The following is a 72089-nucleotide window of genomic DNA, read 5'->3' as shown; positions in this document are numbered from 1 at the left end:
GTTTCCCAGGGCTAGCCTTGTTGTCACCTAAAAAGCCTGCCTGGAAAACACTAGATTACAGTTGTGGTTTTGATCCTGAATTCTGTGCCTGCTCTTAAATAAGACCTTTCCTCTCTTTGGGCTTCAGTTTCTTGGTCTATACAGTAAGAGGATTTGGTCTTTATTGTTCTGTCAGGCTGTGGTTATACCCTGCTTGGCTTTCAGAGGTTGGAAGCGTAAAAGTGACTTGGCAGCAAGGGCTGGTTTGTAGTCCCGCGGAGCCCACATCTAGGACAAAAGGAATGATATGGTTGGAAAGCACAGAGCCCTGTGCTTCTCTCCCTATTCAGTTCATGCCAAGTGAATCAAGGATATAATTGCCCTCAGCATACCAAACATTACTATACTTCAGTTCAGCTTCTCCTTTCATTCGTTAAGCCCTTGTGGAAGTTGCCATCGCTCCCACCTGTACATGAGTATGCAAGTTGCTACAGTAAAAACCCAGGAGCTTTGAAGTCCTGGTTTCACTCCTTAATAATTAGGTGACTGATTCCCAGTTTCCTAATCTGTAAAGTGGAGATAATAATGTTTATGTCATGGAGTTGCTGCGAGGATTAAATGAGATTCTGTCTAAAAAGCATATGGCACAGGGCCTGGCTGATACATGATAATTTCCTTTCCTCTCTCACCTATGCACTCCCCTCACCCTGCCCCACCGCCAGTGTGCACATGTCAGTAAAGACTTAAAATTTTGTACCCTGGAGCGGTGAATTGACTGTCTAATGACACAAGTTCAGGCGTGAAACAAGTATGCACTTGGCTATTTGCAGCTTGAAATCTCACTCCTGCCATTTTTTCACTACAGTTTCATCTGAAGAGACGTCTCATTAGAATGATTTTTTTTTTTAATGTATGTTTTTCCCTCTGAAGTGATAGTTTCCTCCAGTTGTGCTGGCCCTGATAATTTTGTGTATGTATGGAAGAGGTTAGCATCCAATAAATAGGTCCACTTAAATGGCATTGGGAAGTCCCCTTAAATTTCATCCTCAACGCTCCCTGGTAAGTTGACTGTCTCCCAACATCCATCTTTGATTTTAACCCCCATTGTGTTGTTACTGATACCCAGAATTGAAGAATTCTTCAGGAATTTCACTCCCTCCATTATTCAGCCCATTCCAATCTGTGAAGTACTATTTGCAGCAATCACACACTGTTCCTATCTGTGTAAAACAAGCAAGTTAGTATAATGTACTAGTGAAGAGCAAGGTCTCCATATACAGACTGTTTGATTTTTTTTTTAAGATTTTATTTATTTATTTGAGAGAGAGAGCACAAATCAGAGGGAGATGTAGAGGGACAAGCCAACTCTCCACCAAGCAGGGAGCCTGACATGGAGCTCAATCCCAGGACCCCGGGACCATGACCTGAGCCGCCGAAGGCAGATGCCCAAGCGACTGAGCCACCCAGGTGCCCCCCAGACTGTTTGATTTCGAAGACTAACTTTGCTACTTTCTAGCTTTGTGACTTCGGGTATAGTTAATTTTTTAATTTCCTTATCTAAAAAAAAAAAAAAGGAGCCAACCTGATAAGATTGTTGGGAAGATTAAAAGAAGGTACCTGGGTGGTCAGTCAGGTAAGTAGCTGCCTTTGAGGATGGAGCCCCAAGTCAGCCTCTTGCTCAGCAAGGAATTTGCTTCTCCCTCTCCCTCCGTGTTCTCTCTCTCACTCTCTCTCAAGTAAATAACATCTTTAAAAAAGAAGAAAATATGAAATGAGTCAATATATATAAAGTGTCTGATACATAAAATGTTTTCGTAAATGTCTATTGTTGATAATAATAGCAAAGATCTCTTCTCCACATCAAAAGTTGTCATATCCTAGAATGCAGCTGAGAATGGCCCAGTTAACTGCACTAGAACTGGGTGAGAGGAGCTGGTACCTAGAACCCGAACCATCTGTTTCAGAGATATGCCCAGCTGCAGGTCTTAGAAACCTTGAGACAGACCATTGTAACTGGAAGGAAAGACAATAGATAGCAGATGGTCGATTGCAATGTTTAGAGCAGTTTTCTGCTTGATCTCCTGCCTGATCATAAAAGAGAGCTCAAGTCCCTCTCTCTACCAGGTGGGACATCTGAGCACAGTAAAGTCAGAAAGGCTGTGAATTCCTGATCATCAGCCATCTTTGCATTGTTGGTTTGATGGCCATGAACTTCGAGGCCGTGTCCTTGACCTCAGTCTGCTCCTAGGAACAGTATATGCAATTTGTGTGAGTTACCAAATGGCTGCACCAGGACTTGGCGCATCTGATTAAGAGAATTTCTTGGGAGAAAAGGAAAAGGAGGTGCCCCTGGCTCTGACTTCATGCCTAAATCCTAAGCGTATGCTTGCTTTGGGTGCTGAAGGCCTGAGTTTTTAGAAAGAACACAAAGCATCTCTTGGTAAAGGTTTATATGCCTTTTGGTTTACCCTGCAATGTAAAAAAAGGGAGGCGGGCAGGAATCAGGATATGCTAGTATTACTAGGGCTTCTTGGTAGTCAGAGCATGCAATAACCACCCACACCTGATCATTCTCAACTTGCTGGACCAGTTGAGGAAAGCTGCAATAGTCATAAAGTCTTAACTCAGATTTGTAACATCAGAATCTAGTAAGATGCCTGGAAGGCAACATTCTACAATGACTCAGGCAGTCTGAATACTGAGGGATGCCCTTCAGTTTCTGCACTTGAAGACATTAATTTTTAGAAGTGCAGAGAATAAAGGATAAATAACTGGATTGGTGGGGGAAAGCTCCCTATGGGAAGTGAACCACCTTCTCCAATTCACTTCCAAGACCAGCTGCCCCACTTACCCCTCACTTCCACCCCAGATCATGGTCCTCTACTCTTCCTCTTGACCTAACAGACACAGGTTCTCCCCACAGGAGACCACTTCCCCTACTGCCCTTTCCATATTGTGTCTACCAGAAGGACCAAAAGAAGGAGCATCATTCTTACATCCCAGTGTCACTTGTAGGCTATTACTCCTGTACCCTCAAGTAGAACATTTTACTCTGTTGAATTTCAGGTCACTAGGTTATTCCACAGTTCCCTTCCTTGACTCAAACTACCATCTTTCTAGTCCTTCCCCCACTTTTACTTCTGGCCCCTGATCCATGTCCAGTACCTTAATAACCATGGGTGACCACAATGTCTGTGGGGATGATCTATGCAATAACTTTTTGACCTTCTCAATGTCATGATCTCCATGTAATTTTAGTCACACACACACCCCCCTCCCCCCCCTAGTCACAGACAAATCTTGGATCTTATCAGTTGCCCCAAACTACACCTAACTCTAGTACCCTCTGGCTTCGGTATTCCACTTCTCTTACTCCTTGCTCTTTCTAAACCTGCTCTTTGATCTTAACAAGACCTCCAGTATTTGATTCTTCTATTTTCTTCCAGTCTATTTGTCTTCCCCTATCTAACCTAAATTCTTAACTCCTCAGATCATTACTGATTAGCAAAAACTTTCTGTTCTTTTGTCTCCTTAAAATTTTATCTAACCCACCTGGAAGAACAACTGGACCTTCCATGCTGCATCGCTGATAAACTGTTCTATTCCTCATCAAAGTGTGAATTATTTTTAATTATTCTCTGCGAACTCTCTGCCCCTTCCGTGTCCCACCCTACCTCATCACTCTTACAAGATGTCCACAGAAAATAAAAAGTGTTAAAAAGCAATTACCTTAAGTCTCTGTCCCTCATCTCCAGTATGCTGAATTACCTTCATCTCCCTCCTCTGGTCTAAAGCTAATCCTCTAACATAAAGCTAATTTAAAGACAAAGCTACCTGTGGTCTGAATTTTATCCCTCTCTACTTCATGGACCTTACTGCATCAGTTAACTCTCTGGTATCATTAGTGTCTCCCTTTTGTCTTGCTCTCAGAAGCTTCTATAACAGGTAGGTCTCTATTCCCTAGGCTTTTGACTCATCTGGGAAATATCCACTCTGAGCCTCACTTAAGGGCTGCCATTAACAGAAATAAGAAAGTCAGAAAGGGGGAAATATTTTTAGGAGCAGGAATTAGGAATTGGGACTTTAGGGTTTTTTGTTTTGTTTTGTTTTGTTTTGTTTTGTTTAAGACTTTATGTGAGAGAAAGACAGAGAGCAGGAGCCAGGGGGAGGAGCAGAGGAGGAGGGAGAAGGACAAGCAGACTCCCTGTTGAACATGGAGCCCAATATAGAGCTCGATCCCAGGACCCCGAGATCATGACCTGAGCTGAAGTCAGATGCTTAACAGACTGAGCGACCCAGGTGCCCCTGGGACTTTAGTTTTTTAAATACAGAGTTTGATGGGCTATTCCAGTAGAAATGCAAAGTAGGAGGTTTGCAGGTGCACACAGGTATCTTTAGGAGACAGAGCAATCCTAGATGTTCAACTTTCTTCCTTGCTCTGACACATCAAGGGCATATATAACACTATCCATTAACTTGGATAGGACAGGGTTGGAGTTTATCCCTAAGTATTTTTTTCCCTAGATAGGTCCTTGGTGTTGAAAACCCAGATATTACAGCTTTGAATTTCATCTCAGTCTCTAGATGTGGAATCCAGAAAAATTTCTCTAGTCTTAAAGCAGAAAGTGACAGTATAATTCTGGATCCTTATTAGGAATTCTTTTATTTTTTTATAATTGAGGAAACAGTCAATGTGTAGCCATATTTATTAAAAGAAGGGCTCCTCAAACTCTTGTTAGAGAATGACTTTACTAGGGCACCTAGCTAGCTCAGTCTATAGAACATGCAACTCTTGATCTCAGGGTTGTGAATTTAAGCCGCACATTGAGTGTGGAGTATACTTAAAGAATAATAATAAAGCAGGGTTTCTTTTATTTATTTAGAGCTTGCTTTATTTTTTTTTTAAGATTTAAGCATTTTTTATAGTTTTTTAAAATTAAATTCAGTCAATTAACATGTAATGTATTATTGGTTTCAGAGGTAGAGAAGAGTGACTCATCTGTCTTATATAATACCCAGTGCTCATTACATCACGTGTAGTAGGGCTTGCTTTAACAAAAAGAAAGAAAAAGAAAATGACTTTACTGTTTCTCTGGGAGTCAAGGTGCATTATTCTCCAGGTGCTTCAGCTCCCTACCCCTGCAGGGTACCACCTCCTAGCAGAATTTCTACTACATTTAGATTAGAAACAGACGGAAGCTGAGAAATGCTGATGAACTTTTGGGTAGCGTGCCTTTAGCCTTTGGTAGAACTACTCCTCAGAAGTTTACCATAGTCCAAATTCCCTTTGATAAAGTTGAGCTTTATTTCTCTGATGGATAATTAATTGCTGGTTGTCTTAATTACCTCATTACATATTTAAAAATTATCCTATGTTGCTTTGAACTGCTGTAATCAACAGACTTTTTTGATAATAACTAGTTATAAATATCATCACAAAGTGTACTTGAACATTCATCAGAAACAAGGATTTCTGTGCACTAACAGGATGACATTTATCAGTGTGCTTGAATATCTGCAGTGCAGCTCTGCTAAATGGTCATTTGTCTTCTTTTTGAATCATAGGTCATTATACAGGATTTGGATAGATGAAAACTTAGAAACAAAAAAGATTGGAATTATAAGACTAGAATTATAAGACTATAAGAGTCTTTTAAAGGTCACCTACTGTTTGCAGCTACTGGACCGGACCGTAAGATTTTATATATATTCTTTTTTAAATTAAAAATAAATAAATAAAATTCTTAAATCCCAGTATAATTAACATACAGTGTTATCTTAGTCTCAGGTATACAATATAGGTGATTCAACAATTCTCTACATTACTCAGTGCTCATCGCGATAAGTGTACTCTATAATCGCCATCACTTATTTCACCCATTCTCCCCACCCACCTCGCCTAAGAGTATGTTTCTTGGTTTGTCTCTCCTTATTTTTCCCCTTTGTTCATATGTTTTGTTTCTTAAATTCCACATATGAGTGAAATCATATGGAATTTGTCTTTCTCTGACTTATTTCACTTAGCATACTCTCAGGTTCCATCCATGTTATTACAAATGGCAAGATTTCATTTTTCATGGCCAAAAAATGTTTGGCCAAATTTTTATGGCCTCCTTTATTCCTTATACATTTCAGGGGAATATTGCACACACACACATACACACACACACGCCACATCTTTATCTTTCATCAGTCGATGAACACTTGGGCTCCTTCCATAACTTAGCTATTGTAAAAATGCTGCTATAAACATAGAGATACATATATCCCGTTGAATTACTATTCTTGTATTCTTTGGGTAAATACCCTGGGACCCGATTGCTGGATCTGAGGGTAGTTCTATTTTTAACTTTTTGAAGAACCTCCATACTGTTTTGCCAGTTTGCACTTCTACCAACGGTGCACAAGTGTTTTTCTCCATATCCTCTCCAACACTTGTTGTCCCTTGTGTTTTGGTCTTAACCATTCTAACACGTATATGGTGATATCTCATTGTAGTTTTGATTTGTATTTCCCTGATGTTGAGTGATACTGAGTATCTTTTCATAGGTCTGTTGGCCGTCTGTAAATATTCTTACCTCCTTCCCTTTCTTCCTTTCTTTCCTGTCTTCTTCCTTATCCTCCTCTTTACACAAACATTTACTGAGCACTTACAACGTGCCAGGTCCTATGTTAAGTATGATTAGTATTTAATATTGATTTAGTGATGAACAATAATCAGTTCCTATCTTTAATACTATCTAGTAGGAAAAAGAGAGAACATGTTACTACATCCAGGAGACTAGGCAGGACTTCTATAATTCCGTAACTCAAATAAGTAAAGGAAATATTTCTAGGGAGGTTATACTTGATACTCACCCTTTAAAGGGTGAGTATCAAGTAGCCAAACAGGCAAAGGGGAACAGGGATTCCCAACAGAAAAGAGATGATGAGCAACATCATGGAAGAGTGAGAGCACATGGTGAAATGTAAATGAGCATATTGTACAAATGTGGATAAAGGAGAATCTGGTCACCTATTCTGATGATACTTCATTAAAAATAAAAATTAGGCCTTAATTTTAACTCTTTTCTTTAGCAGAATTCTTTAAAAATTGACAAGAATAAAGTCTGATTCTATATTATTTAATTAGAAGTCCCTTAGTATCAAATATAGGAGGAAGAAACTCAAAGGAAATTTTTCATCTCTTTAACTCTTTTAAGAGTTACTATTTGCTAAGGGCATGATTATTAATAGTAATAGTTAAGGGAATAATTTCTCAGTTATTCTCAGCCAGTCTTCCTGGCAGTATTTTATTCAAATCAGAAGGATGTTAATTCTAGTTTTCATTAGATAGAGGAGTACATCCAGTTGTAGCAAATAGACTCCCAACCTCAAAGAGTCAGTTGGATTAGCCTCAGGAAATCCTGGTTTTTATTCCATTGTGGCCCATATACTCAATTATTATATTCATGAGAGAAGTTCTTTAAGGACTGGCTATTAGCTTCGTTTTGCATTCAAAAGCAGGAAGTGATAAACCCTAAAACAGGGTCACATGGCTTTTAGAGTTGATGTCACTGAGGTCTCTCTCTTCTTTCTCTCTTGAGCTCTGTCCTTTTATCCTCATCCTTCCTCTTCGCCTATTCTCTTTTTCTTTTGTCTAATTTTTTTTTAAAGATTTTATTTATTTATTCATGAGAGACACAGAGAGAGAGAGGCAGAGACACAGGCAGAGGGAGAAGCAGGCTCCATTCAGGGAACCCAACGTGGGACTCAATCCCGGGTCTCCAGGATCACGACCTAGGCCAAACGCGGTGCTAAACCGTTGAGCCACCCGGGCTGCCCTCTTTTGTCTAAATTCCTTATTAATTTATGTCTAATACCTGCCAGTATCTCTTTGGGCATTTACATTTTTCTGCTAGTGATTTGGGCTTCTAACACTGTACCTGAAAAAAGATTTCAAGCTACTCTTCAGACTGCTCACTTCTCAAGGAATGTCCAAGTTCCTCTTACGATCCCTCACATATTCCCACACTTGACAACCACCCTAGAAGAGTGGGATCATTATTGTCTCTGTGTCACTCAGGAGCAAGTCTCTTTTGGAGGATCCTATCTGTCCTTGGCCCTGCCCTGTTAGGCACTTTTAACAGGGATGTGTACAAAGGCATAGATGACAGATTCAGTTTCCAAAATGATCTCAATTGGCTGGAATGCTGGCATGAAATCAGCAAGCTGAAATTTAAATCAGACAGATGTAAAGTCCAACGTGTTAAATGTAAAGAGAACCGGCAAAAACTCAAGTTCTGACTAGGATTAGTTAATGTGGACTAGATTGAAGGTTTTAATTGAAAATTAGCTTAATATAAGCCCAAAGCATGAAGCAGCTGTTGAAAAGGCTAACATATTATTAGACTGTGAATTAAAAGTAGGGTCCAGATCAAAGGAATGAATTATCATACCATACTGTGTGTTATCATATCTGAAACATGATTTTCTATGGGGAGGCAAACAGGTAAGGTGGATGGAGGGAGAAGGACATTGAGAGGTCAGCAAACTAGAAGAGGGTCTAGACACCATGTCAGATGAAAGTGGTGAAAAAAACTTGGAAAATAACAACTAGGAAGAGTCTTGCTATCCCAAGGTCAGTATGAGCCAGACAAGAACTCAAGAGGAATGTAGCAATAGCTAGTCAATCCCCATGTCTGTCCTCCCTGTGCTCCCTATCTCTGCACAGTTTATTTTTATCCCTGTGAGTTCTTTTTTTTTTAAGCTTTCTTTCTTTTTTTTAAGATTTTATTTCTTTATTCATGAGAGACACAAAGAGGCAGAGACACAGGCAGAGGGAGAAGCAGGCTCCATGCAGGAAGCCCAACATGGGACTTGATCCCAGGTCTCCAGGATCACACCCCGGGCCAAAGGTGGTGCTAAACCGCTGGGCCACTGGGGCTGCCCTATCCCTGTGAATTAAAATGAGTTCAGATTTCTTACATCCCAGACCTTTGCTCCACTACACAGATTTTATCTTTCTATTGTAACTAAGGTATGGAAGGGGTTGACTTCATGGGTATATACAGGGCCCTGCCCTTAGGTGGACCTGTACTTGGTTTAATGTTTCCTTGAAATTCGTAAGTTTTCTTTTTTTTTTTCCTTTTTTTTTCATAAGTTTTAAATAAGGGGCCTGGCATTTCCATTTTCTACTGAGACCCACAAATTATGTAGCTCATCCTGGGTATAGAAAACATCCTTTTCTTCTTAGACCAGTTGGAGTTTTCTAAAAGGAAGATTTGCTGTGAAAATGAGCTAGCAAACAATGTCACTATATTGATAGCTAGAAAAAAAGAATAAAATTTCAGATTACAGGTTAATCCCAAAGTGAACTAGAACTCAGCCCAAAAATGTGATAGGACAGTTAAGGGGGTCTATAGCTTCTGGTTCCCTTCCACCTCATTTTTAGCTGCCCCAAATGTTAAGATATGTACATGATCTGAAATGGATTTTGGTTTGACAATAAAACAAGTTGTGTGATCTATAATATGGGCTCCATGCCAGGAATGGGCCTTAGGGTCACTGGCTTTAGCTTCATTGCCACTTGTCACTCCCCTGTGTCTTACCTCCTCCTGTTTCTTTCTATTCAGTGGTTATTGAGGCTCTGGGTTCTTCAGTTTGACTCCATTTACTTCCTGTTTACTAGTGAATCGAAAAGGCAAGTTACACAAATTGGAGAATCTTGTCTTCCTCACCTCTTATTGGCATCATGTAAAGTTGCCAGATTTAGAAATAAAAGTACAGGATGCCCAGTTAAATTAGAATTTTATTTTATTTTTAAATATTTATTTATTTATGATAGACATAGAGAGAGAGAGGGGCAGAGACACAAGAGGAGGGAGAAGCAGGCTCCATGCCGGGAGCCTAACGTGGGACTCCATCCCGGGACTCCAGGATCGTGCCCTGAGCCAAAGGCAGGCGCTAAACCGCTGAGCCACCCAGGGATCCCCTAAATTAGAATTTTAGATAAACAATGGGTAGTATTTTTATTTTATTTTATTTTATTTATTTATGATAGGCACACAGTGAGAGAGAGAGAGAGGCAGAGACACAGCCAGAGGGAGAAGCAGCCTCCATGCACCGGGAGCCCGACGCGGGACTCGATCCCGAGTCTCCAGGATCGTGCCCTGGGCCAAAGGCAGGCGCCAAACCGCTGCGCCACCCAGGGATCCCAACAATGGGTAGTATTTTAGTGTGTGTTCCAATATTGCATGACATATACTAAAAAATTATTTGTTGTCTAGCTGAAATTAAAATTTATTTGAATATCCTGGTTTTTTTTTAATATCCTGTATTTTATCTTGCAACCCCACCATCATTGACACCTGTGGACCTTGGGCTGCCCCAGACATTTATGATATGCCTACCATCAATTTCCTTGGAATCCACTGGCATGTCTTCAGGGTTTTTTTGTCTTCTGGTCTTGCCTAATTTCAAATCCTGGCTCCTGCAGTTTCTGTCTCTGCTCTAATTCCCATGTCAACAAGAGAGCAGAAATGACTAACAGATGTATCCTGAGTTTATTAAGCAATCACTTATCTTTCCCAATTCATGTTAGCAATTCTTCCCATTTATTCAAGTTCTCCTTCATTTCCATCTCCAAGTACCCTAGAGAAGTCACAGTTACTAAATTTTGCAATAGAGATTGTGATTGGTTTTCTCACCATTATTTCCCCAGTAGCTACTGGATTGTATGACACCCAGTGGAGTTTACTAGGTATTTGTTGAATCAGTTAAATAAAGAATAAATTTCCTATAGACTGTTAGAATAAAGTGTCCTATTTTATTCTGGGAGGAGTAGGACCAATAGTATTAATGCTTAGGAAAATAATTTTAGCTTCAACAACTCGTCAAATTTTCTACCATCAGAATTGGAGTGGTAGTATGAGAAGTCAAGAGCTGCCCAACCCTGGCAGTGTTCAGGAGGAGGCTGATTCCCACTTAGTAAGAAGCTGTTGCCACAGACAAAATTCCTGGACTGCAGTGAGAATTGTTAGATTGCTTCTAGCCCTAAGATTTAAGGATGCTAATGACTCTCTCCACACACCTTTTTTTTTTTCTTTTGCAGCTTGAAATTTGCCTATGGTATTGAATGCTGCCCTGCTGAGACCTAGGATGTGTAATGGTTGCATGCACATATTAATGATGTGACAACTACTTTTGATTTCAGATCTTGTAGGATATAAAGACAAAGTGATTCCTGTTCATAGAACTTAAAAAGGTCTTAAGTTTTCAGTTTATCTTTGACTTATATGTTTCTGTTTCTGTATGGGTAGACTCTCCTTGGCTTTTTGAAAAAGGAACACGGTATAACAGTTGAAAATAAGTGACTACATGTCCATGGGGGAAATGTTCTGAGTGTCACCCAAAAGTACAGTTACTCATGGAAACCCAAACTAGTCCTTCAACATGAAAGAGAATGTTTGTGGGTGTGGTAAACATAACCGTTCCCCGCCAACAACCCTGGAATCCTTATATGTCCCTCCACTCTTTTATGTTGTAGCGTGAGGGAAAGAATGAGATAGGCGGTGGGGAGTAGCAGAGAGATAAAGAGGTATAGGAGAGTGGAGGCAAGATGAGTGATGGGGCATCTGGGTAGGGCAGTCAGTTGAACATCAGACTCTTGGTTTTGGCTCAGGTCATGATCTCAGGGTTGTGAGATCAAGGCCCCTACCTCCCCTACAAAGACCTGCATCAGGCTCCACACTGAGCATGAAGTCTGCTTGAGATTCTCTCTCCCTCTCCCTCTGCCCCTGCTCAACACATGGGCCTGTCTCTCTCTCACTCTCTCTCTTTCTCGCAAATAAATAAATAAGTAAATTCTTAAAAAAAAAAAAAAATAAAGATGAGTGATATCCCTGGGGCCAGGATGGGGAGTATGTGATAGCTCCAGATATGTGTGTCAGATATGAAAGCTGAGTAGAGGCAGTGGGTATATATTATACACTCAGTAATATTTAATATAATTTATTTCTTTAAATAAAAATTAATGTTTTGGGTGATGGATATGTTTTAAAGTCAGATAATGATGGGGCACCTGGATGGCTCAGTAGGTTGAGCGACTGCCTCTTGGTTTTCACTTGGGTCATGATCTTAGCCTCTTGGGATCATCCCAAGTTGGGCTCTGTGCTTAGCACAGAGTCGGCTGGAGATTATCTCCCTCTCCCTCTGGTCCTCCGCTGCTCATGCTCTCTTACTCTCTCTAAAATAGAAGTAAATAAAATCTTTAAGAAAATAAAATAAAATTAGATAATGATGGTAGCACAGCTCTATGAATATAATGAAAACCACTGGATTGTACATTTTAAAAGGATGAATGTTATGCTATGTGAATTATATCTCAATAAAGCTGTTATAAAAATTAATACAAAAAAACCCCACCCAACTTCATGCTGAACAAAATACCAAAATATTAATGAAAGTCAGGATCAGGCTGGAACACCCAAACCTAAGGACTACCAGTACTGCCTGAGAGAGATGGGAGAAGGAAAGAAAGGGGCCCACATACAGCAAAGAGGAACAAATACTTTCGGTCTCCCTTTTGTGTTCCAATTTTTCTTTCCTAAGCTACAGACACTAACTTCCCCCCAAATTCCTCTTTGAAAAGTCCTGTCTCCACTTGTTCCTTCCCTTTCCTCTCTGCTCCACAGTTCATAGTAGAGTGCAGGGGAGGTAGAGAGAGAAGCAAGCCAGGAGCTAAGTTTCTTTTATTTTTTTTTTAAGATTTTATTGATTTATTCACCAGAGACAGATAGAGGCAGAGGGAGAAGCAGGCTCCCTGCAAGGAGCCTGATGTGGGACTCGATCCCAGGACCCTGGGATCACAACCTGAGCCAAAGGCAGATGCTCAACTGAGCCATCTAGGTGCTCCAGGAGCTAAGTTTAGAAGTAGTAAGGAAAGTAGGTCAGGGCCAATTCTGGCAAATGTTTGTAATAAAGTGAGGAAAATACTAATTTAACAACTGGCACACAAATTTCTAAAGGAGGAAGTTTAAGGAGGGAAAAATGCCTTGAAATTTTTGGGGGTAGAAGATGGGAAAATTAACAAGGCAGGAAACAACAAATGTTGGAGAGGATGCAGAGAAAAGGGAACCCTCTTACACTGTTGGTGGGAATGTGAACTGGTCCAGCCACTCTGGAAAACTGTGTGGAGGTTCCTCAAAGAGTTAAAAATAGACCTGCCCTACAACCCAGCAATTGCACTGTTGGGGATTTACCCCAAAGATTCAGATGCAATAAAACGTCGGGACACCTGCACCCCGATGTTTCTATCAGCAATGGCCACAATAGCCAAACCGTGGAAGGAGCCTCGGTGTCCATCGAAAGATGAATGGATAAAGAAGATGTGGTTTATGTATACAATGGAATATTACTCAGCCATTAGAAACGACAAATACCCACCATTTGCTTCAACGTGGATGGAACTGGAGGGTATTATGCTGAGTGAAATAAGTCAATCGGAGAAGGACAAACAGTGTATGTTCTCATTCATTTGGGGAATATAAATAATAGTGAAAGGGAATATAAAGGAAGGGAAAAGAAATGTTGGGAAATATCAGGAAGGGAGACAGAACATAAAGACTCCTAACTCGGGGAAACGAACTAGGGGTGGTGGAAGGGGAGAAGGGCGGGTGTTGGAGGGGAATGGGTGACAGGCACTGAGGTGGACACTTGATGGGATGAGCACTGGGTGTTTTTCTGTATGTTGGTAAATTGAACACCAATAAAAATTAATTAAAAAAAAAAAAAAGAACATGTGTGTCAGCCTGATGACCAAGCTAATGAGGCCAGCCTTGCTACCTAAGTCAAAAAGAGGAATTTGTTTATCAGGAGTTGTGGGCTCAATGGAGGAGTGGGGAGACTCTTGCCAGTACATTCTACTTATATCTAAAAGGGCCTTTAGAAGAAAGAAGAATTGACACCAATATTTCCTCAATAGACTCAGTTTAAATATTTGGGGTCCAATTCTCTACGGCTCATACTTTATTACTTGACACATTTCACAGGGTTATTCACACTCAAAATATTAGAATCTATATTAACATTATATATACCAGCCAGATAGCCACATTTCTTATTTTCTTAACAGATGTTCCAATTTAAGAGCAGTTGTTTACAATATCACCTTATCATATATATATACATATATGTATATATGTACATATATATATATATATATATAAAATTCTCTTCTTTCCACATTACAGGAGGTTTCCCATTGAAAATGATAGTTTAATGTGAAACATGACAAACCCTATAGTTTCACAGCTCAAGAAGCATAAAGATAACTGTCTACTGGCTTTTCTATACTCATTTCTTGTCAATTATCACTTTTCCCAGAACTTTCTGACTGTAGCCCTATTTTGTTTTACCTTGAGCAAGCCTCAAAAAGACTTACTTTGGCCCAAATCAGAAACTCCAGAGTTGGGTCTCCAGGTATCAGTATTTTTTGAAAGCTTTCCAGATTTTTTCCAATATTTTGCCTTGGTTGAGAATTGCAAGAACTGAATCTTTGGAGGCATGTGTATTTTGAAAAATTTTCATCCCCTCCTGTCAGTTGAGATTGATTTAATTTGATGGATTAAATAATGAATTAAGACTTACTATGTTTTTTCCCTCACTATCACTTGTCAAAAGTGCAACCTAAGGAATTAGAATTTAGAAACCTATATATATAGATTTTTAAATTTATTTAGAACTTATTAGTGATTTTTTTAAAAGATTTTATTTATTTATTCATAAGAGATGCAGAGAGAGAGAGAGAGAGAGGCAGAAATACAGGCAGAGGAGAAGCATACTCCATGCAGGGCGCCCGATGTGGGACTCGATCCCAGGACTCTGGGGCCACACCCTAAGCCAAAGGCAGACGCTCAACCACTGAGCCACCTAGGTGTCCCAGAAACCAATATATTAATCCCAAAGTAGCCTCATAATTTAGTTCCTAATAATAATATTTTGAATTACTCCATTGATACTCAGTTGATTAATTCACTAATTTGTTCATTAACTCACATATTGTTGAGTACCTATTGTGTGCCCATATTCTTCTAAGCACTGTGATATAAAAGTAAACAAGATACAGTCCTTCTCCTTAGGAAAAATTGACAAGTTGACAGGCAGTTACAATGTAGTGTGATGCATATTAATAAAAGAGTAAATACGTGGAACCCTGGGCATGCTTTAAAGGGCATTTTAGTGAATCTTGAAGGTTGTAAAGTTTAGAACATAGTGACTAAGCTGAGACTCAGTGGATGACAAGGACTCAATCTGAATGTAAAGTCACAAGAGATGAATAGTGTGGAGGCCAGGAGAAAAATAGAATGAACTCAACCAAAGAACTCTCAAAGATCCACAAGTAGTTGAACTTAAAATTCAGGGAGGATAGTGATTAGACATAAGGCTGGACAGGTAAGCAAAAGTTAGATTATGAAGACTCCATCTATCACATTATGGAGTTTAGATTTTATCTAGGTGGGGTGTCATAGAAAAAAATTTTGGAAAGTCAGAATGAGTAAAATTGAAAAATTGACAATACCAAGAGTTGATAAGGATATGGAGTGACTACAATTCTCATATACAATACCTACTAATGTTTTATGACCCAGCAGTTCCACCCTAGGTTATGTAACAACAGAAGTGAGGCATGCGTCAAACAACTTATATACACAAAAATGTTGAAACGTTGTATTCATAATATCTAAAACCTAGAGATGATCCAGGGCAGTTGGTTGGCCCAGTGGTTGAGCATCTGCCTTTGGTTAAGGTCATGATCCTGGGGTCCTGGGATCGAGTCCCACTTCGGGCTCCCGGCATGGAGCCTGCTTCTCCCTCTGCTGGTGTCTCTGCCTCTCTCTCTCTCTCTCTCTCTCTCTGTGTCTCTCATGAATAAATAAATAAAATCTTAAAAAAAAAACAAAACCAAAAACCTACAGATGATCAAAATACCTATCAACAGTAAAAAGAAGTAAACAAATTGAGGTGTATTCATAGGGTGAAATACTACATAGCAATAAAGAAGAATGAATTACTTATATATGCTACATACTGGGTGAATATCACAGACATTGAGTAAAAGGGTCATTCATACACAATAAAGAACCTCTATTGTATGATTCCATTTATATGAATTTTTAAAGTGGGCAAAACTAATCTGTGGTGACAGCAGTCAGAATAGTAGTTACCTTGGAGGTGGAGTATGACCCAGGTGGGGACATGAGTGAGCCTTCTAGCATGCCAGAGTGTTTTACATCTTGATCTGGTATACATAATTGAAAATATATTAAGTCATATATTTAAGATTTGGGCACTTTACTAAGTTACACCTCCATTTGGGTACTTTAGTAACATCTTTTTAAGTTATATCTCAATAAAAATTAAAAAGGGGAGTGATATAACATGATTTGCATTTTGGAGTGACCACTCTAAGTCATGGAATGGACTGGAAGCAAGAAGAAAAATTAGCAATAATATAATTGAGAGACTGGTGGCCTGAAATAGGAGATGGATTAATTTTACACCTAAAAGGTAAGGAAGGAGGAGTTTTGTATTTCTTGTATGTGGTGGATGAGAGACAAAGAAGTGTTAAGAATGGTTCAGAAGATTCTGGCTTAGGCAACAGGATGGATGGTGATGACATTCACTGAGTGAGAGCAGAGAGGTGGAGCAAACTTGAGGTCATATTTAGTAAATGAGAAAAGGTCTGGGAAGGAAAACTGGGTGTGGCTAAGGCAGGCCATCCACTCTCTTGGGCTGGTTTGATGAGAGGGTCATAATCTCAGTTTGAGTCACCTGCATTTGGTTAGCACTGGAAGGACAGGCTCCAGCCAGTCAGAGTGGTTGGGGGAGATAGTAGGAACCTCTGTCACCTTGTGAATAGGAAACTGTGGTTTGAAAACAAGACCTGTAAAAAATAAAGATGGATTTAGAGCAATGGGCCTCAAGTTTCCAAAATATCAGAAAATTTAAAAAGTAAAGGCAGTATGCCAAAGGAAATAAATATGTAGACCATCTTCAGACATGTGATGAGGAACACAGATCTTGGGCCTTTGAGAATGCGTTTCTGTAGTTGGTTGTGTGGAATGAGGAGTCGGGAGGCATGAGGGCTCTGGGGCCCAAAAGACAGAGGTTCAAACCCCAACTCCATTATTTATACACACTATGACTGAGGGCAAGCCAAGTAAACATCTATAAGCCTCGATTTCTTTATTTGAAAATGTAGCAAATAATACCCACTATCCCAGGTGTGAGGTTTAATTAAATTCATGTATGTGGAAGAAGTTAACTCATTATAGGTATTAAATATATATAGATTTCCCTTTCTTCTTACTATGGACAAAGTGTCTCCTGTTAAATTCATATAAAAAAGTCCAAAGGGTAAAATGGTCCACTCAGACCACTTTATCAGATATTACTGTGCCTTTTGTTAATTGGTTTTCAAAATCTTATTCTGCAACCATTTCTAACTCTGTGAGGCAATCATCTTCTCCCTGTAATGCATGGTATAAAAAAGTAACCCTTAAGCACTACAAGAGGTGTCTTTATTCTTGTCCATTCCTTCTCTGATCTCCCATCTTTCTCCTACTATAATGCTGTTGAAGATTCTTGTACATGACTCAGAGATTGAATAATTGGCCTTATTACTATAGTTTAAAATATAAATTTGACAAGTGTCTTTAATTAGGATTAGTTGGGCAGCATGTAACTAAATGCCCTAAAACAATGATGACTCAAAAACACACAAATGTATTTCTCCTGCAGAAGAGATCTGGAGGTAAACGTTCGTGGGGTTGGCGCAGCGGCAATCTGATAACATATGGGCTTCAAGCTACTGTATTTCTTCTGTCTGCCATATTAGCACATGTTTGCCATCCTTAAGGTATCTCATGATTCAAGATGGCAACTGTAGGCATCTTGTCTTAGCTGCTGGCCTAAGAGGGAGGAGAAAAGGCATAAGGACAATAAAGAGCCACTTGCAGATGGGGCAGTTTTCTTATGTGGGCTTCTCTTTTTAAAGAAAGCTGTGACTAGTTGGCATTGAACACTAGTTGTTCAATCCAGAAACCTGGACATCATTTCTGACTCTTTCCACTATTTCATGTCATCATATATAATAAATTAGTCCTTTTCTTTGAGCCTTCTAAATATTCCTAGAATTTGTCAGCTTATTTCCATCTCCATCGTCACATTTCCAAATTCATGGCATTATCATGTTTCTGTGTAATTCAGTGTCTGTATATATGGTGTCCCTATCTCCAATCAAGCCCTTTTGAGTCCATTCTCCACACTGTAGCCTGGGGATTTAATAACCACAGCTGATCACATTACCCCTTGTTAAAATCCTTCAATGATTCCACTTTATCCTCAGAATAATGTCCAGACTCCTAACCTGACTTATACAGTCTTTAAATTTCAAAGCAGGCTGAAAGACTGTTGTGGGTTGGGTCCCCCCAGGAAGCTGACTCAGAGATTAGCATGCAGGAGTTTTATTAGGGAGTCCTCTTGCATGTCGTGCCACATCTATGAAGGAGAAGGAGAGAATTAAGATTGGATAGAGGAGGAAGTTAGCCTGTGATGTGGTCACATTAGAGACCTCAGTTACCAGTATGTCTCCATCTAAAGCTGGGATGACCCATCAGAATTGTCCCAAGTTGAAATGAGAGGGGTAGGTCTTTATATCCACATATTGATCATCCATTTGGCTATGGGTTGCCCTGGGAAAGGGACATGACCTTAGATGAGGCCATCCACACATTCTACATCCTCTTATGCTAACACCAAGCCCTTTTTAGAACGTGGACTCAAACTCAGGACTTCCATGTGCCACACCCTGAAGTATTCAGGACCTCTCACCTAATTTCCTCAGCTTACTAATTAATCATGTTCTCCCTTTCATCCCTTTTACATTTGGCTCCTATGACACTGAAATCTTCTAATTTTCCTCCCACTTCATGGTTATTCTGTCTCACCTTTCTGTGTTGGATAAATTCAGTTTGCAAACTTCTAAACATCTGAGCCTGAGTGTCTTGGAGTTCAGTTCTTAGACCTCTTCTTTATCAGTGCTGATGACTTTGTCAATCTATTTCAGGATAATTGGCTTCTTTGTAATACTATAGATTTTATATTTTACATCTTAAAAAATTATTTTTGTGGAAGGATCCATAGAAATCTCTAGATTACCAAAGTGTTCTATGGCATACAAAAGGCTAAGAATACCTACATAATAATTGCACTCATGCCCTTAAAGTTTATTTGCATGTAGATAACCCTCATATTTATATTTTTAATCCTTTATCCCAGTTATTTACTGTTGTGTAACAAATTGCCAAAAATCGTCGTGGCATAAAACAACAACTGCTCTATTATATTTCAGTATTTTATAGATGAGGAATTTGGCATTGACTGGGATCACTCATTAGCATTCAACTGGCAGATGGCCAGGTCTGGAGAGTCAAAACTGCTTCACTTTGATAGTGAGGGCTAGAAAGCTGAGCCTATGTGGGATCATTGACTGAAATACTACTGTGTCTTCTCTAGCATGGTGGTCTAAGTGGTAAGATTTTTTTTACGTGGAGGATCAGGCCTGGCACCCTAGAGTACATTCCAACAGTCCTCACTAGAAATTGCAAGACTTCTCATGGCCTAACCCTGGGTGTTCCAAAATGTCACTTTCACCACTGTTTGTGGGTCAAGCAAGTCTCTATTGCAGCCTGGATTCAATAGGAGGGGAATTAGACTGCACTCAAAGGGAAGGGAAGCAGAGAATCCATGGCCATCTTTAATCTACCACAGATGCCTAATAGGTATCTCACTTGTAATACATTCAAACAAGACTCTTAATTTCCTCTTCAAATCTATTCCTTTAGGTGATCACCGTCCCAGTAAATTGGACCAGTGTTCACCCACTCAGGCTCCATCTCTTAGAGCTATCTATGACTGCCCTCTTTCTTTCATATTCTGTATTCTATTTATTAGCAAATCCTGCTGATACTACCTTCAAAGTTTATTACTCTCTTCACTTCCATTGTTTCTGTTCTCATGGAATCTATATTTTAATGGAGCAGACAATAAAATATATACATATTTATATGTACAATCCACATCATCCTTTTCCTACTTTAATAGTCTCCTAACTGGATTATTAGCTTCCACTCTTGTTCTCATGGACTCTTCACTATGCAACAGTCAGAGAGATCCTATTAAAGTCCTATCAAAATCATGCCACAAAAAAAAAAACAAAAAACAAAATCATGCCACCCATGTGCTTGCTCATAATGTTCCAGTGGCTTTAAATCTCAAAGTAAAATCCAAAATCTTTACTATGACCATCAGAGCTTTATATTTTCTAGACCCTGGCCCTTACTCTGACCAATTTCCTACTTTTCTTCCTTTTCCTCACTATACTCCACCCCCTGGCTTATGTGCTCTCCCTCCAAGAAGCCAAATGTGCTCCTCTGGGGACCTTTGCACTTAAACTTTGCACTAAATGGAACTCTCCCTCCCTACATATTTACATGGCTTACTCCCCCTCTTTGTTCAACTCTTTACTCAAATGTCATCAGAGAAGACTTTCTATTACTGCAGAGATATTTACTCTGTTCCCTCTATGACATTATACTATGCATATATTTGTATTGCCTGCATGCTCTATTAGGATTCAGACTCCATGAGAACAGGAACTTAGTTTTGTTCATTGCTATTTCCTCATCACTCAGGACAGTGTCTATTATATAATAGGTGCTCAATAAATATTTGTTAAATGAGTAAATAGATAGATTTGCATAGTCTGCTTGTTGAGTGATCCAACACTTGGAGGCAGAAAAGGATGTTCAGTAAAATCTTGGGAGTAATTTGGCTCAGTGTGGAGCAACACTTCTCCTAAAATTAATAATGAGGAGATTTCATTTCAAATCTAAGAAAGGTATAAAATTTGTGAATCTGCTTCTCTTCATTCTCTTTAGAGATCTAACAATAGTCCCCATTAGAAGAATTATGAATTGCCAACATTGACACAGTACTTTCCTTTTATTCTTTCTTTAGAATATTAGATTATATCCTGTCTCTTTCCAGCCTATACATTTTATAGTCCTCTGACAAGATTCCACTTCTACTGATAAATCTATGTACCCTAGCTGAGGTTAGTTGCTAATATACACCATGGAACAAATCATCAAGGTCCTGTACAAGATGAGCTGGTCAAGGTGATAGGAAGACATAAACATAAGAAGAGATTGGGAGAGTTATTATAATATAGGAGATTATAAATGCTAGTAAAAATTTCCCTTTCCTAACCTTCTTAAAAGATAATCTAACTTCCATTTTACCCTATATGCTAAGTGGTGAAATATCCCAATTAACATAAAAATATTAAATTCTATCTTTTTGAAACACTAAAAGCAATGTAAATACTAGCAGAAAGTGTCAAAATTTTTTCAGAACTCCCTAAATTAACCCTAGCTACAATCATCTGAGGAGACTTTATTTAAGAAAAATGGCTGAATCTGAGTAAGAACAGTTGGTTTTTTGACATTTTCATGTGCCCTATTTGCATACTTTGAAGTGAATGGAAACAAAACTACAGTATCCCAAAACTTATGGGATACAGCTAAGCCACTGCAGAGAGAAATTTATAGCAATAAACACTTATATTAAAAAAGAAAGATCTCAAATCAAAAATCTAAACTTCCACCTTAAGAAACTGGAAAAAAAAACTAAACTCAATGTAAACAGAAGTAGGAAAATAATAAACATCAAAGTGGAAATAAATGAAATAGAGAAAAAGAAAACAATAGAGAAAACCCATGGAATGAGAAGTTAGTACTTGGAAAAGATGAATAAAATAGACAACATTTAGCTAGACTGGCCGAGAGAAAAGGAAGAGGAGTCAATTACTAAAGGCAGCTGTGAAAGAGGGGATTTTACTACCGAGTTTACAGAATAAAATAAGGATTACAGGGGAATAACATGAACAACTGTTTGTCAACAAAGCAGATAACCTAGATAAAATAGAAAAATTCCTAGAAAGACACAAACTATTGAAACTGATTCAAGAAGAAATAGAATATCTGAATAGACCTACAACAAATAAAGACGTCAAAATTATAATAATTAAAAAACAAGAACAAAAGAAAAACCCAAGCCCAGATGACTTCACTAGTGATTCTACCAAACATTTAAGGAAGAATTAACACAAATCCCTCAAAAACTTTCCAAAACTTAGAGAGAAGGGAATACTTCGCAGCTATTCCATGAGGGCAGTATTATCAACCAAAGACATTGTAAGAAAATACAGACCAATATCCCCTATGAATATAGGCATAAAAATCTTCAACAAAATACTAACAAACTGAATCCAGCAATATACAGAAAGGATTATACAACGTGACCAAGTGGGATTTGTTCCACGAATACAAGGTTGGTTTAACATCTGAAAATCAGGGAGTGGCTCAGTGGTTGAATGTTCGGTTCAGCCCCTTATCCCGAGCTCCCTATGGGGAGCCTACTTCTCCCTCTGCCTATGTCTCTGCCTCTCTCTGTGTGTCTCTCATGAATAAATAAAACAAAATCTTAAACAAACAAAAATATCAGAAAATCAGTGTAGATGCAAACAATATATGTTACAAAATTCAGCACCCTTTTACAATAAAATTATTTAACAATCTGGGAATATAAAGGAGCTTCCTCATTATGATAAAACCCACAGCCAACATCATAATTAGTGGTGAAGTACTGAAAGCTCCCTCCCCCCCATAATCGGGAACAAATAAAGATTTCTGATTTTGCTGTTTCTATTCATATTATACTAGAGGTTCTAACCGGCACTTAGGCAAGGAGAAGAAATAAAAGGCACTCAGACTGAAAAGAATTAAGTAAAAATATTTTTCTTTTGAAGTAAAGGTATTTCTATTAGAAGAACATGATCTATCATAAGATAGAAAATCTTATGAACCCATAAAAAAGCCATTAAAACTAATAAGTTCAGTAAGGCTTCAAGATATAAGATCAATATATAAAAATCAACTCTATTTCTGTACACTGGCAATGAGCAATTCGCAAATGAAAACAATTCCATTTACAATAGCATCAAAGAGAATAAAATACTTGGGAAATAAATTTCAGAAAGAATATGTAAGATCTGTGCACTAAAAAGTAGAAAACTAAAACTAAAAAATATTAAAAAAATAAAATTAAAAGTAGAAAACACTGTTGAATGAAATTAAAGAAGACCTAAGTAAATAGAAAGTCATCCCATATTCATGGATCAGAAGACTTACTATTATCAAGATGGCAATACTACCCAAATTGCTCTATAGAGCAGTGCAACCCCTATCAATATCTCAGCTGTCTTCTTTGCAGAAATTGACAGGCTGATCCTAAAATTCATATTGAAACTCATGAGCCAAAGCAATCTTCAAAAGGAACAAATTTGGAGAACTCACACATCCCAAATTTAAACTTCCTGCAAATCTACAGTGATGAAGACCATATGGTATTAGCAATAGAATTGAGAGTCTAAAAATAAATCCACACACTGATGGTCAACTGATTTTCAATATGCATGCCAAGACCATTCAAGGGGGGAAATCATCTTTTAAATAATTGGTGCCAGGACAACTAGATGTCCATGTACAAAAGAATGAAGTTAGACTTCTATGTCACAACATATAAAAATTAACTTTAAAAAACTAAATAAAATTAGATCAAAGGCCTAAAAATAAGAGCTGAGGCTATAAAACTCTTAAAAGAAAATAGGAGTATAAATTTTGTGACCTTGAATTAGGAAATGTTATCTTTGATATGATACTAAAGCACAAGTGACAAAAGAAAAAACAGATGAATTGGACCATTAAAATGAAAAACTTTGTGTTTCAAAGGATGTCATCAAGAAAGGAAAGAGACACCTGGGTGGCGCAGTGATTGAGTGTCTGCCTTTGGCTCAGGGTGTGATCCTGGGATCTGGGATTGAGTCCCACATCAGCTCCTTGCCTGGAGCCTGCTTCTCCCTCTGCCTATGTCTCTGCCTTCTCTCTCTGTGTCTCTTATGAATAAATAAATAAAATCTTAAAAAAAAAAAAAGAAAAAAGACAACCCACAAAATGCCATAAATGTTTACAAATCATGTATCTGATAAGGGATTTGTATCCAGAATATATAAAGGATTCTTTTTATATATATATATATATAAAGGATTCTTACAACTCAATAATAAAACGAAACAGACCCAATTAAGAATCACCAAGGGATTTTAATAGATATTCTTCCAAGAAAATATATAAATAGCCAATAAACACATGAAAACATTTTCACCATCTTAGTCCATTCAGGCCGCCAAAACAAAATACACAGACTGGGTGACTTATACACAACAGAAAATTATTCCTCATCGTTCTGGAGGCTAGGAAGTCCAAGTTCACAATGCCAGCATGGTCTTGTTCTTTTGAGAACCCTCTTTATGGTTCATAGCCAACATCTTTGGAGTGTGCCCTCACATGGTGGAAGAGGTTGGGGACCATTGTAGGATCTCTTTAATAAGAGCAGTAATCCTATTCATGAAGGCTTCATCTTCATGCCCTATTCACCTCCCAAAGGCTCCACTTCTTAGTTACGTCATCTTTGGGGACTAGGATTTCAACATATGAATTTTAGGGGGTCACATTCAGGTTAAAAGATTTTTCGTGTAGACATTTTTATTTCTCTTGGATACAAACTTAGGAGTACTGAGTTGTGTGGTAACTAACTTTTTAAGGAACTGATACTTGTTTCTAAAGTGGCTCTACCATTTTACAATCTCACCAGCAATATATGTGGGTTTCCATTTTCCCAAACCTTCACCAAAACTTGTTATAGCCAGCCATATTAGTAAGTGTGAAATGGTGTTTCATTATAGTTCTGATTTGCATCTCCTTAATGGCTAATTGTTTCTGTGGTCTGAATGTGTTTTCAATTCAGTGATTTTTAGTGTATTCACAGAGCCATCATTATGGAATCATAATGATTCACAGCCATCATTACCTAACTTCAGGACATTTTCATCACTGCAAAAAGAAACCCCAAGCCCGTTAGAAGTCGCTCCTCCTTTCCCCTCCCTCTAGCCCATGGTAACCACTAATTTAATTTCCATCTCCATAGATTTTCCTATTCTGGCTATTTCATTAAAATAAAAGTATGCAGTTTGTGACTACCTTCTTTAACAGCATATTTTCAAGGTTTATCCACGTTGTAGTATTTAAAAGTAATTTGTTCCTTTTTATAGCTTACATAATATTCCATTGTGTGGATATACTACATTTTATTTATCCTTTTATCAGTTGAGTTGGATTTGGTTTTGAATAATGCTTTTCTTTTTTCTTTTTGGCTTATGAATAATGTTATAATCTTTGAAAGTGAATTTTATGGTATGTGACTATATCTCAAAAAGGTATAACAAATAACAAAAGCTGAAAGAGGTTAAATGGAATCTTTCATATTTAGAACTTTCTAGAAATTTTCCATTGTTTTACAAAAACTCAGTATAGTGGGTATGGTGGTTATCTGTCCAATTATATTTTCCCCCATTCATTACATAGCTGCTATGTAGTTTGGGTGTGATTATCCCTACTACCAGCTTCAGTGGGTCCTGATTTGACCGTTCTAGGCTTCCTGCCATAGCCTAAGTCAGTTAACAAGTGGCATCAAGGGGTTTTGTTAGGTGGATAGGAATAACTCACACATTTTCTTTCTTCTTTCATATGAAGGGAAAACTATGAGGTACAGGTATCCGTTAGCAGCCATCTTAACCATGAGAGAAGTCAGCTGGCAGATAAAACTGAGACAATAAGGAGAAAGCCAAGACTATCACAGAAGAATGGAACAAGAGCCCTAATGGAGCCTTGGCTGACTTCTGTGTCTTTTAAATTGTGTGTGGCCACATGACTAATTTGCCTAAAACAGTCTCAGTTTACACCAGTTCTCCTAGCCTGATTGATAATAGTGCCCCCTTGCTTTCTCAAAAGGGTCCTGATTTAGACAATCATTTATATGGTCACATTCCCTATAACTAGATTTTCAATTGCATATCAATTATTAGTTAACCAAGGTCAGCTGTTTCTCAGATTGTGTCCATTCAGACTGTTTTCTGGCTCTCAGCATGCTCCCTTCGATTATTCAGTTGTTTTAGAAGACTTGGAGTCCCAAAGGAAACACAAGCAAGACATCTTGCTTTCCTCTCACTTACCTGGTACTCCCTTACTCTTTCATTAGGACCCAGGACTTCTCCAGGAAGTCTTTCTACACTTTACTGAATAAAAGAAATCATTCCCAATCCCATACAATTTTCCTCATACCTCTTTTTTTTTTTTTTTTTTTAATTTTTTTTTTTTAATTTTTTATTTATTTATGATAGTCACAGAGAGAGAGAGAGAGGCAGAAACACAGGCGGAGGGAGAAGCAGGCTCCATGCACCGGGAGCCTGATATGGGATTCGATCCCGGGTCTCCAGGATCGCGCCCTGGGCCAAAGGCAGGCGCCAAACCGCTGCGCCACCCAGGGATCCCTCCTCATACCTCTTTATCAACACTTCAAACATTGCATTACAATGATCTGTTTTCATGTTTATCTTCCATAGTCAACTGGGAACTTATGAAAAAAACTGTTACATCAATTTTAACTTTGTATCTAAAGCATGAGAACAATGTACTCCTGGAACATAGTTTCTTTTGAAATTTGTTGAGGAATAAAGGAAAAGATATAACTGAATAGGAAAGCCATTTGTTTACCTTGTTATCCTAACAGTCTTGTTCATATAATTTTGCTCAATATTTTCCACTGTACAGCGACAGCCCTTAATGATGTCCCCCAAACCCAAATGATTACAAAATACAATTAATTACAATGGGCAGTTGAATTCTAGGGAGGAGCTTAGTACAGAAAAGGCCCCAAAGGGCTGTTTCATGCTTCTTCACACTTGAGATAACACTTCAAATTTATGCCCGCAATAAAAATAAAGCTCTAGGGGCACCTGGGTGGCTCAATTGGTTGGGTGTCTGCCTTTGGCTCAGGTCATGATCCTGGGTCCTGGGATGGAGTCCCGCAGCAGGCTCCCTGCTCAACGGGGAGCCCACTTCCTCCCTCTTCCTCTTCTCCCCACCCACCCTGCTTGTGCTCTCTCACTATCTCTCTCTCTCAAATACATAAAATCTTTTAAAAATAAAATAAAGGTTTAAAAATAATCTGATAGGGTTTTTGAATCATAAGATTGCTAGACTAGGTGGAGGGCTCATCTTCTTCACAAATTCATTCTTAGTTTGGTGCTATGCAAATGTAATCCTTTTTTAAAAATCTCAAATCTGAGCTAAGAAACCCCCCCAAGTGTATATATTGTCATGCAAAGTAGACTCTGAAGTCTTTGCCTTCTGTTAAACCTGATCGCCTTATGCATTTTATTTTGAGTATTTTTAAGGTACTTATTACCCCAAATAACATTTTTAAAGATTATTTTATTTACTTAAGACAGAGCGAGAATATGAGGTGGGTGGGGCAAAAGGAGTGGGGAAGGGAGAAGCAGACTCCCCACTCATCAGGGAGCCTGATGCGGGGCTGGATGCCAGGACCCTGGGATCATGACCTGAGCTGAAACCAGATGCTTAACCAAGGAAGCCACCCAGGTACCCCAGCCCCAAAGAATATTAACACTTATTCAATATCACTGTTTCTTACATGTTAGAAGGCCCCATATGTATCTAAATACTTTTTAAATCTTATTCTTTGTTTGGCATAATATTATATTTCAAGGCCTGAAATGAATTTATTCATCAAATAAAAATATCTTTGTTTGCTCTTAACTATTTAATTATATTTTTTCCTATTCCATACAATTGTCATCTAATTGCCCTTGTTTCTGATTGACTAAAACAGTTATGTTGGCAAGAAAATGAGATTTATAAGATATCCTTATTTGTGTAAAAAGCAAGAATTGTGGAATGTTACATGCTTTTATTATAGATAGACTGATTTGCTAAAAAAAAATCCTTATAAGTATAGTTAATTTTATTTTTTTATAGGTAAAAACAGTAGAGGGAGAAATGGAGAAAGTGATCTAGATGAAATTAGAATGAATGAACTCATTAAGGAATAATACTAAAACTTTCATAGAATTTACATGTGCTTGGAACTGTTCTAAATATTTAAAATGTTAACTTTTTTTTTTTAAGATTTTATTTATTTATTCATGAGAGAGGCAGAGACATAAGCAGAGGAAGAAGCAGGCTCCACATGGGGGGCCCAATGTGGGACTCAATCCCGGAACCCCAGGATCATGCCCTGAGCCAAAGACAGACGCTCAACTGCTGAGCCACCCAGGCATCCTTAAAATATGTTAACTTTAATCCCCACAACACAGGTCCATATAGCTAGTAAATGGTAGAACTGGGATTCAAACCCAGTCATTTTGACATTCACAGTGGACGTGCTTAACTGATAGTCTACCCTGAATCCTAAAACAAAGCATTCTTAAGATAAAAGGTATTTTATAGAGATCCTAAACTCAGGTGGTACAGCTTCTCTCAACAGCCTTTGCTCCTTAGTCAAAAAATTCACACTTGAATTAAATTTTTAATACTATGAAATAATACCAGAATAAGCAGATTTTATTGGCATTTCCTTGAATTATTTTACAGGAAGAAAGCACTTATGAAAAAGACAGTTCTTTTTAATTCTTCTACTTGTTGTTTACTCTTAGATGAATTGTTCTGAAATGACAGCTTTATGAAATTCCTCTTAACTGAAGCAAAAGATGTGTTAAAATAGCAAGATTTTTAAATTGCCAGTATATCAGCATAAAATATATGATTTATTCTTAATATATTTTCCTAACATCTCTGATGGTGAAATTGACTTATATAGAACATTTGTTTCCAAACTAAATAATACTAAACAAAAATCTGCTTTGCAATCTCAACTGTGAGGATTGATCATCTACCATATATTGTTTAAAAAACTTAATATTTTACTTATATGAAGAGTATTGGCTTTGACAATCAGTCTGACAGACTGAGGTCCAAACTCCAGCTCTCTCACTTATCAGGTGTGTCACCTGGATAGCTAACTTAATCTTTTGACTTCTAGTTATACATTTCATGACTTTTGTGAAAATCAAGTTAGTATTTCAAAAACTTGCTGGTATATAACTTATGTTCTTATGTTCAGTAAATATTAAAGTCTCAGCCTCTCTCTGTCTTTGTCTCTTTCTTTCAATATACTACCAAGTTTGTTTATACACATACACAACTTAGGTGAAGTTTTTAATATTGTAAGCTTTAATAAATAAATAGAGTTGAGTCTATCTAAAAAGAAAGCCATTTTCAGGGCACCTGGCTGGCTTAGCCAGTAGAGCATCCAATTCTTGATCTCAGTGTTGTGAGTTCAAGTCTCACATTGGGGGTAGAGATCACTTTAAAAAAAAAAAGTCTAAGGAAAATAAATAATTTTATAAGATTTTTAAAATTTTTAAAGCAATTTAAAAAATATTTGAAAAAGAAAATAGTTGACATTTACATGAGACATATTTGGAAATAGTTTAAATTTAGCTTCCTTTAAGAATAAACATTAGTACTTCCCACTAGCACACTGTGGATTAAAGTAAAACCAAATATGAAATTTGAAAAGAAAAATGAGTATGAAGTAAATCTTTTTAATTAGTTGTTTGGATATGAGCACAACAGCTGTGAATGAAATGAACTCTAGTGAACTCCAGGCACTTCACTGGACCACACCCACACGTACAAACATACTACCTGTGGATTGTCAGGATCAGGCCCTGAACTGACAATTTGCCCAGAACCTTTGTGCATTTGAAGGCTATTCACTGTAATATATAGTATCTTAGGATTTATTCCTATCCATTTTATGGGTAACAAAACCAGCGAAAGTTAAGCACCTGAGCTAATAAGTAGATAAGGCATTTTTCTAACTAATTGCAAACATGCTTAGGGGGGAAAAAAAGAGAAGAATTGAATTGTTTCTTTTGGCATTAGCACCACAAATTTCAGATCAATTGATTCTTTGTTTTTAAAATTTCAGATTTACCCAGTTTCTGGAGGATCACCTTTAAAAAAAAAAATCTTTCAAGAGGGCTGAAAATTTACAGTAAACCTATCTTAAAAATAACACATTAACCATAGGGAACTGAATTGTGATTTTTAAAATGTTTATATGAAAGACTTTTTATAATAATGACAAAGATGGAAAATATATCCAATGCGGACATAAAAATCATGCTGTTGACGGTCAAGTATGGGCGTTGGAGCAGGTCTTCAGGTTGTGATTAGGCAAACTAATATGTAGTTACTCTCAGTCTGTGATCTAATTGTATAATATGAAGGAGGGGTTATGATAGTTAATGTGTATCTTTTTCCACAAAGAAAAAATACATTTTTTAAAGATTTTATTTATTTATTCATGAGAGACAGAGAGAGGCAGAGGCATAGGCAGAGGGAGAAGCAGGCTCCCCACAGAAAGCCCGATGCTGGGCTCAATCCCAGGACCCCAGGATCACGCCCTGAGCCAAAGGCAGATGCTCAACCACTGAGCCACCCAGATGCCCCAAGAAAAAGTATTTTTAAAGTATTTGCCAACAAAGGAGAAGGGTGAGCAATTTTTCCAGTGACTTCTCTCAATGTAGATTATTCATTCATTCAACAAATAATTGAGTGCCTAGAAGGTGCAAAGCCCTAGTATCTGATGACAAACTAGTTTATCTCACTTATTCAGACACATTTTCAACGTATATATTTTTTTGAGTGGAGTATTATTAATTTTTAAAAAATAGACTTTATTTTCTGGAGCAGTTTTAGGCTTGAAGCAAAATTGAGCAGAAATTACTCACAGTTCTCATATACTCCCTGCCCTAATACATGCACAGTCTCCCCTACTATCAATATCACCAGAATGGTGCATTTGTTACAGCTGATGAACCTCCACTGACACATCATTATCACCCAAAGTCCACAGTTTATATTAGAATTGACTCTTGGTGTTGTAGATTCTATGGGTTTTGACAAATGTAGAATACATGTATCTACCATTATTGTATTGTACAGAATAGTTTCACTGCTCTAAAAATCCTCTGTGATTTGCCTATTCATCCCTCACTTCTCCCTCTGACAACCACTGATCTTTTTACCATCTCCATAGTTTTGCCTTTCCCAGAAGGTCATATAGTTGGAAAGATTTTTTTCACTTAATCCTACACATTTAAGCTTCCTCCATGTCTTCCATGGCTTGATAAGCTCATTTCTTCTTGGTGCTAAATAATATTCCATTGTTCAGATGTACCACAGTTCATTTATCCATTCATCTGCTGAAGGACCTGGTTGCTTCCAAGTTTTGTCAATTATGATTAAAGTTGTTATAAACATCTGTGTGCAGGTTTTTGTGTGGACATGTTTTTAACTCTTTGGGTAAATAACAAGGATGCAATTGCTGGATCATATGGTAAGAGTATGTTTAGTTTTGTAAGTAACTGCCAAACTATCTTCCAAAGTGACTATACCACTCATAATTTGAAAAAATAAATTATGAAAAATTTCTCTTTGGTTTTTATCAACTTCTTTGTAAAATAGAAAAATGACCATTTTCCACCATAAAAACTGTAATGCTCATTACAGTAAATCAACAACATAAAAAGGCAGGTAAATAATATCAGCACATTTCATTCTTCAAAGACAAATACTTAAAAAGAAAGACAAGTACTTACAATTGTCTGGTGTAATTTCTTTGTCTTTTTTTCTGTGCATAGCCTTTCAGTGCCACATTTTAAGCTTGATTTATCTAGAATCTCACCAAAGATAATGTTTTTCATAGATACAACCCAAATCAGGAATTCTGATTGTTGAAAATGTAACTTTAAAAAATGTAACACCAACTTTTTAAATATAGGCAGTTGGGGGCATAATGTAACCAAGAGTTATCAACTTTCCAAAGATAAATTATTTTGTTTCTCTTTAGTAACTTATGTACCTGTGTTTTCCCAGCCTTCTGACCTGTCTTTTCTGGGACATGCGGCTAGAACCAATATAATTTCATTTCAGTTTCAGTTTCAAGTCAGCTAAATATTTTGGTTTGGGTTTGGTTTAAGGCAAAAATGTGTTCTAACTACTTGGTTTGAACCAGCTATTTTTTAATTCTTTTCTTGCTAAAGTTTTATAATCTAAAATATCTAGGACCATTAAGTGACAGTCATATTTGGATTTTGTTTGTCTCTGAAAATATTACTCCTTAAACTGTATGAATTCTAATATATACTAATACTACTGGATTGTCCCTGGAAAGATTCAGAAGCCCTGACCTCGGTGAAATTGGTTTTCTAAAAGAGAAGGCCTTTTAGACAACCAAAAAAATGTTAACTGTCAAAAAGTAAGATCAGTGGGCAGGGTCTTTGCTAGACTCCTATGCTGCTTGCTACATGGAAGAAATGGACACTTTTACAGTATCTATAGAATGTTAGGATTATGTATTCTAGTGTTAGGATTGCATATTCACCCGTATTCATTTTAGAATATGTAATCCTAATATTTTATAGTTACTACAGAATGGTTTGGACAAAACCAAGTTTAACTAGGCCTAAGTACAACATAGCTGATCTTTAATCTACTGATTATATTCAATTATACCAATTCTGTTAATTTTTAATATGTGCTTCTTTCATCTTTCTTGGCCTTATTTCCATGTTATTGATCGTACTATATAAAAGCTTTCATGGTAAGTTCCACCCCCCCCCAAAAAAAACACATTTTAGAGAAAAGCAGAATATAACACAATGCTTTAACTGACCAATTGATATAGTTTACTAAATCTAAGAGGACATGAATTGTAAGATGCACTTCTATTTACATATGATTAACAAAAAATCTACCAGGTAGTGTTAAGGTGGTACTAACTGGGGCAGCCCCAGTGGCTTCACTGTTTAGCGCTGCCTTCGACCCAGGGCATGATCCTGGAGACTGGGGATTGAGTCCCATGTCAGGCTCCCTGTATGGAACCTGCTTCTCCCTCTGCCTGTGTCTCTGCCTCTCTCTCTCGTGAATAAATAAATAAAAATCTTAAAAAAAAAATGATGGTACTGACTGTGAGATGCGTTTCCATCTCAGAAAGGTTAAAACGTGTGTAAGTTTTTTTTTTTGTTTTTTTTTAAGAGGGGTGAGAGGCAGAGGAAGTGAGAGAATCTTAAGGAGGTGGAGCTCAGTCCCCACAACCCTAAGATCAGGAGCTGAGCTAAAACCAAGAGTGGGACTCAACCCAATGAACCACGCAGGTGCCCCATGTTAAAGTATTTTTAAAAGTGAGTCCTAGGGGTCCTGGGTGGCTCAGTGGGTTAAGCACAGGATTCTTGGTTCTGGCTCAGGTCATGATCTTAGTGAGATCAAGGCCCCAGGTGGGACTCTTAGGTCAGCATGGCATCTGCTGGAGATTCTCTCTCCCCCCCTCAGTCCCTGCCCCACTGCCTGGGCACACTCTACTTCAAATAAATAATAAAGTATCTTTTTTTAAAAAAGGTGAATCCTGGAATTAACTACAACAGTGATATTCTAAAATTCCCATTTATATTTTGCTGGTAGTACACTATCCCGCTATAACTTTAATTCATTAACCAGCGACTGAACAAGGGAAGTTTCATTTGTAAACATGGTTCTTACTCACTTTATCCCATTTCCCATAGTGAATGCAGAATTGGTTGTCAGACATTAAACTCTTTGATTGTAGTTTACCATTTAATTGTAGACTAAGGTAGTTCATTTAATCAATATCAAACATAATAAATCGCCAACGACAAAATAACCAGCTTCTTTCCAAAACTGAATTCAATTCTGAAATCTCTCAAGGGAGGTCGCGGATTATTTAAAAGGAAATCACTTGAAATAATAAACATTGTCTAAAGATGAAACAATCGAGAAACAATATAAACTCATCTAGGCTAAAGAAACAAACATTTAGTATTGGCTTAAAACATCTCCCTGAACTGATTTAAAGTTAAGATAAAGGCTAAATTACCTGACTCCCCAAGGTGCGCCACCCCCTTACATCTGAGACCATTGCTATCCACATGTGTGATGTCACACTTTCTGGTATAGCTGGCCACATTTGAGAAGTAAAACAGCCAAAAAACAGTGGCATTAAATAATTTTCCATGTAACCCAACGTATCACAAACATTGTCTTGACACGTAATCAGAATAAAGTTCATCAAGGAGCTGGTCTTCCACGGTGCCTGTGGGCCACATCGGAGTAGCTCCATCGCCGCAGACAAGGAGTCTCAGGGTCTTCAGACTCATTGACCTCTTAGGTCCCGAGGTTGAGTTTCTTGCCTATTGCAGGCTGCCTCGGCGCCCACGGATCCGGGGAGGATCGGGCGGGGAGCGACCCAGGACCGTACGGCGGTGAAGGCGGGGGGGGGGGGCGGGGGCGGGGGGGGGGGGGCGGGGGCGGGGGGGGGGGGCGGGGGCGGGGGCCGGGCCTCTCGGGGCCGCCTGGACCTGCGCGTCTCGCTGCGAGGGTCCGGCGCGGCCCGGCCGAGCCTCCGGGGGGCGCGCTCCCGCCCGCCAGGGTGACGCAGCGGGCGCCAGGCCGGCGGGGGGGTCGGGGGACGGGGACGGGGACGGGGACGGGGACGGGGACGGGGACGGGGACGGGGACGGGGACGGGGGGCGGGCGGCAGCGGCGCGCCCCGCCCCTCGCAGGGCGGGCGCCGCGGTTCCGGAGGGCGGGGCGGGGCGCGCCGGGGACTCGCAGCGCGGCCGCCGGTTTCGATTAGTGCGCGGAGCCGCGGCGGCGGAGCAGGCTGCGGAGTGGAGCGGCCGGGCCGGGCCGGACGGCGGCGGCGGCGGCGGCGGCGGCGGCGGCGGCGGCGGGGCGGGGGCGGCGCGGGGAGCCCGAGCGCGGGGCCCGCACCCCGCAGCGCCCGCACCGCGAGCGCGCCCGGGCCGGAGCGCGGACGAGGACGAGCGCGCGGGCGGGGCGCGCAGGCCCTGCCCGCCCCTTCCGTCCCCACCCCCCCGCCCCTTCCTCTCCCCACCTTCCTCCGGCTCCCGCGCCCCCGCGCCGGGCGCCCACCCTGTGCTGCTGCGGGAGCGCGGTCCGCGGCGGCGGCCGGAGCGGGCCGGGCCGGGCCGGGCCGGGGGATGGCGCTGCTGGACCTGGCCCTGGAGGGAATGGCCGTCTTCGGGTTCGTGCTCTTCGTGGTGCTGTGGCTGATGCACTTCATGGCCATCATCTACACGTGAGTGAGGGGCTGCGGGCGCGGGGTCGGGCCTCGGGGCCTCGGGGCCTCGGCCGGGAGGGCGGGAGGGCGCGAGGCCGTGCGCTTTGGAGACGAGCGGGCTCGGGTGGGGGTGGAGGAGGCGCTGCCCGTCCGGCTCGCGCCGTCCCCGCTCCCCCCGGGCCGGCTGGGGCGGGGGTCCTTGGGCGGGGGAAGGGGCGAGTGGGGGCGGTGGGGGCGCGGGCGGCCGCTCGGCCCGGGGAGGCGGCGGTGCTCTCCCTGCTGTCGGGCGGAAGGCGCTTGCTTGCTTTCATTGTGTCGGGCATTCCTCTGGCTTTTCGTCTGGGCCAAGATGCATGTAGTGTGTTGCTGCTGCTGCTGCTGCTCTCTCGACCTGGACGACATTTCTGTGATGATGATGATGGTTTGCACCCTCCCGGGAGCTGCACACAGCCACCCGGAGACCTCCCTGTGGATTTGCTCCTTCCTGGAACAAGCTCTATGCTTTTACCTAGGTGTGGAGCACCTGTCCACCAACCCTCCGGGCTGACGTTAGAGCCTTGAGTCATGTCAGCTACCACATTTCATTGTGGTTTGCTTTCCTTCCTCCCCCCCCCCCCCCCCCCCCAGTTCCTGATGTATATAGTCTCATTTTGATTTGTCCCCTCCACACACCTCTTTTTTTTTTTTTTTTTTCATTATGAATTCAACAAATACTTCTTGAGGCCTGCTGGATGCCATTCAGGGGGGACACAGTGCCGAGGAGGGTGGGATTCCTGTCCTCAGAGAGCTTACATTCTGGAAGGGAGAGACATAATAAAAATTCGAATAGGGCTGTCTCAGATAGTGATAAAACCTATGGATGACATAAAACAGGGTGGTGGGATGAATCATGACAGAAGGTATGTGGCTGGTTCTGAGATTGCAATTTTTTAAAATATCTTTAAAATAGGATCTACCTTTTTAAAGAAATGAAAGAATTGCAATAGAGCACATTTCTCATACGGACTCACTGGCATTTTAGCCTGAAAGAAAAATGACTATACATACTAATCTTTATCACCAACTAGAAGAGGACATGTCTTAATGGAAGAGATGGGAGGACTTTTAAGAAATTCGTTGCTGCTCTCCCCCCCCCCCCCCTTTTACTACGGAAAAACTGTTTTCCCTCTTGGAAATTCTGCATTTTATTAGTATAGGGTGGCAGTTTCCTGGCACTGGAGAATGATGCTACATTGTAGAAGACATACTGATATTTCTTTGCAGATGAAAGAAAACATGCCACTTGGGGATTGCTGATCTTAGTTTTTGTAGTTTGTGAGCTGTCATCGCCGAACACTTTCTGAAGTTCATTTTAAATATATGAGTTCTTAAAAATCAATTTTGTTACTTTCTTTTCCAATCATAAAATTTTTTAGAAAATGCTTCCTATATAAGGAATTTAGCACAGAAGAGAACTAAAGAAAGTTAAATACACATTAAAACTCCTTTACCTTGTTAACCTTTTGTGACTGTCTTTGCAGTTGTGTGTGTGTGTGTGTATGTGGGTGTGTAGAGAGAGATAGAAGAGAGAAGGGAGAGAGAGACGGAAGGGGGTTGGACATTATGGTTATTCTGTAGCCTGCTTTTAAAATTAATCTATTTAGTAAGTGCTTTCTGGGAAGCTCTTTTGTACAAGGCACTATTCTAAGTGCTGGAAATAAGGTTGGAGAACAAGATGTCCAGGGTTTGCCCAATCCACTCACACGGAGTTTCCATGTAAAGTGTCATGACCGTTTTTCCCCATGTCAATAAATATATGATCTCTGCATCATTTAAAATAGATGCATGGCATTTTCATTTATGAGGTACTAATATGTATTGTTATTAATTGGCATTTAGGTGTTCACTTCATCAAGATTACAAACAATACTGTGGTGAATTCATCCGGGTACATCTTTGAGAGAGGATTTCCTTAGTTTACATTCCTGAAAGAAGAATTATTGGGCCAGAAGCCTGCACATTTTAAACTTTGATACAGGGGCGCCTGGGTGGCTCAGTTAAGGTTGAGTGTCTGCCTTCAGCTCGGGTCATGATCTAGGGGTCATGGGATGGAGCTCAGCGTCCCTGCTGAACAGGGAGTCCTCTTCTCTGCCCCTGCCCCTCCCATCCCTGCTTTTGTGATCGTGCTCTCTCAAATAAAAAAATAAAAACCATAAAAAAAAAAACAACCCACCAACTTTGATACATATTGCCCTATAAAAAGTTGTATCTATTTATAGTCCTGGTAACACTGTTTGATGGTGCCCACTTCCCCTTACTAAGTATTGGGCTCTTCGCTGTTCTGTTTTTTATTTTCATTCCTTTAATTACTGGTTCCATTGAACATTTTTTTGTATATGGGTATGCTAGTTTTATCTAGTTGTAAATTACATACTCATAATCTTTTGTGCTGCAGTTTATTCCTCTGTTAATCATCTTTGATATGAAATTGTTTTTCTGTGATAGGTTGCAGTTTTTTTCCCCACAGTGTGTTTTCTTGTTTTGTTTTGTTTTTCAACTATGTTCATATATTTAACTTGGAGAAAAGTATATGTGCCTGTGTTTTGGGTTGTCAGGACTTTTTTTTTTTTAATGTTTCTAACTTGTATACACATATAGTTAATGTCTGTTTTCCTTTAGTAATTTGAATTTTCTTTTTTTTTTTTTTACCTTTTATCCTTTAATGTACTCATTATCTTACCTTGTTATGAGAGCTAGGTAGAGCCTTAATTTTAGATTCACCTAAATATTTAGCCCCTTGTCCCTGAATCACTTTGTAAATTATTATTTGATTATTCCACATTTCTGAAATACTGTCTTTATAATGGACTACATTCTTCTGTATACTTGTATATGTTTAAAGATTCCCAGTGCTGTTTCATTGATCTATTCTTGTACTAGTATTCACTGTTTTAATTAATGAAGTTTTATGACCTTATTATTGGTAAGGAAAGCCCCTCATTCTTTTGCAAACTTTATTGCCTTTACACATTTTCTTTTAAAGATTTAATTTATTAATTAGAGAGGCAGAGACTCAGGCAGAGGAAGAAGCAGGGTCCGTGCAGGGAGCCCGATGTGGGACTTGATCTTGGGAACCAGGGACTTGGTCCCAGGACCCTAGAATCACGCCCTGAGCCAAAGGCAGACGCTCAACCGCTGAGCCACCCGGATGTCTCTTTAATTGCAATTTTTAAATCTTGTTTTTAAATTGGATTTATTAAATTTACAGGAGAAATTTGACTTCTTTCAACATAGGACTATGATATATCCCCTCAATTATATAAAGTCACACTTGTGACTTTATCATTATATATATATTATATTAATATATATTAGGCTGCATTGCTACAATTATATATAAATATATGTAATTGTGTATATATTATATGTTATATAGTATAATATAATATATAATTATAGCGATGTGGCCTAATATTCCAAGTAACCTGTGCTGTTAGACTTGAGACAACTCCACAGTTGTTTTAGGTTATTTATTTTGTGTTTAATGATGAACAGCAAAATTTTCTCTAAATACTTTTTAGTGTTTGAGAATAGTGCAAACATTTAGCTTAGTTGAAGTACAATGGAGAGGCTTTGTATTTTTTTTTTTAAGATTTTATTTATTTATTTATGAGAGACAGAGAGAGGCAGAGACATAGGCAGACAGAGAAGCAGGCTCCATGCAAGGAGCCTGATGTGGCACTTAAGGATCCATCGGGACCCTCCTGTGGGACCCCAGGATCATGCCCTGGGCCAAAGGCAGATTCTCAACCACTGAGCCACCTAAGCATCCCAAAATAAAGATATTTCTCAGTTTAATGAGTTATTTTCAGCAGAGAACTGGGGTTTGTGCCTCTCCCCCTCACTGTATAAATGAAATTGCAAACTTGATATCTCAGCATTTTGACGAGGAAAGCTAAAGGACACTGGCAACAATATTTTAGTTAAAATAGTGTGCTAACATTCTGTATTTTATTGAAGAATGTTTTTTTTTTTCTAAACACATGTTCTGTGTCCTCGAATCTTTTTTTGAAATAAGGTAAAGTATACGTAAAATAAGCAGATATTGAAACTCTCCTTCTAAAACTTTGTGCTTGCAACTGGAAGAAATGGAGCCTATTTCTAAAACTCATATGGCTCCATTATCTGGTTGTCACATTAAAGAGATGAATCTTAGACATCTAATTGTTAAAAACAGGTTAGTCATGCAAATATTATAGTAAATGGTTAAGAAAAGCTATAAAACTTTTAAAAACCAATTGGTTATTGTTTAAAATTAAATAGAGTGTGTAATGACATCCAGTTAGATTCAATGTTCTACTGAATTGTGTCCCCTTAGAAAGAGACAGAGCTAAGTATTGGCCTGTATTAAAAAAGGGAGCTCAGGGACGCCTGGCTGGCTCAGTTGGCTGAGCATGCAGCTCTTGATGTCAGGGTTGTGAAGTTGAGCCTCACGTAGGATGTAAAGATTACTAAAAAAAAAAATAAATAAACTTAAAAAAAAGGTAGCTCAGTGTGATTAATACAATGAACAGTTCTTTCTCAAATTATTCAGATTTCACAAGTGTCTCACAATTCCTATAAGTCTACAATTTAAAAAAAAATTGAGATAATTTATAAACTAGAAAGCCATTTCTTTTTTTAAAAAATATTTTATTTTTCTGAGAGACAGAGCAAGCATGAGGGGAGAGGGGCAGAGAGAGAGAGAAGCAGAGTCCCTGCTGAGCAGAGAGCCTGATGTGGGGCTTGACCCCACTACCCTGAGATCATGACCTGAGCCAAAATCAAGACTGGGACACCCAATCGACTTAGCCACCGAAGCACCCCAGTTTCCAATTTTAATATTGAAGTGATGTTTAGTCATTTTGTAATATATTCTAGATGGCGGACGTTTGTGCCTATAACGTTCTCAAGATCATATTCAGATTAGAGTATTGAAATTCAGAGCTCTTAATTCTCAAGTTTTTTGTTTTTTTTTTTTGTAATCTCCTAAAAATAACTACTGGTTCTAACCTCAGTGGGCAGAATTGGTTAAGTGATCTTCATGAGTTTTTCCTTTTTGAGAGCTAGTGTAGTTTGGTAGCTTGGGAGCTGTGGTGAAATCCTGCAGAAGTCTAGAACCAGTCATTTTCTTCTCTTTTTAGGTCTTGGCAGCCATATTACTGGATGATAAGGGTATCTGAGCCACGCACCTTGCCTTCTTTCCCTCCATCTCCCTTCTTTTTCTTCGCTTTCCTCTCATTTCTCCCTCTCCTTGGATTATTGTTTTTTGCCCTCTGTTTGTAGTGTTCAGTGCTAGGCTTTTATCTTTTAATTGACTGGAGGTGCCAGGCTAGTGTGGAAATACTTCTTGTATCTGTAAATATTAACTGCCCTCTAGTAAAGCAGAGGTCTTTCCCTGGAATTTTAAGTTCATTCTACTTTTTCTAACCTTTTTGGCACAGCCACATGTATACGTGCTGCATGGCTTTTGAGTGAAAAGTAACACCGTATCTGGAGGTCTGTGAACATCCTGTCAGAAACAAATTGTTTTTAATGTAAATTTTAGTATTTCGTATGTTATTTTTAGCAAATATGATCTTTGCCTTAAATTCATTAATACTTTGGTGTTCTGAGCCATAGCAGAATGTAAATTGAGAGCTGCTTTTCTGGGTTCAGTTCTGAGGATCTTCTGGACTGTGGTCACCTGTTGATCAGTCAGGGTTATTGCTGCCTGGACCACTTTTTGGGTGAATGAATGAGGCAGTTGAGCCCCTTTAACCTGAACCTGGAAGATACCAAATTAATTGGATGTTAGTGTGATAGCTTTAAAAAGCGAACTGACCATTGTAATCTAGTGTTAACATTCGGTGATGCCTGTGAACTCCTCATCCCACCCTTTTCCTACATCATGATCTTCTCTGTACTCTAGATTATCGAAACTATCTCCACTCACTGGTATCTCTACCAACAGCCTTGCTCCCTTTCTTCTTTATTTTTCTAACTGTAGCCTTACCCTCCTGGAGCACTAATCTTAGATCATGTGCTTATAATTTTACCATGGTTCCCCCAGTGCCTTCAGGTTAACATGCAAGCTCCTCAACAAGACATGCACAGTTCTTCAGGAGCTGAGCCGTTGTACCTAATTCTTCAGCAGCATTGAATTACTGACATTCCTCTGAATATGCTGTGTATTTTCTTTAGAATTATCTTTCCTTCCTTTTTTCCCCCTCCTCCCTCTCTTCATTTTTCTTTAACTTCTACTCACCCAGGTCTATTTAGACTTTAGCTTTTTCCTATATAAAGCCCTTCTTATAATTTAGTGCCTTGAATTTACCCTTCTGAATTATAAATGTGTGCTCAGCTGTCTCTTTTCCCAATTAGACTGTAAGCTCTTGAGGGTTGGATAGTGTCTTATTTACTGTTCTATCTCCAGTGTGTACTAGGCACTCAGTTGTTGCTGGCTGAATGAATGAATTTTGAGTTTTTTCCAGTAGTAATGGTGGATTTTTTTCAGTGTCATTAGTTCAGCGTCATTTGGCCATTGTGATCTGAGGTAGATGATCCGATTTGGGGATGCTTTCAGTGGTGATGGACTTTAATGAAATTTATTGGACCAAATGGAATCTTTATTTCACTATTTCTAATTCATTGCAGACTAAAATAGAAACAGAGTTCTATTAATAACATGCTTACCTACAAGTCTGAATCCCCTCCCCAAGGTTTCCCTATGGGAATGCCTGTCATGTCATAAATAATTTTTACACTAAGATCTGACTTGGCAGGGGATGCAAAGCCCAGTGTTCTCCTGAGTTGGTTGAGATGCAAATCCACAGAATTTTATTTTATACACAGAATAGTTGAAATGTCACATTCTGCTGTAGGGAATTTTATAGCAGAACATTAGGATAGTCCCATTAGTTCCTTTTGATTTGAAAAGAGTTTGAGCGTGTGGTTATGTTTGAGGGTCTCCTGTGTTTTTGAGCACTATGTGCTCAGTCCATGTCTTCTGCTGAGTGCCTGTTGCTGTTAGCCAAACACCATGCTCTATCCATATCCCATACACTAGGTCCAGCTGTGTTGTCATCAAAGGGTCAGTGAATTGGGATGGGGGGGGTAAAATTAATAAAGATCTCCAACTTGTTTTCAGTGGCAGTGGAATCTTTTGTACTCTGTAGTGTGTAAGTCCACTGCCCAGTGGAAATAGTTGTTGTTTTCCCATAAGGCTAAGTCACTATTGGCTATTATGTGTTCTGTGGGGAATCTTGTGTCTGCAGAATTCAGGTTGTACCAGAAGGTGTTCCTTTCTGTTGCTGAAGGAGCCCTACTGTTTTTGAAAAGATAAGTGCAACATGGAAGTGGCATTAATCATGACATACTCCGATCATAAACACACAGCAACAGCCTTCCAGGGCAGAGTCACAAGTAATAACAACAGAAGCCTTTTATCATGGGAAATGGCAGGCATGGACTCTGTGAAGCAGGGGCCTGCTGATATAACACTCAGCCTAATTTTACACGATGTATTAACAAGCTTGGTGGCATAGAGCAGAGGAGATAAATTCCAAGAGTCAGATAAATTGGTTCAACTGAGCCCCGTAGCAGAACTGTAAAAAAGCGCACTATCTGGGGCTTAACGTTAAGCAAGGTGACCTTTGCCGGCCTGGAATCTTTATTCTCCCTTCGGGGCTTTGTGTGAGGTTCTTGTGCTGCACTTCTGGGAGGTATGGCTTTGCATTAAGATTGCTGCAGAGCTGCTGCCAGCCCCCCTTCAGTCGAGGTCTCCCTTCATACCAGCTTCCCTCCTGCTCAGAATGAAATTAGAATGTGAACCGGTAGCCACACCTGGGTGGCTCAGTGATTGAGCGTTTGCCTTTGGCTCAGGTAAAGATCCCAGGGTTCTGAGATTGAGTCCCACGTCGGGGGGATTGCTTCTTTCTCTGCCTGTGTCTCTGCCTGTGTGTGTGTGTGTGTGTGTGTGTGTGTGTGTGTGTGTGTGTGTGTCTTGTGAATAAATAAATCTAAAAAAATGAATGTATGAACCAGTAAAATAAGTCATTTAAAGTGGCACACACCATCAAATCAACAACTTGTGAGAAAGGCAGAGAGAAAGCAGGGAGAGGAACTACAAGATTAGAAGAAAACCCTAAGCCAAAACGATGAAGAAGAGTCAACAATTCTAGAGACTGAGCTATCAGGAAATAAAAATCACCCATGATGAAACCGTTCCATCAGCTCAGAAGTTGAAAACCCTTGTGCCAAGAGCCGATTAGGACCCGTCAAGCTAAAGCTGCTATAAAGTCCAGCAGGGCCCCTGAATAGTTCTTACCAGACGCTTGGGGCTCTTTGAAATGTTCCCTGAATAGATGTCCTTCTAGGCCCCAGTGGAAAGCAGGACCCTGAAGGCCTGTCTCTCCCCTGCTCCCCATCCCGCAGCTGGCAGGTCCAGCCCCGCAGGTGCGCCAGCGCCTCCTCCCCGCTGCCCCGCGGGCACTGGGCTCCATTCTGTGATTTCGAGCTTTGCAACAGAGAGTGACTAGCTTCTGATTGAGAATTTAACTTTTCTAAGTTAAATCATTCCTCGGGAATAACACATGGAAGTTGTCCTGTGCTTTCTGTCTCTCCAACATTGGTTACTCACGTTCCAGGATCATTTTATTCTTTAAAAATGAAACTAATCAAAACCATCGACCGGACATAGCGAAGGTACATTCCTTTTGTATCCAGTGTGTTCCTGAAAGTGTCATAAAATCAAATTCTGAAAATCAAATGGATGTAGGTGATAGAAGGGGGAGATTCTTTCTTTCTTTCTTTCTTTCTTTCTTTCTTTCTTTCTTTCTTTCTTTTCTTTCTTTCTTTTTTTTTAAGATTTTATTTATTTATTCATGAGAGAGAGAGAGAGAGAGAGAAAGGCAGACATGGGCAGAGGGAGAAGCAGGCTCCATGCAGGGAGCCCGTTCATAGAGAACTAAGGTGATTATTAAAATCCCAAATGATGGTTCTGCTGGGCTCAAGGCCTGAGGCGTGCTGCCACTGGATTGGGGCTTTCCAGGTGGTAGGGGTTGTTCAGAGAGTCCCCCTTCCCGGCCTCCTCCTGGCCTGGACTGGGGTGAGAAGGCTGCTTTGTAGCATTTACTCTGGGGACTGCACTGGGAATGGTGATTTAATGGTCAACAAAACAGTCTCTTCTGGAATCCCTCAACACATCTCCATCCTAGAAGGCAGTGTGCTTGGATTACATAGTAACTGGGAGTTACTTTGCTCATTGTGTCTGCCCTCGGCTCTCAGCTCTGAGTGTGGGAGCTCTCCCGGTAGCGGAGCCAAAGGAAGGAAGGGTTTTTGTGGCAGTAGAATCCCACATTTTGAGTGAGGCTGAGGGTAGAGGAATTCAGAGAAGCCAGGAGTATGCAGCACCTCTGCCCAACTGAGAACCTCTCCAGTGATTTAAAAGGAGAGCTCAAGCCACTTTCAGTGGATCACTGGTGATATTTAATGTTCCTCACTGTCATGCTTCTGTTGCCTCTATGTTTTTAGATGAGCTCTTACAACTATAAAATAGTTCCTAAATATTGGGTGTAGTTTTAACTTTGCATATAATTTAAGTTTTGCACTAAATATGTTTTATGCTGTGTTTTGACTTCCTGTTTTGATCATGATTTGGGACTTTTGATGATTCCTCTTTCCCCTTTTAATCTTTCTTAATACACCAGGGTGGTTTTATATTTAAAAAAAAACCCCGAGTGCTTGGGTGGCTCAGTTGGTTAAGCATCTAACTCTTGATTTCAGCTCAGGTCATGATCTCAGGGCTGCAAGATTGAGCCCCATGTCGGGCTCTGTGCTGAGCGTGGAGCCTGCTTAAGACTGTCTCTCCCTCTCTCCATCTGCCCCCTCACCCGCACCCCAAGTGCTCATACTCTTGCGCTCTCCAAAAAAAACCACCCCAAAACAACAACATGGGCGCCTGGCTGACTCAGTCAGTGGAGCATGTGACTCTTGATCTTGGGTTTGTGAATTTGAGCCCCACATTGGGTAAAGAGATTAATCAAAAACAAAATCTTAAAAAAAACCTTAAAAAAATAAAAAGACCCATCATAATGGTTTAATATTTAAATATTTATGAAAGAATCTTTAAGCATATGAATTTCTAGTTCTTCCATTCTGGTGTATAAGGCTTATCAACATTTGCCATTTCTAAATCTCTTACTAGAACTATAGTAATTTGGAGAAGTGGAAAATGTCCTTAAAATTAGTTTTTAAAAAATTATCAATAACAGCTGTCATTGAATGTTAACTTTGTGGCTCAATCTCATCTGTTTCTCACTGCTTTATGAGGTAGGTACTAATCATCCCCCCTTTTAAAAAAAGAGTTAAAGAAGTAATTTACCCAAGGATACTCAGTTCACTGTGAAGCTGGTATAAAAATCCAGGTGATCTGCTCCAGCCCAAGCTCTTAAACCAGCATGTGGCTCTATACAGCCAGTGATAACCTAAAAATAACCCCGGAAGTAGTCCACAGGGATAGAGTATCTGTATGGGACTTTCTCCAGTTGCTGTGACTCTTTCATTTCTGATAACTGGCAACACTGAGAATACTGTGGAGGGAGCCCCTACTTCTTGTCTGCACCTCTCCCCCATTCTCATACCACTTGACCTGCCCCTTCTCGGCCTTCTTGTTTTTAGCCATCCAAGAACTGCGATCCTCCTGAGCTTCCACCTCTTCTCACATTCTTCTCTTCTTACAGTGATCTAGTCTTCCTTAGGTCCATGGTTCTCAGCTTTGACTGCACTTCGGAGTCACCATGGGAGTCCTTAAAAAAACAAAAAACAAAAAACTCCTTGCCTGTGTCTCAGCCCTAGACATTCTGGTTTAATTGGTCTGAGCGTCAGGATTTTTTAAACTCCCCAGGTGATTTTCTTGTGCAGTCAAGGTTGAGAATAACTGCCCTAGGCTGTGTATCCACAGTTGTGGCATCCATCCACCTGTTATCTCTTGGTTTCTTGGAACCGGCCATCTAGCCAGAACTCAGAGTTCATCGCTGCCTCATCTTGTCCCTCGCCTTCCCTCCTATCAGTCTGCCTTGTTATCCGGAACCCATCTCATAATTTATAGCGTCTCAGCTTTCCACGTCGCGCAGAGGGTGACCGCTCAGCCATGTGGGTTAGTACTACTACACATTCATGGTCTCAGGTCTCCGCCGAGCCTCGGTGCTGCCTGGCAGTGCTTTTGTTTCTTTATTTAGCCTCCGTCACCCATTATTGGCAGAACCTCTTTCCAACCCTTCACCCTTCTTACCTTTGGTCTTGTCAGATTTTCCTAATTCCTGCTTCACACTGGGCCCTATCATGCCATTAATTATTTTAACTTTTCTCTCTCTCACTCTATATACTCAAGTATTAAAAAAAAAAAAATCCCCCCTCCAAAATTACACTGAAAAACCTTTCCGCATCTTAGTTGTTCAGGCCAGAGTAACTTTTATTCAGGTCAGATGTCCCTGTTATCCCGTTGCACTTCTCATTCATTTCCTTCTTAGCCTGTTTTCCTTTACCCCTGCCCGCAGAGTTCAAGGGCGTCAAGTCCACACAATCAGGTGGGCATTTCATTTCTTTTCTTGACCTCTCAGCTGCATTCAGTGTTGCTCTTCCTTGACCACTTTCAAAAAGAAAACAGCTTCACCAGATAAAGCCTTTTTTAGTAAATCCTTTCTTCCTGCCTTTCTTTCTGCTTCTTGGGCGACTCACACATAGTCCTCTTCGTGCACTACTGGCCCTGTACGACCGTCAGCTCCCAGGTAGAGCTTATGTATTTAACAAACGCTGGATGGCTCTGTATTTTTACCTCTAGACTAACCTTACCTTCTGAGTTCTGTATGTGTTTATTTACTCTTATTTAGTCAATTTTTTTAATTGAGATAAATGTACTATTTATCATTATTTTGCTGGAGCCTGGAGAATTTATAGTCTACTGTAGTGTGGTTCACTGCGAGCCTGCATCAGAATCATTTGAGATGCTTGTAAAAATACAGCTTCATAAGCTCTGCAACTGATCCATTACGTTGTGATTTTTACCTGTGGGCATCGTGTATATAAGTGTTGAGAAACACTGGTCTCCTGGTCTGGAAATTGTCTCAGAGCGGTGAGCTGGGGCAATTGGAGCACTGACTTCATCTGTTTTCCATGTCGCAGGAGTCACTGTCCTCCTTTATCTCATGTCCAGTATCTTAAAAGCCACCGTTTCCCATTTGTTTCCCACATCTTGTCTGATTTTTTAAAAAATTGCTTCAGGTAGACAAGCAGATCCAACCTCTATCTCTTCATCTTGTCTGAAAGTGTAAGTCCGGGGGGGTGGGGTGGGGTTTAGGCCAGGGTTTTTGATACTTTTGTAAGGACAGAGACAAGGCTGCAGACTAAATGTATTAGCCGCAAATTGGAAATAACCCAAATGCCCATCAACAGAAAGTAGCTAAATAAAGTGTGGTGTATTAATACAAGGAATATAGGCTGCAATAAGAATGAAGAACTAGGCGCAGCTGGATGGGACAGTCGGTTGAGTGTCCCACTCTTGGTTTGGGCTCATCATGATCTCAGGGTCGCGAGATCCAGCCCTGCATTGGATCAGTGCAGAGTCTGCTTGAGGTTCTCTCTTCCACCCCCTTTGCCACTCCTGCTTGTGCATGTCCACTTGCTCTTTCACTCTCTCTCTCTCTCAAAATAAATGACTCTTTTAAAGAAATGAATGAACTATAACTAAATGTAACAGCAAAGATGAATCTCACAAACACATGAAGTCAAAGAAACCAGATATAATTGAGTACATCCTATGGGATTCCCTTGAGATAAAATTCTAATGTTGGCAGAATTGGTGTGTTGTAAGTCATTACCCTTGAGGAGGAGGGTAGTTAGCAGATGGGGATGCACAAGGGCTTGTGGGATTCCAGTAATATTCTGCTTCTCGATCTGGGTCCTGCTTATGGGTGTTTCACTCTGAGAAGATTCACTGAGCTGTATACACACATGTGACTTTATGTGTTACATATCAATAAAAAGTACTCTTCCCCGCCCTCTAAAAGAAAGACGAGGCCCTGCAAGCCAGATGCATGATGGGAAGGTAGAACTGGATTTCTGGTGTAGAACCTCCAACTGAGAAAGGACTGTACAAAGGATCCTGACAGAAAGTGAGTCACCTGCTCTAAGTCAAGGGTGGAAATGGGCACCCATGATAAATCCAGTGCAATGGGTGGATGCAGTGGGCTCAAGTTCAGTTCTTAGTCCTACAGATCCCCTGCTCTGAGATACCAGAGGTAAACCGGTTTGAAACCAGTAAACCCTGTAGACCCTGTCAGAGCCACCTCACTTGGAGGACTCACTCAGGCCATTTTTGAGACTCTGGGCAAATGGGCTGTTGATCATATTTTGAAAAATATAGATTGGCTTACAAAACACTAGCCATGGCCAAGGCATCCGCCAGCATCCTTTCTCTGTGTGGCGGGCAAAGTTATATTAAAGCTCTCGCTTTAGAATATAGTTTGGTTGACTATAAAAGTTTTGTGTAGAGAAGAGCTTCTGTACACGTGTAACTCTTCCATTAGACTGCAGCTCCGTGGCAGTAGGGAATCCCCCTGTTCATTTTATCTCCAGTGTGCAGGATGATGCCTAGTGTACATCTGGGGTTCAGAAATGATTGTTCAGGGAGGGAATGGCAAGTAGTCGTGGAGCACCACTGTGTGCTCACTGTAGTGCCATGTGATTCGGTGTGTGATGTAATGGATGTTTTACTGTTTTTGATAAACATTTCAGGGATCCCTGGGTGGTGCAGCGGTTTGGCGCCTGCCTTTGGCCCAGGGCGCGATCCTGGAGACCCGGGATTGAATCCCACATCGGGCTCCCGGTGCATGGAGCCTGCTTCTCCCTCTGCCTGTGTCTCTGCCTCTCTCTCTCTCTCTCTTTGAGTATCATAAATAAATAAAAATTTTAAAAAATTTTTAAAAAAACATTTCACATAATTTGTAACAAGGGGCTTTGTCAGTTATGTTACATAAATCAAAACAATATGCTCCAAAGTAGGATTCTTGTATCCTAGGGGGTACTTCACAAGATGACTCCTTAGCGGGTATGGAATGAAAATTTGGGAGGTTGAGGGGGGAGAGAGAGAGATAGGAGAAAGACAGATGGGATTTTTTTTTTTAAAGATCCTGTGACATAGTTTGGTTATAATTATTTTGAGTAGAAATTTCAGATTTAGTATTAACCAGAAAGGGCTTCATTGTTGTTTGGTGAGTCAGAAATGAGTCTGATAAAATACTACATTCTTGATACAAAAAGCTTTCCGAAGGACAGGAGGTATATCTCTATTAGCATTTAAAGTAAAATGTCTTAATAAAGAGGAAGGGAAGAGGGGGACGTAGGATCAGTCCTGGACTATTTAACGCTGTTTAAGTTATCCTTGTTTTTAATTTAAAGATTTGCCAAATTCAGTGAGCTAGTGGGCTGGGTTTCTCTGTATTGGTCGACCTTGTGCGTGATTCAATAAGTTTAATAGCACTTAATGATCATGCAGTGGGAAAATATGAAAAAATTCCTGGGATTCCAGGCCTTCTTATTTTGTCTTCCATGTCTCAAACTGTTCCAGGATTTCAGTGCCTTGCCTCCCATTCTCTCTGCCATATTCTGGATAATTTCTTCAAATCTAGATTCCAGTTGTCTAGTTCTCTTTTAAGCTGTACATGCATTCTTCTGTCTATTGCGTTTCAAATGTGAATGATTATATTTTTTATTTCTAGACATTGAGTGTTTTCTTCACCTAGGATGGTCTCTCATCCTTTCTCTTGGGTTTTGTTCAAGCAGCACAGGTAATTTGTGCTATGGGTTCCAAACCCATGTGTTGGGTGTTCTCTTGGAAGACTTTTTCCTTTTATTCACTTCATTCAGGAGTGAATCCAAGAAGGCAGCATCCCCATCTTTGCTCTCTGGGCCAGCATTTTTCTATTTTGCCTTTCAGGGATTCTGTATTTATACAAGATGGACAGAACAGAGGTCCCATCATTCTTGTCTCAGGCTTGTCTCCATCTCTAGATCATCAGGGACTAACAGATGGCCCTGGGGCAAGCATCCAGCACTCCCTCATAGATTTCTCCACATTTCTGACCTGGGAGGTTTTCTCTATTTTCCTAACAGTTCACTCCTGTATTTTAAAACATGCTTTTAATGCATCTCTATTAAACATTATAAATATTATGTTAGATTTGTACGTGTGTGTGTTGGCTTGTATATGCATTTTTTAAAAGTCTCTGGAAAGATGGGCAAGAAACTAATAATGCTGAGAATGAGGGACAGGGGTGACAGACTTCTCTTATGTGACTGAGCCATTTAGGCACCCCTTATTTTATTTTTTGAGAGAGAAAGCTTGGTGTACCCACGGGGCAGGGAGGGATTGAGGGAGAGAGAAAATCCTAAGCAGACTCCACACTTATTGAGGGCTCGATCCCATGACCCTGAGATCATGACCTGAGCCAAAATCAAGAGTCGAATGCTTAACCAACTGAGCCACCCAGGCACCCCAGTGGTTGTATAAGTTTTAGATCATGGTTTTACCTCTGTCCATCCTCTAGATGAACTTGCTAGATGAATATTTTCCTAACTATCTATGGCAGAAGATCAGCTCTTTAAAATTTTTTCCAGTCTGGCATAGACTGATACTTTGGTAAACTACAATAAAAATAAATACTGATCACGTGCTTGGATGGCATGGAAATGTCAAATTGCTGTAAATGTTTCTAAATGCTTTCTCTTCATTTCTTCTCATCGCAGACCAGTAAAAATGCAACTTATCCGCGAACCACAATGAGCAGCACTGCTGGAAATGATACCCTATTATTTTTCTGGCATTTGGAAGTTGTATATCAGAAATTGATACTATCTTATTTTCTAAAAAATCTCTTACTGGTTTAAATTTTTTTTTCCATTGTAGGTAACCCATTTTTCTTTCTGTAAAATGTTTTATGGCCTTATCTGAAATGTTGGATATTCGCTATGGCCTTTAATTAACTGAGCATGAGCCCAGGGCTAACTGCTGTGGATGATGTTAGTGGTGTACTTTCAGAAGTCATTCATAGATTAATGGTGTATTTCATCAAATCAAAGATGCATTGATTATGGTGTTTTCTTGATCTTCTAGAAGGTTTCATTGGCTGGTTTTCATGCTACTAATTTAGGACTGCCATCTGGCTGCCACCAATTGTTAAGATGCCATCGATTTCAGAGATGTTAAAATGTGGAAGAACGTGTGTCTTAAAATATCTTGCACATGGTCCCGTGATCGTTCTAACCTCTAATTACTGTTGAGTGCTTGGAGACTTGCTTATGAGGAGGAGGAAAGATTTCAGTGACTTCCTTTAGAAACATCACCACTCTGCTGAAAGGCATCTCTTCTCTTTGTTGTCCCACCATGAGCATTAACTGGGGCAAATTCTTTCATTAATTCGCATGGCTTCCCTCCTTAGGAGCCTTTTGCTGTGGCACCCTTGGGATGGACCAGCGCTGAGAACCTTGGCCAACTTATCTGTGTAGTGGTGGCACTGGTATATTTTCCAATGTCATTAATAGACATTTTTTTTTCATCACAGAGATTTTTTTTCATACTTTCAAATTCCCTCTGTTCCACCCCTGCCATTCTGAGCTTGTGAATATTAGAAGTTCTGCTACTTACCCATTTTCTTGCTTGCTGTGCCAATAGCATAATACTTCTTTCAGTTGTGTGTTATGTAGGCTGCTTGTTATAGAAATTTCTCAGATTTTTCTGGTTATACTTCTCTGGTTTTCTGGGGAAGATAGGAACTCCTCTCCCCACCCCCCCACCCCCCACTGTTTATATAGTTCTTGGTCCACTTTGATGGCAGTTTGGGAGGAAGGGCAGTTAATATGTGGGCTAACACTATAATTCATTTCTTCACCATGTATTTATTGAATGCCTACTCTCTGCTAGGCATAGTTCTCTAAGCACTGAGAGTACAACCATAAACAACAGTCTTAAACTCCAGCCTTCATTGGAACATTCAATCTGCTTCGTTCTGGTTTTCCTAAACTGGGCACTTCTCTGGTTACTTTGCTCATTTTTAGATATCTGAGTGTTGTACTCTATGTTGGCAAATTGAATTTAAATAAAAATTAAAAAATAAAAGTTAAAAAAAACAAGTAAACAAATAAAACAGAATTTAGTAATTTCTCTTTTTTTTTAAATTTTTTTTTTTATTTTTTTTATGATAGAGAGAGAGAGAGGCAGAGACACAGGCAGAGGGAGAAGCAGGCTCCATGCAGGGAGCCCGATGTGGGTTTCGATCCCGAGTCTCCAGGATCGCGCCCTGGGCCAATGACAGGCGCTAAACCACTGCGCCACCCAGGGATCCCAGAATTTAGTAATTTCTCAATAGCCTCACACATACTTTATCCAGAAATAATGTATATATCATTTGCTTTTTAGCCGATTACACCTCAACAAGAAGGCAACGGACAAACAGCCATATAGCAAGCTCCCGGGTGTGTCTCTTCTGAAGCCACTGAAAGGCGTAGATCCTAACTTAATCAACAACTTGGAGACATTCTTCGAATTGGATTACCCCAAAGTAAGTACAACCTTGAACTCATTAGAAATGGGTGAGATACCCCCTTGTGCTTTTCTCTCATGTTTCTCTCATAAAGAGCCATGTTGACTGTAAAAGGTGAAGGTATTAAAAATGCATGACAATGTCAGTCTCATACAATTTATGCTGTGATAGCAGTAGTCACAGGACAGAAATGGAGTTGAGGAAGGAGACAGATTTCCTTTTGTAATCTTGTAACCACCTGCATGTCCATCTGAATTAGAAATCCCAGAGTAGACCTCCTGGAACTCAGACATTGTTAAGTGCTTGGCAGTTTGAATAAAAAAATCTTGTTCCATGAGAGGCATATGTGAATGACGAGAAGAAGAGGCAGTGAGAGAGAAAAAGCAGCATTTAGTGATCTGAGATGGGATGCAAGATAGCTAGAAGTAAACGTAAATTCCCTTGAGAATCTGCCTTTTGAGCCAAGAACAGGTTACAATTAGCGGTAAGATGGGGCTTCCTCATACCTAATTTCTAATTTCTTTATCTTTCTGGGTTTTAATGCCATATGTATTGTTTGTTGTTTTTAAAAAATTATTTTTATTTAAATTCAATTAACATATAATGTATTATTGGTTTCAGAGATAGAAGTCAGTGATCTGTCAGTCTTATATAATACCCAGTGCTCGTTACATGTTGTGCCCTCTTAAATGCGCATCACCCAGTTACCTTTCCCCCCATGCCCTCCCCTCTAGCAAACCTCAGTTTGTTTCCTGTAATTAAGAGTCTCTTATGGTTCATCTCATCTTTTTTTTTCCTTTCCTTTTTTCCCCTATGATCCTCTGTTTTGTTTCTTAAATTCCACATATGAATGAGATCATATGATAATTGTCTTTCTCTGATTGACTTATTTTGCTCAGCATAATATCCACTAGTTCCATGCATGTCTTGCAAATGGCAAGATTTCATTCCTTTTGATGGCTGAGTAGTAGTCTACTGTTTGTTGTGTTGTTTGTATCATTCATCTATACAATCTGTAGATCTATGAACTCAACATATTCCTTCATTGGCGAACTCCCAGTTTTCTTGAGGTGACAGTATTCTTTTTATCTCTTCCCTTTGATATTCCACCTGTAGTTTCTTAGGAGAATTGACTGTTTCTTGATTTATGTAGGCAGCTTGATTGCCGCTTTTTAAGCTGCCTTTTTGAAACACTGCTTTTGAATGTGTCTTTACATTTCTAGCTGCTTGATTTGAATTTTCCTCCAAGGTCCCCGTTCACTTGTGTCACGTTTTACCCTTACTGTCTCAGTTTCTCCATAGTTTTTGCCCTTTGGAGACTCTTGCCCTATTTCCTTAGAACAGTGTATCCCAACTAGTGAGGAGGAAGATAATATATCCACCACACTTCTCATGGTGACTGTTTTTCACACCCTTATTTCTTTTCTTTTAGCTCTTATTTTTCTTGGTAGCATCAATGAAAAGAATAGAGAAGACACAGATGTGATAGCCTTAATGCAGCTCTTATTAAGTATGTAGACACAAGTATAATTCAGTTATTTTTTAGTGTTGTTTTTATATTAGTGCTTTTAAAGTTTGGAAGTCTAGGTATTTGAAGCTAAGTTGAAGCAAAACAATTATGTGTTTTTCTTCTAGTTTATGTGTGTGTTTAATAATTTTAGAGATGTGAAGCATGCATGCAATATCTATCCAATAAATGTAATATGTAATTTTTAAAAAATCACTTGATTTTCTTCAAATGTGAAAGTGTAAGAAGTATTCTTTTGTAATTTAGAAAGAATGATACAAGTAAAATTAACTGTAAAATAAGCTTTGCAATAAGAAAAATGGAAGGTTTTCAAGTCCTACATTATGTAGGTAAATGCAAAGAATTTTTTTAATGAAGAATATTTTCATTGATATTAAATCTCAGAATAGCTTAGAATCATGCATTTATCCTTGTTGAAATTTAATGTCACATTTCAGTTGTTTCATCATCATCCTGCCCTTTTGCCATCACTCACTCTCAGAGCTTACTTATGGAACTTTTATGTTGGGTCCTCAGGAAATGATAGTTATGGAATTGAATTGGTTGCGGAAGTTAGTGTGGGTTTTAGTTGCAGAAAGGGTTTTTAAAAATAACCCAAGAACATATGTATCCATTAATTCTGAACATTTGGGATAAGTCCATGATTGATTTTTCCTTCTGAATGAAGATTTTTTTAATTACAATTTGAGATTATCTTAAGAGCTCTAGTTTTTGCTTCTTTTTCCACTTATGCCATTGGGATCTTTAAATTGGTTGTGGAGAAAGCTGTTTTGATACTTATTATAAAATGAGGAACTGCATATGTAAGAGATTGTTTTTATTCTTTTTTCAAAGTGTTATTTACTAAAACTTTGTACAGTACTAAAAGTACTGTTTGTTAGCTGTGTAAATAGAAAATACAGAAAGCAGAGGGAAAGTCTAAGGATCTGCAATCTAAAGGAAAATTTGGACCTTGCTACATTTTATTGACTTTTTAAAAAAATTTTATTGACTTTTTAAAAAACCAAGCCCGATGACAAATGTTCCCCAAGAAACTAAAGTTAAACCACTGAAATCCCACAAATCTGAGAATGAACAGACAACTTGCTTGTGTCACCAAGGAGACCCGTAGTCCTGAAACGAACATTTGTGTGACTGCCAGGCCCAGCAAACTTTACTATTGGCTTTTTGTCGACTTGAAGATTGTTTTCTAGAAATATGTCTTATTTCATTCCGGACTTAAGTTTTTCCTCCTCATTTGATTTGGAACATTATAGACCATTCTGGAAAAAGAACATGTTGAAATTCAGAAATTTTACTTAATTTTGGACACGTGCAAGAAGATTTACTACGTACTTGTTCTGAATTTCTGGGTTTAAACTTTGGTGAGAATTGTTACTATACTAATTGCCCTGAAATATTTCGGTGCTTTACATATCTTGTCAATCCACTTGGTTTTGGTTTTGGTTTTTTAAAAGATTTTATTTATTTGAGAGAGAGAACACATGGCATTGGGAGGGGCAGAGGGAGAGGAAGAAAGAGTCTTAAGCAGACTCTGTGCTGAGCCTGAGGTGGGGACTGGTGCCAGGACCCCAAGATCATGACCTGAGCCGAAGCCAAGAGTCAGAAACTTAACTGACTATGGCACCCAGGAGCCCCAGTCCACTTATTTTATTATTTATTCCTTGAGGGGAAAAAACACATAAGAATGAAAAAGCCATACAATTCATTTTCTGCAAAATTGAGCACTCAGCTTGGCGTCAGCATAGACAGCCCTTTAGGGAGAGATTTAGCCGCAGAAGGAGGATGCGGTAATCAGTTTCAAATGGTTTGACAGCTTTACGTTAGTAAATCCTGGCCATATGAAGAGATTTTAAATTAAATGATTGGAGGGGATCCCTGGGTGGCTCAGTGATTTAGCGCCTACCTTCGGCCCAGGGCGTGATCCTGGAGGCCCACGTCGGGCTCCCTGCATGGAGCCTGCTTCTCCCTCTGCCTGTGTCTCTGTCTCTCTCTGTCTCTGTCTCTCTCTCTCTGTCTCATAAATAAAGAAGTAAAAATCTTAAAAAAAAAAAAAAGAATAGCTTAAATGATTGGAGCATGAAGCTGTGGTAATATTGGTGGGTTTTTTTTTTTTTTTTTTTTTTTTTTTTTTTTTTTTTTTTTTTTTTTGCCTTTTTTGCAAATAGAGAATTGGTGTAAGATGTTACAGGTCCGGTGCCACATGTGGACTCTTTCTTGCCAGTGGTGTAGTTATCCGTAACAGGACTTGTTTTCTTACTGAATGGTCTTCTAAACAAAGAATTAGAGAAGACAGAAAACTGAATCCATTACCAAAAGACCAAGCACAACATATGTGGTGAAACTACTAAATCTGCAAGACTAGGAATTTGCCACGTAAATTTAGAAAACCGTATAAACAATTTCTTGAAAATAGAGAAGCAGAGCTGTCCAGACTTCAAATTCAGAGCTGTGTTCTTATGAAACATTTCCTTCCTGGCATCTTTCTTTCACTCAAAAGTTATCCTAAGGACAAATGCATTAACTTAATAAGTGTTATTAATCTCCATGCTGCAAGAATGTTCTAGGTATTTGGGGTCTAAATCTATTCTGTCATAGAAAATTTCTATTCTGTTGTCATCCAGTATCATCATAAAATTTTCTGTAGAGATGATGTATAGTTATTTATAGACCAGGATATTCCTATTTGATATGCCGTATAACTGATAATATCGTTAAAACAGTTTTCTATTTTGAGAGGATGTTTTATCTTGTTTGCTATAGTGCAAAGTTTATATTCCTAATATCTACAGGGCCAAATCAGCAAAGTTTTTCTAATGCTATTCACATCCCTAAATTTAATATTTTATATGCATCTGAATTTATTTATAAAAGCTAAAAAGTAGCATTCATGATTATTGCCATTTCAGATATTCTGTTTTTAAAATATCAAAGGCTGAATCCCACTTTGTGGATTTCTGACACACACACACACACACACACACACACACACACACACCCCTTGTTCTCAGCCTTTTAGCCATTGCACTGTTTGAAAAGGAAAAGGGAAAATTAGCCAGTTCTAGCTATTAGTATGTAACCTTACTAAAGACTAACCTTCTCATATGAACTACTCTGGGGTTTATTTCTGGATTTTATGTATTCATACTATATCACTTTATAATGGAATTCACTATATCTTAAAGCCCTTTCTGAATTATTAAATGTTTTCTTGAAATATTTTTAAAGTGTAATATTTTTAATAGACACTATGTTTTTGAACATATATTCTTATGCCTAATCCTTTACATAGTATAAAAATATCCAGGGGTGCTTGGGTGGCTCAGTCCGTTAAGCCCTCCGCCTCTTGATTTCAACGCAGGTTGTGAGATCAAGCCCACATTGGGTTCTGCGTGGAGTCTGCTTGTCCCTCTCCCCCTGCTCTTCCTCCCTGCACCCCTGTCACTCACGCACATACTCTCTCTCCAATAAATAAATAAAATCTTTTTTTAAAAAGAATCCAGAGAATTTTTTTGTATTAGCTAAGAGAGTCTTTAACCAGTTTGGTGTGTTGTGTTTTGCCAGTTTCAGGGTAGTTGGAAGTGATTTAACTATTCTAATACAGAGGTTTCTAGCAAATAAAATGCTTGATCAAACTGAAGGACGTGGGTCATTATCATAGCTTAAAACGAAGACTACTGGTTAAAATCTAATAGTTCAGAGAATACTTGGAATGCTTACCTCCTATTTGGTATGATTTTCAATATCCAAAACAAGTGAAAGTTATGTGTTTAATAAGAATCTGAACATTTTTTAATGTGACTTGAGTTTTGTTCGCACTCTGGGTAATCAGGATGTTTTTAATTTTCCTTTGAAATTAAGTTTAAGGGATATAATCAGTAAAAAAAAAACTTTAATTTTTTAAAAAGATTTATTTATTTTAGAGAGAGAGGGTGCAAAGGGGTGAGGGGCAGAGGGAAAGGAGGAGAGGAGAACTCAAGTGAACTCCCCACTGAGCACAGAGTCCCATGTGGAGCTCCATCTCAGGACCCTAAGATCACGCACTGAGCCAAAATCAAGAGTTGAACACTTAGCCAGCTGAGCCACCCAGGCGCCGAAAATAAAAACTTTAAATCTTGCGTTTGAAGAAAGGTAAACTCTGCGTTCTCTGAGTGCATTTCTAGAACTATATTTTGCAAAGATTTCTCTTGCTAGGGAAAAAAGCTAAGACTAACTTTTTGATTATATTTTATGGAATTCTATCACTTATGAACATTTCCTTTCACTGTTCTTGCTTATACCTGTAAAACAACCTGAATTCTAAAAGCATTAAAGAAACTCTGTGGTGTTTGGAAGAATGAGGAATTTTTTACCGCAAGCCTGGCTGAGCAGCATGCTCTAGTAGGGAAGCCAGTTGTTACCTTTACCCTTTGGAAGGTCACTTAATCTTTCTGATCTTCATTGCGAAGGTCAATTCCTTTTAGCTGGTTCAACCAAACATTGTTTTGAGAGCCATTTGGGAGGATGACTGATGCTTTATAGGATGTAGGAGTCAACCCTTTGGGAAGTTCAAGGGTGTGGGCTAGAGTGGTGTCCTTCCAATTCTCAGATTTTTTTATCTGGTCCCTGGAGACGAGGCAGCTGTAAAGTTGGTTTCGATACCTCCTGAGTGGCAATTTTGGTCAGTTATCATTGGAAGTAGATGATAGAATGTATAAGAATAGTAGGTAGAAAGTATGAGGAAAGTATACATCGTTTCCCCCTCTGCCTAATTATTGAGAAAACTTTCCCTGTAGCTCAGATACTTATAAAGTTATATCCTTAGCTCTTTTTATTTTTTAGGACCCATAGATTTGGGGGTTTTTTCGTGAACATAATTAACCTCCCTCTTTTGCTTAAACATGCCCACCCCATTTTAGAAAGGATTGGTAGGAAATTTGTCACTGAGTCAGCATGAATTGAACAGCATTTTTGAAAACAACAACAACAACAACAACAAAAAAAAAAAAACTAAGAATACTTACCCTATAAAATAATATAGTAGCATTTTTGTATGTGAAAGCAAATACTTTTTAAAAAATTTAGTCATTTACTCAATGATAACTTAAAGATTTAGCTCAAGATTTTATAAATCTGGTTATATGTCAGAATCACCCCCAGATTTCTAATTCAAAAGTAAGAGTGGGGCCACGATTCTCTTCTTTAAATAAATGTCCCAGGGTAATGGACCAGCCAGTCAAATGCAATGAAATGACATCCCTAACCTACTGAGCAAAATAAAGCCCTGGGTATTTTCAGTGTTAAAAGGCTAACCATGCTTTTCAGGATGATAGATTTTCAATCAATTTTTTTTTAATTTTATTTTTTTATTTATGATAGTCACAGAGAGAGAGAGAGAGAGAGAGAGGCAGAGACATAGGCAGAGGGAGAAGCAGGCTCCATGCACCGGGAGCCCGACGTGGGATTCGATCCAGGGTCTCCAGGATTGCGCCCTGGGCCAAAGGCAGGCGCCAAACCGCTGCGCCACCCAGGGATCCCTAATCAAATTTTATTTCAAAAACTATTATACAGCAAAAGTCTAATCTCATTTTGTCCCTTTCATGTAAAGAATTTGGGAACACCCTTTAAATGGATCATTATGGAATTTGACATATAATTTATTGCACCTTCGTGAAATAATAAATTCAGAGAGAGCTTCTAGAGAGCAGAGTGGGTGCTTATTTTGCTTGCTTTTACATTGCTGGGCACCCTGTATTTAGTAAATCTTCAGTGAGGAAGGCCCTAGAGAAGCTTGAGATCCCATTTAATTACCAGGCCATGCCTATCTGGGAATGGCAAGACATCAGCAGTGAGGGCTGCCAGTGTCTTCATTATCTCTTCTGCTTGCAAATAGGCCCCCTGTTCTGGGAGAAGCTGCTCTCGATTAAAGCAACACTTGATATCATAAGTGTTTGCATCCATTATGAGTACTCTCTTAACTTTTAAACTGTGTGTGTACAATTGCTTGTTTTTCTTAATGCCTTTTTATCAGTAAATACTAATAATGTGCTTATTTTTATAAGAGATTAATTTACATAAAATGTGTTCTTTGACTAGTATGAAGTACTCCTTTGTGTACAAGATCATGATGATCCAGCCATTGATGTATGTAAGAAGCTTCTTGGAAAATATCCAAATGTTGATGCTAGATTGTTTATTGGTAGGTAACAAATTAATTCTCCAATAATCCTTTTTGCTTTAATAGTATTAAGTATCAGTAATCTTTGTATTAAACTATAGTGAAGTTATTAGGATGTTTGCTTTATCATGTTGGAATAGTGATAGGGTATGTTTGTATCCTTTCAAGAAAACTTAAGTTCTAAAAACACATGTTTTTTTCCTATCTGGGATTAACAAAATAACCAAAAAACCCCTACTCCCTCCCCATTACCCTATCATGTTTTTCTCAGTCAGACATAAGAGTTTGTTGTTTTTGTTTCTTTAATATTTTCAGTCTCTGGGATTTCCTATATCTCATTCACTGTAATTGGGAGTTGAGCAATAAAATTTGCTTTTATGATATTTCAAAAATAATATATTTTTTAAAAAATGAATGTTTTTCAAAAGCCTAGGGGCTTAGTCTGAAGACTTGTAGAGAGATATTTGCCATTAAACATTGATTCATAGTTAACTATTGATGCATTAACTTAAGAATTAAAAAAGTGAAACTAACACATTTTCAAAGAAATTATCTTTGAGAATGAACAATTTTTTCCTGAATATATTATGAATACTAAGGAATGTGAAGCATAATGTTAAAGTATGTTTGCTTAAATTATTACATATGAAAGTACTTTTCACTTCTCTCTACCCTATATCTGAATTTTAGAAAATACTTCCAATGTTACACGAATCTTTGACTGTTGCACCTTTACATTTTTAGGTGGCAAAAAAGTTGGCATTAATCCTAAAATTAATAATTTAATGCCAGGATATGAAGTTGCAAAGTATGATCTGATATGGATTTGTGATAGTGGAATAAGAGGTGAGCTTCTTTTTATTTATTTTACAAAACTATTCATTGGATGATAAAATGCCAAAAGCAATCTGAAAATATATTTATCAATCCTTTTTGTTTGCTTAATAAAGTAATTTATTTCATTTTTTCATGGTAAAATGTCAAGTTATACTTAGTAAGATTTGGAATTTTTTAATGCTAACCTAGAATGTTACATGTATAAAAATATTATTACATTGAACAGAAAATTCCAACTATTAATAAAATAGTCATGGTCCGTTATATAGGATTTTTCATAGTTGCAAATTTTCCTTTGTTCATGTAAGCTTATCTTTTAACTTGAGTCTGTTTGTGGCACCAATAATAGACTATCTCACACAAAGGGACAAAAATGAATAGGTTAGTATCTTACCAAAGTATATATATGGCTTTTAGATTATTTTAGGAAGAAGGCATTTATATACTGGAATTATAATTCACATTTGGCATTTTTAAACATTTATATTCCAATTACCACAAGTTTCTCGACTTCAGCATTTTGGGCTGGATCATTCTTTGTTGTTGAGGCTGCCCTGAGGGATGATTAGCGAGGATCCCTGCTACACACTCCATGCCAGTAGCACCTCTTTCTCCGTTGTGACAACTGAAAACTGTCTCTAGACATTGTTAAATGTCCCTTGCAGAGCAGCAGTTGAGAACCACTGCTCTCAAATATGTGTATTTAAGACCCAAATACACTCAGAGCAGATTTCGTTCATAAAGACTTGAAGGAAATAAAAATAAGGTCATGTAAAATGATAGGAGATGTTTGCTATTTGAAGAGGGGACAATGATTTAAATTTTTTTATTAGCCTAAAATGCAGATTGGAAAATTAAGAGAAGTGTGGCAGGCCTAATTAATCAGGATCATTACAGATCTATTAGTTTGTGGTCAGAGATTATGTTCATTCTTCGTGTTTTCTATCTTATTTTCTATCATATATTTGTTATGTTTTTGTAACACATGTACACATCTCTGTCGAGTATCATCTCATTCAATTCTCAGCAGTTTTATGAGAGAGACCCTCTAAGACCCTCTAAGAAAGAGGAGGCTCATTTTCCTATGGTTAGAGAATGCAGAAGCCAGCATAAGGACTGAGGTCCTTTGACCTCTGCTCCTGTACCGTGTCAGTTAGGCCATATTGTCTTTAGGACAGCTTGGAGGTTCTGAAATAGGAGGAGTAACATTTTCAAGGTATATCTTGTTTCTGGTACTGGTACATAGTAGGTGTATATTAGCCTGAAAATGTATAGCATAAATTAGCTTATCATAAATTATGCCTTTTTTGGAGATTTTGTATTCTACTTAGAAAAGTGATTGAGAATTTTATTAGATCCAAATGTAAAAAAAAAAAAAAAAAAAGAATTTAATGATAGTTTACAAAATGTATTTTGCATTAATGGGCATTTTACTAAAAAGATTTTCTTTTCCTCTCTCCCTTGCCACCTTTTTGTCTTTTTTATTGTAGTAATTCCAGACACACTCACTGACATGGTTAACCAAATGACAGAGAAAGTAGGCCTGGTTCATGGTCTGCCTTATGTAGCAGACAGACAAGGCTTTGCTGCCACATTAGAACAGGTAAGTATGGTGGTCATAAATAATGTTCTTACTGTCAGTCACATCCCTGATCCGCCAGAAACTTGAGAGTTGGGATGAACTACCCAATGTGAACTGTAATTAAGTCTGTTTTAACATGCTAAGTACTGGTATCCAACATGAGATTAGTGTTTTATGAGTGAAGACATTTTTGGGCCCCTGCAATCACTGACAGCTGAACTTACTACACTCCAGCAGTGAATGGATTTACGGAGGAAACACCTTGCAATCTCATTACCAGCTGAACACACCATAGTCTTTATCCTTATAACCCTCGCTTTCAGTTCTAGAGTTAGGTTCTAGACTATAGACTTAACATAAAAGCACATGGCATATAGTTCTTTCAGAGACCTAATCTGAAAAGAATCTTTTTAAAATATCAGAGTATTTAAATACATAAAATGGAAAATTATTTATACAAGTCATTATAAAATCCATTTGACTTTCCTTTTTTTAAAGATTTTTTTATTATATATGTGAGGAGAGAATAACCCTACCAATGAGAGAAAGTTTGTATTTTTTTTTCCCATGTGCCTTTTTAAAAAGCTGAGATGGTACTCTAAAAACAATTTGTATCTGATTTTTGTCACTTCATTATCTTTTCTCCATATTTTTAACTTTATATAAAAGTGATTTTTTTTTATAAAAGTGATTTTTATTGGCTATATCACAGTCTATCACATGCATGTTCTATACCTGATTTAACCATTTCTGTGCTATTAAACATTAAGGAAGAAAAACTTGCTTTAATGTCATCAGGGAAGGATATACACTTGTAGTCTTTTAAACATATCAACTTGCTTTTAAGCATATCTGCACTTACATTATTTTGAATTGCAGTCTTGGGATTACCACAGATCTGAGGGGGTAAAGGTATGTTGTGAGTGGAATTTAACCTTTGGCAGTTTGAGCCATGAACTCTTATTATTGCCCATGAATATATTTGTCCGATTTCAAGAAATCATTAAGCCTTTAAATATCAGAGTTTTTGTTTAGTAAGAGAAACTCTGAGTAGTTACTTGAAAAGAAAATACTTTTTTTTTTTTAAGATTTTATTTATTCATGATAGATACAAAGAGAGAGGCAGAGACATAAGCAGAGGAAGAAGCAGGCTCCCTGTGGGAAGCCTGATGCGGGACTCGATCCCAGGACCCCAGGATCACTCCCTGGGCCGAAGGCAGGTGTGCTAAACTGCTGAGCCACTCAGGGATCCCCAAGAAAATACTTTTTTATTCCTATATGCCACCTTGTATTTTTGTTTTAGAAACATTCAAGTTGTGGGGCATCTAGGTGGCTCAGTCAGTTAGGCATCTGCCTCTGGCTCAAGTCATGATCCCAGGGTCCTGGGATTGAGCCCCACATTGGGCTCCCTGCTCACTAGGAGTATGCTTCTCTCTCTGCCCCTCCCCCCTGTTCATGCATATGTGCATGCTCATTCAATCTCTCTCAGATAAGTAAATAAAATATTTTAAAAATAAAGAAAAATAACATTGGGGAAATAGGGAAGAAGCTCAGAGACTCAGGAAGCAACTAGCTATGAAAGGATGCACAAAAGGAATTAAAATAGGATTGTCCTATAGGTTGATATACCTATAAGTGCTGTTTGTATGTGGAAATATATACACAATGTACATACACATGTAACATGCATTCACATACGTACGCCTGTATGTGTAGATGTAGTTACACAAACATTTTGAAAGTAGGCTATATAACATATTTGTTAATATTTGACATCAGTGAGTGATATTTTTACCTGACTTATTTTATATCCAAATTAAGTTTTATTTGGATAAATCTTTGAATCTTGTAGCTTTAGGGAAGACAGTATTTATTTGAAAATAGAATTACTTTTTCCTAGAAGTATATTTTTCTTTGTAATGGTGATAACAAGAATAGTCAATCTAGGGGCACCTGGATGGTGCGGTTGATTGAGTGTCTAACTCTTGATTTTGGCTTAGGTCATGATAATCAGCATCATGGGATTGAGCCCTATATGGGACTCCTCACTCAGCAAGGAGTCTGCTTGAGATTCCCTCTCCCTCTCCCTTTGCCGCTCCTCCTGCTCTCACTCACATGCTCTCTTTTTCTCTCTCTCTCTAAAATAAATAATTCTTAAAAAAAAAAAGAATAGTCAAATAAACTACTGATTGCCTGCCACATGTAAACAGTGTTTTGTAATGATTTTTATTCTGGTAGTTTATGTAAGAATAAGAAGATATTCACTCAGTTATACTTAAAGTTCATTAAGAAAAAAATGTTTTAGATACCATACTTTTAACATAACATTCTAATTATACATATATGTTTTTGCTCTTTTTGGGGACAGGTATATTTTGGAACTTCCCATCCAAGGTCCTATATCTCTGCCAATGTCACTGGCTTCAAATGTGTGACAGGAATGTCTTGTTTAATGAGAAAGGATGTGTTAGATCAAGCAGGAGGGCTTATAGCTTTTGCTCAGTACATTGCTGAAGATTATTTTATGGCCAAAGCAATAGCTGACCGGTAAGCAAACTAAATTACATGAGGCTTATAGTACTTGTAGTACCTGACTTCTGTTGGTATATTATATTTGTTAAGCCCATGGGTTAAGGAGCTATTTTATTTTATTTCTTGCTAGTGAGTACAGGATAGATTAATATTTCTTTAAAGTAATTCCTATTATTTATAGATATGTTATAAAAGAAATAAATGAAGAAAATAAGTGTTCTGATTCTTTTACATTCTTTAACATAGTTTGGCATTAAAAGGAAGCTTCTCTGTGATTATAAATTTACATTATTATGGATGTAAATTTCTGTGTGTTTCAGAAGATTAGAAATATTAGTGCAGTCTTAAGCCAGCAGGTGAAAATTTAAAGAATATGATTGCACATTTTGGGATTTCTCAGATTATTTGATGCCTGCTAAGAAGCCACCTAACGGTTCACAGAATGAATTCACATTTCTCTGTCAAAACACGTGTTTGCTTTTAAAGGGGTTCATTGCCCCTTTGTGATAATTTACTAAAGATAGGATTTTAAAAATTGACGAAGGTTTTTAAAACTCTTTCATGATGGTATTCATGTACTCATATTTTTCATAGTGTTTCCCATGAGATACATAATGCTTTTTGTTTGCATTTCTTGTGAATATCCACACATAAATCACACATCCCTCCTCTACACCCAGCCTCCTCCCATTTGAGTTAGTGGTTTTTTTTGGTTTTAGTTTTGGTTTTGCTTATTAGTGATCAGGGACTAAACTGTAATACAGAACCCGCTGCACTTAGTACTTTCAAAATGTCTGCATTTTAAGTGTCTTAAACTGTAAACTGAAGGGTTGCAGTCTCTCTCAGCTGTAGATGGTACTTCATGGGCCTGTGTATTGCTCAAAGATCCAAGAGTCTGATATACCCCAAGTAGGGTGCTGATCCTGAGAACGAGGCTCACCCTGAACACCAGCAGTTGCTTACTCTGTATAGTGATGAGTAAACGTATAATCAGTCGTGGCTGCATGTGTTCATCATCATCATAGTTCATTTTATAATTGTCTTAATTTTCAGAGGCTGGAGGTTTGCAATGTCCACTCAGGTTGCAATGCAGAACTCTGGCTCTTACTCAATTTCCCAGTTTCAATCCAGAATGATCAGGTAAGCCAGCTGTTCTTCTTTTTATACTGGATGAAAAGAGAAAGGTTGAGGGGAGTAATTTTTACATGGTCTAATGTGGTATTCAAAATACTGAAAAGTCAAGTCTTGCTTAGTTCCAGAAAAGAGAGGTTAGCGACCTTATTAAAATAGATTTTTAAATTTTTTAAAGTGTAAAGTCAATTAATTAATATATAACATGCTGTTGGTTTCAGAGGTCAGTGATTTGCCAGTCTCATATGCCACCCAGTGCTCCCTCCATCGCGTGCCCTCCTTAATGCCCATCACCAGTTACCCTATCCCCCACACCTCTTACTAAAATAAATTTAACGTTTAAACATATTTTCTTTGCTGTGTAGCCCTGAAAGCCTTCAATAAATATGAGATGCTGAAGTGGGGGAGGGTGGGATGGCGTAACTGGGCACATGATGGAATGAGCTCTGGGTGTTTTCTGCAGCTGATGAATCACTAAATTCTGCCCCTGAAACCAGTGATACAGTATATGTTAACTAAATTGAATTTGACTAATTTTTTTTTTTTTGAATTTGACTAATTTTTAAAAAGAAAGATGTTGAGACTTTGATTTCTTTAATATGCTTATCTCTGTTTTCTTAACTTTCTATACTTTGAATTTTATAATCTTTATTCGTTAGAGTGTAGGCCATACAAATGAATTTATAGACTTTTTTCTTTGATATACTAAATAAAAATAGAAAAGAGATTCATTAAATACTCTTTAAAGAGGAGGGCCTTCATATCACAGAATAAAGAGCTGGTCATTTGGTGGAAAGATTGGTTAGTCTTGTAGTCAGGCTGTTGTTTAAAAAAGGTATTAAAAAAAAAAAATAAATAAATAAAAATAAAAAAGGTCTTTTTTCTTTTAGGTGGACCAAATTACGAATTAACATGCTTCCTGCTACAATAATTTGTGAGCCAATTTCAGAATGCTTTGTTGCCAGTTTAATTATTGGATGGGCAGCTCACCATGTATTCAGATGGGATATTATGGTATTTTTCATGTGTCATTGCCTGGCATGGTTTATATTTGACTACATTCAACTCAGGGGTGTCCAGGTATGTGGATAGGCATGAAAAGATTGGCAGTCATTTGGTGGAACTAAAACTATTTTTATTTTAGAAAGGGTTGATGAAATCTATCTGAGCCATTCTTTAGCTTCCTTTTGAAGGTTAATATCAGGTTTAAACATTACTTTCTTTAGTAGAATGTGGATGCAAAACTTAACTTGATTTTCAACTTTCAGTTGGTAGCTAGACTAGGACTTTTATTAAGGCTCCAAAAAAAAATGATGTTAAGCAAATCAAGTATTCAAACTAAAATATGTTAGGATTAGCCATTATTTTAATGCTTTTTCTATTCATAATTAACATTTTTTAAACTGATACAGCACAGCAGTTCAGTTATATAAAGAAACAGGCTTGATTTTATATAGTATATTTAAAAGGGTGATATTGAAGAATTTCATTTTTTAACTATGTTTAGTTCAACAGCCAGTAAATCCGTCTTTTTTGTTTTTTAATTCCTAGGGCGGCACACTGTGTTTTTCAAAACTTGATTATGCAGTAGCCTGGTTCATCCGTGAATCCATGACAATATACATTTTTTTATCGGCATTATGGGACCCTACTATAAGCTGGAGAACTGGTCGCTACAGATTGCGCTGTGGAGGCACAGCAGAGGAAATTCTAGATGTATAACTACAGCTTTGTGACTGTACATAAAGGAAAAAAGAGAAGTATTATAAATTATGTTTGTATAAATGCTTTTAAAGATCTACCTTCAGTAGTTTTATCACATGTATGTTTGATATCTGTTCTTTAATTTATTTTGCATGGCACTTGCATCTGTGAAGAAAAAAAAAAAAAACACATCTGTAGTCTTGGCCAAATGGTACACTTTATTTTGTGGAAGTAGTGAATCAAGAGAATTGGTTCTAGGAACCTGGGTTTGGTTTTCGTTGTTTGTTTATTTTTTAAAAATAAATATATATATATATATAAATATATGAATGCTCTGCAACAAACACTATGACAGTATCCTTCAGTAGAGAAAGTTTCTTATCTGTGAGTACACTCTTACAACATTTATGGGATGGCAGCAGCTTTGTTTTGGAGTTTAGGAAAGACTAGAAAGGAATCACTTTACACATCTAAAGTGAATGGTATTGTATGGTGAACAGCCCACACTGAGGTACTAACTAAGAAACTTTTTCATGCTCTATGCCTACCTCTTGTAGTTGTTGCAGAGCCAATATAAATTGAAATAAGGTAGCTAGGCCTTGCAAAAACAAATGGAAAAACTTTAAAAATAATAATAGTAAAAGAGCTGGAGTCTAGTATTTATATGAATCTGTGAGAGATATTTTTTTTGGTCTCACTGCAATGAACCAAAAGTGGTTGAGTTTGGTTTTTAATTGTAGCCATGTATTGAAGGCATCCTTTTGACCAACTCTTGTTGGTTCTGTCTTGAACCATTGTTAATCACTGTGCTGGTAAACCTTTCCTTCCCTGCTCCCTTACCCGACCCCACCCCATCTTTCCTTAACTTTTTTTTCGGGGGTGGGGGGGGATTGGGGGTGGTTTTGTTTTAGTGTGAGTGGATGTTTTGATAGTTGTGAGGAAAAATGCATTTCAGACACATTTCACACATGAGCTATTTTCTTACTCAGTATGTCTTATTGTTAAAAAGAATGTAATTTCATGATACAGGTATTTAATATCTTTTTTAAGTAAGTAAATATTCTAGCCATCAAATAAATTGCAGTAGAGTATTAAGTGAGGACAGGATGAGTTTTACTCTTAAAATCAATCAGTATCAAACTAAGTCTACTGTGTGTGTGTTTTTTTTTTTTTTTTACTCTTACAGTTAGTCTAGTCTTATTTAAATTGGATTTTTGTATTCCAGTTTGTATGACAGAGTAGACTAGATCAGTGCTAGTTGTAAATGCATGCTGTCTTTCACTCTTCTCTCCCGTCCTGCCGCTAGACTTGCTTGTCACGTTATGCTTAACTTGTGGTGAACTGGACTTGTTTTTGTTTAAAAAAAAAAAAAAATAGGCAAAATGTAAGGGATAGTGCATAAGCCTTTTTTTCCCCCTGTAGTGGAATTTTTGCTTTTTCTCTGGGATTGGATGGCATGTTGTCTACATGAACGCCTGCTGCAGGGCTGACGCTGGCAATATGGCAGCTTTCAATTCTAAGTTACTACAGTTTCCATGTCAGAGCATAATGTGTAGCATATCAGCAATAATTACATATTTATAGAAAACGGACACATTTTCACCTCACTGAGCCAATTCATTTAATTGTCTAATGACTAACATACATGGTTTCAAGTGTAATATACCTATTAATGTGTATATACTATGGATACACATTATGTATAAGCTTTTCTCTGGGCCAAACTGCTTCAATCAAAAAAATTTTTTTTCTTTTTTTTTTTTTTTTGCGCCTTATGACGAATTTGTTTGAAGGGCATTTTCTTCATGAACAAAGGCTTTGATGCATATTCCTTTCCATGTGAAATGGGTAGTATTGCTCCCTGAGGAAAGTTGCACAGTGAAAACCAGTCTAGTTGTGACCCACTTTGTGTTTGTTTTTTTTTTTAATCTCGATTACAAAAGTTGAATTTTGCGAATATGTTTGTAATTTGTTGGTTTGTTTAATGAAGTTTGGTTGACGCCATCCTTTGCACCGCTGAAGTGAAATTTTGCTTATTACTTAGCTTTTTGCTAATCTCAGTGTGGGCAATGTAACAACAAATCCAAATGGCTGGACAGACTTCTTGTGTTTTGTAAATATAAAAAAATGACTGTTCTGTATGTGTGTTTTATGTGGTAACAGAGTATTTCCTTCAAGTGAAACTTCATTTAAGCAGAGTGATTCTTTGTTTAGCAAGTTTAGAGTGGTGATAATATGGTAAGAAATAATATAAATGTTGAAGAAAGCATCACAACAGAACTGTAGGAGTCCAAATTTAATAAACCATTAAAAAAAAAAGTGTCTAGAATATACCACATTTTATTATTTAAAATCATTGTATCAAGTTTTTTGTTGAAAATAAAAATTTGAATACAATCAAAACATTAACAATAATGTATTTTTGTTTACTGCCTTTTCCTTTTTTTATCTTTTTATAAGTCACATGTTGTGCTGATCACATCAGAATTACTGGGAGAATTCTCTCAAGCGTTAATTTTGACATCTTCCTTTTTACAAAACTGTGCTACAGTCAGGCTTACGGCTTAACATTGGGCTTTTCTACATTGGTTGCACATTAGAAACACCGAGAGAGCTTCAAAAGAAGAAATAACACATGCCTGTGCCCTGCCCACAGAGATTCTGGTTCGGGTACTCTGGGACGCGGCCTGAGCTCTGCTGGTTCTGTGCAGGCAGACCTGTGAAGCAGTGGCCTGTCATCACCTGGAGAAGAGACCCATTGGCCCCTTGGGCTCCCTCCCACCCCGGCTCCCAGCCTCACTTGGCTTCTTAGGTGGTATCACTCCAGTGGCGGGCAAGGCCCAACCAAGGAGAGGAAAGGAATGGCTCTAGGCCTCCCATGCAGAGACCAGCTAGACCCAGTGGCCCACACACTGGCCAGGGCCAGGCTCCTCCCACGCTGGAGGCCTCTCCACGTGTATTTCACCATCAGCCTGTGAGGGAAGAAAACTTTTAACTGGAGAGTAGATCCCAGGGGAGGAAGGGTCTAAAAAGAATTTGAAGTGATGAAAATGTTTTACTGTTAAATAGTAGTGATGGTTGCACAATCTTGTGAATATATTAAAAACCGCTCTGAATTGTACCCTTTAAAAGGCAAATTTTATGGTCTGTTAATTATTATACCTGGATTTTTTTAAATAAAGGAAATATTAAAATCACCGTTAACGTATCATTTCCTTCCAGTCTTCTGACACCCGTTACTGAAATGGGTTTGAGAGAACACATAGAACTGCTTGTTTGGCCATTTTCGAAATCTTTCTCGATTTGACAGATGAAAATATTGGAGCTCATAGTTTAAAGATGGATCTTTTTTTTTTTTTTTTCCTTTAAGTAGGCTCCACACCCAGCGTGGAGCTGAGCACGGGGCTTGAACTCACAGCCCTGAGATCAAGAATCAGATGCTCAACCCACTGAGCCATCTAGGCGCCCCTCAACATATGAATTTTTTTAATGGCTAACAAGATTGTGTATTTTTATACGTATGATTTATAACCACTGGAATTTCTTCCATTTCTTGATCTTATTTAAATGAGGGTCTTAATGTTTCCTTAATGTGTATTCCATGTGTCTCTTCTTCTTTACCATAATAAACAGTTTACCAGACAGAACACTGCTAAAGTCTTTGCATTTAGGATAATGTTTTCCCAAGGCAAGGTGGGGAGGGCATGGAAATAATTGATGAACGTTTGTGCAGCTGTATGGCCCGCACCAGTATCCTGAAAAAAGACCAGTGTTCCCAAATGTGGTTTCCCTCCC

At 38.6% G+C, this 72089-nt stretch overlaps 1 protein-coding gene across 1 annotated transcript; it reads left to right on the top strand.

The window, feature by feature from the left end:
• Nucleotides 1-34901: 34901 nt before the first annotated feature.
• UGCG (UDP-glucose ceramide glucosyltransferase) lies at nt 34902-68821 on the top strand. Its single transcript, XM_026002763.2, has 9 exons — nt 34902-35247; nt 52700-52841; nt 60427-60529; nt 61253-61354; nt 62836-62948; nt 65296-65474; nt 66513-66599; nt 67481-67670; nt 68142-68821. Exons 1-9 carry the CDS (start codon nt 35150-35152, stop codon nt 68310-68312), a joined length of 1185 nt encoding a protein of 394 aa, XP_025858548.1. The 5' UTR covers nt 34902-35149; the 3' UTR covers nt 68313-68821.
• Nucleotides 68822-72089: the final 3268 nt, after the last annotated feature.

Source organism: Vulpes vulpes, chromosome 12 (assembly GCF_048418805.1).
Source record: "Vulpes vulpes isolate BD-2025 chromosome 12, VulVul3, whole genome shotgun sequence".
Taxonomy (NCBI): domain Eukaryota; kingdom Metazoa; phylum Chordata; class Mammalia; order Carnivora; family Canidae; genus Vulpes; species Vulpes vulpes.
Note: the sequence above shows the minus strand (reverse complement) of the source record. Positions and strands in the feature narration are given on the sequence as shown.

Excerpts from the sequence above, each read along its gene's own strand:
- UGCG (XM_026002763.2), top strand. The coding sequence starts at position 35,150 with ATGGCGCTGCTGGACCTGGCCCTGGAGGGAATGGCCGTCTTCGGGTTC. Across the intron at positions 61,355-62,835 it reads TTGTGATAGTGGAATAAGAG|TAATTCCAGACACACTCACT; the intron begins GTGAGCTTCTTT and ends TTTTTATTGTAG. Across the intron at positions 65,475-66,512 it reads GCCAAAGCAATAGCTGACCG|AGGCTGGAGGTTTGCAATGT; the intron begins GTAAGCAAACTA and ends CTTAATTTTCAG.